The 72089-nt window shown below is 41.7% G+C and overlaps 1 long non-coding RNA gene across 1 annotated transcript; it reads left to right on the forward strand.

The window, feature by feature from the left end:
- The first annotated feature begins 17482 nt into the window (after positions 1-17482).
- LOC131513779 (uncharacterized) lies at positions 17483-23479 on the forward strand. The gene is made up of 3 exons (XR_009262786.1): positions 17483-17633; positions 17731-17873; positions 21154-23479. It is a non-coding gene; the product is annotated as an uncharacterized LOC131513779 (long non-coding RNA).
- Positions 23480-72089: the final 48610 nt, after the last annotated feature.

Here is a 72089-nt window from a genome sequence, read left to right on the forward strand (position 1 = left end):
TTTTGTTTTGTTTTTAATTTATTTTCATTTTATTTTATTTTTACTTTTTGGCTTGATCAATTCAGCTAAGATGCTGTCAATTTTTTAGTATTTACATAGGATAAATGTTTAGGTTTCTTAATCCTCTATTTTCTCTCTACATTGTATGTTACTAACTCCAAATTTAGCTTTATCATTCCATTCTTTCGTCCTTTTTTCTGATATTGTTTCTCAATTTCTTAGGCTAAATGCTTATTTTTTAAAATTTCATCTTTTAACACTTCTAATTCAAAGATTTAAGCTCTATACTTCTAAGTATTGCTTTTTCAGTATCACTCAGGTTTTGATGTGTGGTATTTTTGGGTATTGGATAGTTTTATTTTTTTTAAATTTTCATTATTTCTCTTATGTCTCAGATATTGAACTATGTTTTTCTTTGATAAAAATCCCATTATATATGAAAAAATTCCAGATAAAAAGAACAATGCTGATTATATTTTTATTTAATTTATAATCTTTCTGTATTATGGGTGGAGAATTAAGTCTTCATGATACCAAATTTTGAGATTTGCCATTTTCACAATTTAACCGTATTATAGGCTAGATTAAAAACATTTTTTGTACGATTAAAAAGTATGTTTTGGGTGCAACGCTCTAAACATCTCTATACTGAACTTGTTAATTGTGCTATTTAAAATCCATATACTTATCAAGTAGGAATAGGGATGTTAGTGAAATTATCTATTTCTTATTGTGGTTCTGTTGATTTTCATTTTACATATGTTGGTGATATGTTATATATATCATCCTCCTAGTGAACTAAACATTGTATCCTGATGTAGTGACTGTTTCTCCAGTATTGCTTTCTATGAAGTCTGCTGGATTTGGTATAAACATAGTGATGTTGGGTTTACTTTTACTAACATTGTCTTTTACTCTCAAATTTTCTACATTATAATTTATATATATATATATATATATTTTTTTTTTTTTGGTAACAGCATATAAGTGAATCTTTTAAAAAAATTTTTTTTTTTAACATTTATTTATTTTTGAGACAGAGAGAGACAGAGCATGAACGGGGGAGGGGCAGAGAGAGAGGGAGACACAGAATCGGAAACAGGCTCCAGGCTCTGAGCCGTCAGCACAGAGCCCGACGCGGGGCTCGAACTCACAGACCGCGAGATCATGAGATCATGACCTGAGCCCAAGTCGGCCGCTTAACCGACTGAGCCACCCAGGCGCCCTGTAAGTGAATCTTTTAAATCCAAAGTAATAATCTTTGCTATTGGGCTGCTAAATTTAGTGGGTACATATTTATTATGATTATTTATATATATGGAATTATTTCTACCATTATAAATTCTTCCCCCTTTTCTAAATTTTTGAGTGCATTAGTTTCTTCTCCGTCTTGTTTTTTTTAATTATTTGACCTTTTCCCTCTCATCTCATCTTCTATTCCTCTATTGATTTTAAATTATAAACTCAATTTCTTTTTCATTAATACTTACCATAAAATTTTTTACCATACTCCTTTATTTTATTCTAACGTGTGATGATTAATTTTATGTATCAGTTTGAGGGGGTTAAGAGATACCCAGCAAGCTGGTAAAACATTATTTCTGGGTGGGTCTGCGAGGGTGTTTACAAAAGAGATTAGTATTTGGATCGCTGAACCGAATAAGGTAGATGGTCCTCCCCCGTGTGAGTGGGCGCGGTCCAGTAGGACCCAAATAGAACAAAGAGGCAGAGGAAGGGTGAACGCGATGTCCCCGTTGGAGTTGGGCCCAGCTTCTCCTGTTCTGGGACACCAGGACTCCCCCGTTCTCAACCCTTTAGACTAAGATGGAGAACCCTGACTCATGTATAAAGCTAATCACTACCTTTGCCCTGCTACTTAACATTTTGGCCCCAATAGCACTACAATCCCAAGCAATTTATCCTCTCTTCCCTACCATCAGTGCACTGTATTTTTGTTCTCTTGTGTATTTTAAACAAATTAGAAAATATTAGTTATTTTATACAATCACTGCTTGTGTGAATTGCTCATATGCTTTCCCAATTTCTTTACTCAGCCATTCCTTCTTGCATTACAGACAATCTATATGTGATTATTCTGCCTAAAGGATTTTTTTTTATCCTTTCCTTTAGTAAATGTTACTGATGGAAAATTCTCTTATGATGTTTTTTTCCTAAAAAATATCATTATTATTTTAGATAATATATAAAAAATAAAATATAATATTATATAAAATAATATATACTATTATATCTAAAAAACTATTAAATAGTTTTTTCTGGGTATGCAGTTTTAGGTAGATAATTGTTTTTGCATAGCACTTTGAAGATATCATTCCAGGCATTTCAGCTTCCATTATTGCTGTTGAGATATCAATGAGTCAAATTGTTGTTAATTTGTCAGTAATATGTTTTCTTTCAGCCAAATTTTAGATCATTACTTAGTCTTCAGTGTTTTTCGGTTTTACGAGGATAGGTCTAATCGTAGATGTATATTATTTATCTTACACAGGATTCTTAACTCTAAAATCTCTTGCTTTTCCATAATTTTGAAGAATTATTTTATTCTGTGTTCAAATATTTCCTTTCCCTTTTTCTCTCATTTCTTTCCAATTTTGTAATGCTTGTTGGGCATTAGACTCTCTCCTCTCCTCCAAGTCTCTTAAACTCTTTTTTATATTCTCTTTCTTTGACTCAATATGCTAAATTCTGGGTAAATTCTTTGGATATGCTTTCCATTTCACTATTTCTTTCTTTAGCCTGATCTGATATTCTGCTTAACTCATCCTCTGAGTTTATAACTTCAATTGTTCTAGTTTTTACTTCTAAGTGATCTATTTTTCTTTTTCAAATTTGTTTGGTAATTTATAGACACTTATTTATTAATATCTTGATCATTTCTTTTATTTTTAAAACCTATTAAGTATTTTTATTGAAAAATTTAAATATCAGAAATATTGGCTCATCTGATTCTGCTATCTATGTTGTTTCTGCTGGTTTCCCTTTAAGACATTTTTTTCCTTTGTATATTTTGTGATTTTTAACTGTGAATTCATGTTCTGCGGAACATTATCCAGGGAAATATTTTATGGTCAGTGTTGGAAGTGGATCTCTGCTTAGATTATTTTCACTTGATTTCGTGAGGTGACTGGGGCACTAGTGACCTAAAGCTACCTTAAAATACATTTTTGGAATGAGATGCTTTGGATTCAATTGCAAGTCTGAGTTTGGGAAGCAAATTCACATTAAAGACAGATTTTGATTTTAAATTTTCTTTTCTTTTTTTTTTTTTAACATGTATTCATTTTTTTTTTTTTTTTTTTCAACGTTTTTTATTTATTTTTGGGACAGAGAGAGACAGAGCATGAACGGGGGAGGGGCAGAGAGAGAGGGAGACACAGAATCGGAAACAGGCTCCAGGCTCCGAGCCATCAGCCCAGAGCCTGACGCGGGGCTCGAACTCACGGACCGCGAGATCGTGACCTGGCTGAAGTCGGACGCTTAACCGACTGCGCCACCCAGGCGCCCCCATGTATTCATTTTTGAGAGATGGAGAGAGACAGAGCATGAGTGGGGGAGGCACAGAGAGAGAGGGAGACACAGAATCAGAAGCAGGTTCCAGGCTCTGCACTGTCAATACAGAACCTGACACGAAGCTCGAACTCACAAACCGTGAGATCATGACCTGAGCTGAAGTCAGACACCGAACCGACTGAGCCACCCAGGCGCCCCAGAGTTTGCTTTGAAATTCCAAGGAAATATTTTTGCCCTTCACACCACAAGTTTAAGACACGCAAGTTTTTGATATCCCCTTCTATGAGTGTATTTATATCAGCCCATGCCATCTAATAACTATTTCTTATTAGACTCTTCACTTTGGATAAGCCCTAGATTTTTTTCTTCAGCTCCCTCCACGCTACAGTCATCAAAGCAGAGTAAAATCCACACTAGTAATTGTTGGAAGCAAGATTCAACAATGTATGCTAAAATCAGTAGACACAAAGTTGAGACAAAACAGGGTATTTTAAAGAATATGGTTTTAAAGAATCTCTGCTAAGATATTATTAATTACAAAAGGAAAATTAGTAACTTTGTAGTGGAGAAACCCAACAGACAGCCCCTTAACCACATTGTCAAGGTCAACATCACCAGCAATAGTATCATGTTGACATGGTGACGCACAGAGAAGAGAAAATCACTTCTGTGGTGTTCTCTCCAACAACATGGAACCTCAATCGACTCATGAGAAAACATCAGACAAACTCAGATTGAAGAAAACTACAAAAGTAGCTGACCATTTTTCTCCAAATGTCAAGGTCATGAAAGACAAGTAACGACTAAAGAACTATCAGAGACTGAAGGAGAAGTACCAGCTAAATGCAATGTAGAGTTCTGAAAAAGAAGAATGTTGAAACTCCTAAGAAGTCTGTAGTTCATAATTTCTTAGTTTTGGTCATTGCACTGTGATTATGTAAGATGTTAACCTTGGAGGAAGCTAGGTGAAGGATACTTGGGAACTCACCGTACTGCTTTTGCAACTCTGTCCTTCAAACAGTGGTTAGAGTGATACGATAAAATCCTCCAGTAGTTTCCAACTAATGACCAGGCCCCATATAGTCTAGACCCATGCATCTCTCTGAAATCATCCAACCATTCTGTCTTCATTGTAAAGTACAGGCCAGTAAGGGATTACTGATCAAATATAGCAATTTCTTTCTTACCTTAGGATCTTTGCACTTGCTGTTCTCTTTGGCTGGAAAGTCCTCTCTGAGACCCCAGATCTCAGGATGATGGGATTTTTAAACTCACTATTCAGGGTTCTCTTCAAGCGTCACCACCTCAGATTGAGGAGAGAAAAAGCAGCCCTGTCCTGACTGGCAGTCATTCTTTATCCCATTTTTCTACTTTTTATAGCAATTACCATTTTCTTAAAGCTATCATTATTTTTTGACTTGCCGATTATACGCATTTCCCTCTAATACTCTTTTTTTTTTTTTTTTTTAATTTTTTTTTCAACGTTTTTTATTTATTTTTGGGACAGAGAGAGACAGAGCATGAACGGGGGAGGGGCAGAGAGAGAGGGAGACACAGAATTGGAAACAGGCTCCAGGCTCCGAGCCATCAGCCCAGAGCCTGACGCGGGGCTCGAACTCACGGACCGCGAGATCGTGACCTGGCTGAAGTCGGACGCTTAACCGACTGCGCCACCCAGGCGCCCCTCTAATACTCTTAAAAAGAGCAGTTTTCTTGTGCGATTTGTTCAGTGATCTACGTACGGGACCCAGAACCTAGTAGGCCCTCGAAAACATTCAGAATGATTAATTTCTCTCTTTTTCCCCAAAGCCAGTCACAACTACTTTCAGATGCTTTATTCACATTGAGACATTAATGGTTGAATGGGAAGACGTAATTATCCAAGCTCTCTTATCTCACATGGGATGGAAATAACCATAGGAAAAATATCTATCATATGAAAGACATATTATTAACTATAGAACAGAAAACTAATTCTGAGTTTTAAATTCTTGCAAAACAGTAGAATGTGTGCACTGGAAAGAGGCAGTGTGTACAATATGGTAGTAAAACATTTGGGGCTTATCATGGATTGAATTCTACTTTGCCAGTTACCACCATTTACTTCTCATGCCTTTGGGCAAGTTATTTAATCACTGTGCTTCAGTTTCCCCACCTGTAAGTTAGCAATACTGTTAATAGTGATCGTAAGTACAATATAGCATTTTATGAGAATTAAATTAGAAATCATTTTAATAGGGTACACTATTGAACTCAAAATGTTAATTCCATTTACCTTTCATTCCTTAACTTGTTTCCATCTTCCAGAACTGATGAATTCCGAGATTCAGGAGTTATTTGCTTTAGCTATGTAGATAGTTAAGAATAGAGTTACAATAGATACTTAGGTAATAATATCTCCATGTGTTACTGATTTCTGGAAGTATTTATATTAGATAATAAATTTAAGCGTCAAGATAAGTGATAAGATAATTTATAATCAGATTCAGGGCTTGATCACTGGGAAATAGAAAGAACTTGGAGGTCAAGGCTTATTCCCCGAGGGATTGGATGGGATTCAGATTTCCCTGTACCAAACAGGAAGTGCGAAACTGGGTAGCAAACCTACATATGTGCCAGAGTGTGGCTGTGAATTCTTCAGGGAGAATTCTTTCCCCTCCCATCCAATGCCAAGTTTTAGGCAGGCACATCTCCTTGTCTCCTTCGATATGTGGGTATATTTCTAGTTTGCTTTGATACATCAGGTTCCAGTACTTGTTAGCTGATTATTAACTATGCCATTCACGTATAAAAGCCATTTTTTTTCTTAAATTTTCTTAAATTTTTTTCACGCACTTCAGTGTCAGAGAAGATTCTTTTACCATTAGTGGCAAACCTACCGACAATTAGAGCATAAAAGCTTTGACAGCTGACTCGAAACACATGTAGTTCTGCTGGACAACATTCAGCCATATCCTTCCCCGTGGTAATGACCTTCCTTTTCTTCATTGGGCATTTTATGAAACATAAAACAGCCAGATCACAGGGACAGTGCTAGAGAGCAGTTTGAGCTATCATTATTGAAACAGCTTCCAACTACCCACATCTTTGAGGAGAGACGCGTGAGGGAGAGTGGGCCAGGCTTTCCTTTTTTCCTGCTGGTATTTGTTTTTGCCTCTGATGGTATTCCCTGCTCAGTAATATATGCTTTGACTTTGTGACCTGTCTTCCTGCAATAATTCTTTGGTGGAAAAATCCACTAATTCAGCCAAGAGTTAGTTCTTCCTCTGGCCCCACGTGCCTGGCCCAGAGATCACAGCTTTTTGGGTTAGCAAACACGTTCAGCCGGGTTACTGTATGAGTCATTCAGGACTCTTTCCCTAATGCTAAGCCAGTGGGACATCATTCTGTTTCCAAGTTCAAGCTCTCAATTAATTTGTGTATAATGGAAGATGACTATAACCTGGGATAAATAACAATTGATGAGCTAGTATACTAATCTTCTATCTCTTTGGAAGTGGTGTTGGGGGAGAGCAGTAGCAGAATTGAGGAAGAAGGAGAAGATGTATTCTTTCAAAGAGTAGAAAAGTCTATTGGCTAAAATTATCACAGAGTCTCTAACAGAGATTACCAAGCTTACTGACGACAGATAATAACATTAGTATTATTTGCCTCACTTGGAATTTTAATGCATTAAATTGAATAATTCAGGACACTAGATTCTGTCAGAAGATCTGTTGGCGCATTCCTGTTTGGTGTTGTATTATCTGTGACGCTACAACATGTCTTGGTTCCTGCATATATAAAACATTGACTTTAGAGTATTTAAGAATAAAGCTTGGCCCTTGTGTGCTGCTGGTGGGAATGTAAAATGGCGCAACCAAAAATTTCATTTTAATTTCAAAAAATTAAAAATAGAATTATCATATGATCCAACCATCTCCTTCTGGCTTTATATCCAAAATAGTTGAAAGCAGGGTCTTAAAGAGATATTTGCATACTCATGTTCATAGCAGCACTATTCACAATAATTATGAATGGAAGTAACCCAGGGTCTATCAACGGATGAACGGATAAGCAAAATGTAGTACACACACACACACACACACGCGCACACACACACACGAACACTATATAGCCTTAAAAAGAAAGGAAATGCTGTCACATGCTACAACATGGATGAACCTGGAGGACATTATACTAAGTGAAACAAGCCAGTTACCAAAACACAAATACCTTATAATTCCACTTACGTGCAGCATCTAAAGTAGTCAAATTCATAGAAATAGAAGTGGTTACCAGGGGCTGGGAGTAGGGGCAAAAGAAGGGAATTTATTGTTTCACAGGTACACAGTTTCAGTTCTACAAGATGAAACATTTCTGGAGATCTGTTTCACAAGAATGTAAATATACTCAGTGCTACTGATCTGTATCCTTAAATACGGTTAATGTTGTGCATTTTGTCTGTGTGTGTGTGTGTGTGTGTGTGTTTTACCACACACAGAAAAAGAATCATTTTTATAAAATGTAGGAAACATTCTTTTTCTGTCTATCTCATAGGATTGATGTCAGGATCAGAAGAAGGTAGTACATGGAACAATGCTCGGCCAAGGATAATTCTTGCAGCACTGCGTGTGATAGAAAATAATTGGGAACAATCCAGGAGTTCATCAGTAGGGGGCTATGTCCCCAGACAGTGACATATCCGTGTATGGAAGACAACGTAGCTATAAAAACAAGTGATGAGAAAGCGCTCTTTAGGGAACAGTCTCTAAGAGGTTAAGTGGAAAAAAAGCCCTGCAGAACAGAATTTATAACATGGTGCCTTTTGCGTAAGAAACAGGAAAATATGAATATCTATTTGCATATTCTTGTATTCTCATGAAGAAATTCTAGACGGTAGCAAAGAAACTCAAAAATAGTTATCTAGAGTGAGGAGGAAATGGAGTGAATGGGGCCAAGGGTAAGAAATGAGATTTATCACACTTTCCGTTTAGATTGTTTTGATCCTTGAAACACCAGAATGGAAAAGATCATATGTGAAGGGGTTTTGAAAGCTATAAAGCATTGTATATATGTAAAGGGCATTGTTATGATCATGATTGATTATTTACAGTGTATTACTGATGATTAAGTACTTTAAGACACCTGGTCAATCAAAAAATTATCAGTCAAATTCCTTTCAGCTGTATGATATACCTAAACAGAAAACATTCAATTCCGGCACTCTTCAAGCTCTCATAAATTTGGGCCGTGTTGATTTGTCACACTTTGATTTGCCTCCTCTCCCTTTCCCAAGGTCTCTCTTCTGCTCAAATAGTTTGATTTGTACATTTCAGTTGGAGGTGACACATCACCTCATCGGCAGCCAGAGCTGGTATAGCCAATAAGATTGGTGCACAATTGCCATCCCACTTCCTAATTGGTGGGTCACTTCTCTTTTAGCTGCAGAGTGACTAAATGGGGGAGGCCGTGGCCCCAGAGAGATATCTATTCTTTGATCATGAGGAACAGAACAAAGCTGCCTCCAGCCCATGGTGTTATACCTCCCAGAACAGTGGTCTTCCAAGGGAGGTGATTTTGCCTCCCAGAGGACATTTGGCAACATCCGGAGATATTTTTTTTATTGTCATGCCCAAGGAGTGGCCTGCTACTGACATTCAGGGGGTAGAGACCAGAGATGTTGCTAAATATCCTGCAATGTATCAGCCAAGACTTATCTAGCCCAAAATGTCAATAGTGTCACCAAGGTTGAGAGATATTATCTTAGGAGAAATGGCATTTTACCCGAGGACTTTGAAAACCAGAGAGCGATGAAGATGTATAGAAAGGGCTTCTTAATGCTAAAATGGCAGGACCATGGCAACTGGTGGCAGGATATCTTGGGCTCCCCTCAACACATATCACTGTGTGTGTCTTCTCAGTCCTATTCTCCAAGCTTCCCTGGCTCACAGTTGATTAATGGGTTAGTTTGCTTGCTTCACCTGTTATGGTGAAAGGCATGCCAATCCCTAACAGCAGGAGTCCTGTTTTCCTAAAAGGTTCTGTCCCTATCAGTATGCTCTCTGCTACCTCAAATATGATCATCTTCAAGGCCCATCCTCTGCCACCTCCATGCTGATTATTTCCTTTGTTTCCCCAGCTTACCCCTTGTGTACCTCTAGTCTAGCATGGGTCAAGTTGATAGGTTATGTGTCTGGGCTCCCTATTGTGATGGGAGATCCTTAGGAACGTACTCTGTTTTGCTATTATTCCACACAAAGTAAATGCTCAGGATGTTTGTCGAATCAGTGAATGAACTCAGCTTTAAAATGTAGGGAAAATCCTATTTCCAAGAGAATAACCATACCATGTATTTTTCATACTGTTAATAAAATCATATTTTTAAATGCACATTTTTTTTCCCTCAGTAGAATGCAGTCCATCTAAAAGAGTCCGGCTTTGGGGGACCTGGGTGGCTCGGCCGGCTGGGCGGCCGGCTACAGCTCAGGTCATGATCGCACAGTCTGTGAGTTTGAGCCCCTGGAGCCTGCTTCCGATTCTGTGTCTCCCTCTCTCTTGCCCCTTCCCTGCTTGCTCTCTGTCTCTCTCTCTCTCTCTCTCAAAAATAATAAACATTAAAAAAAAATTTTTTTAAAGAGTCCGGCTTTGTGAGAGGAACATATACCATGATGGCCAAAGGGGATCTCCTCTGTTGACATTAGTTGCCAGATTTACAGGTTTCTTACAGTTTTCTTTTTATATATTGTTTTCAGCACTCAAATAACTGAGTGCCCATTTTATACAAACCGCTATACCATGTGATTTAGAGATACAGGGACGCATCAGACATGGCTGATTAGAATCTGACTTGTGGTGGGAAACGGAAAGAGGCTCAGTTTTAAAAAGTTGACGAACAACATATGAATAATAAAAGGAGAACATGTAACTAGTGAGTAATATAGGCACAAAGTCTATTGACACTTAAGAGGCAGGCTTCAATCCGAAAACATTGTTCTCGTGATTGCTTACAAATGAGGGCTGTGTTCCAATGGGTAGAGCTCTTTCTGCTCCGGGTTGCAGCGCCACTTGACGGGTGAGGAAGAAGTCTGTGAGTTTGCTGAGAAGTGCCATAAATACACCAACAGGGCTGGGCTCCATTAAGGAATGACACAGCAAATGTACTAGATGATAAATGGTGTGGCCATGACCCCTCTCCACCGGTACCTCCCACGGTAGGCTGCGGAGGGAATGTGTCTGGACTCCCTTGCACAAATGCCAGGTAACTGCTCAGTGGTGCTCTGCCACCAGTTTCTATGGAAAGATGTTTACAGAAGAAGACCTGGCAAATTTGGCCTTGCGCCTACAGCAATGGTTTTCAGAGGGTGGTTCTTGTCCCAGCAGCGTTGGTATCACCTGGGAGCATATTACAAACACAGATACTCGGTCCTCCCTTCAGATGTACTGCACCAGATAGTTGGAGAATGGTGTTGTAAATCTTTGTTTGAACGAGTCTTCCAGTTGGTTCCAATGTCCTGTGAAGTTTTGAGAACCACCGGTCTGTAGGAAGCACATCATTAAGGATTTATTTATTACTTACCTGGTGTCATCTTTATGAGGGCTCAGGAGACAAATTCGTATCCGCTATGCTTTCTTGAGCATTTAAAAAAAAAATCATAGGAAGAGAGTGAGTTATGTAACTGATCAATTTCCTGTTTCTCCCTGACTGCTAAAAAAAAAAGCAAGAAATCAACACCCATGGGGCGCCTGGGTGGCTCAGTCGGTTAAGCGTCCGACTTTGGCTCAGGTGATGATCTCACAGTTCATGGGTTCGAGCCCCGCGTCGAGCTCTGTGCTGATGCCTCGGAGGCTGGAGCCTGCCTCAGATTCTGTGTCTCCCTCTCTCTCTCTCTGCCCCTCCCCCGCTCACGCTCTGTCTCTCTCTCTCCTTCAAAAACAAACATTAAAAAAAAAAAAAAGAAAAGAAATCAACATCCATGTCTCTTACAATAGTACATACTATGGTGCACATGGTTGTATTAGCTTCCCTCTTTGTTTTCATATTCCTATCCCTTTTCTCAGGTCCATTCGATTTCTCTATTTTATTTTGTCGCATGTGTCCCCCTACGTTATTCATTTATTTTTTAATGTGGACTGTGACTATCTCAATGGGAGGGTGTTAGTTTGTGTTATGTGTCAGTCAAGGTTAACCGGGACTAGTGCATTTGACCTGCCAGTAAGAGTTAAAATGTACTTTTCCTATTCCGATTCATCTCTCATCTTTGGGCTTAACCGGCTGTGAAGCAAGCAGTTTCAAGTATGGTAGTTCTTAGGTGTCCCCCTGACCTCCGGAGCTTGAAAGAGTCCACATGCTTTACGGAGCTTTGGAAACTCTGGCTCCTAATACCCTGAGTCAGTCTGAAAACACGCCACATGAATTGACCGCTTTGTCTATCCTTGGTTGTATCAGAAGTTACCTCTCTTGCACAAGAGATGTGTTCCTAAAAAGCTACATGTGATCTGAGCCACATTGGCACGCTAGATGGGTATTGAAAGGAATCTTACGGTAAACCCTTCAGTACTACAAAGAATTGGCTTCTCCTGTGATGTATTTGTTGTAAAATCAGATTTTCAAAGATGAGACTTTAGACATAGTGAGATTTACCTACGTATGGCTTACGGTACTCTATACATACTTCTACCATGAACTAAGGTAAGAGTTCCCTGAAGTGTAAAGAGTAGGAGAAAGTCTGAGAATCAGAACACCAAAACTTTAATAAGGTGACGCTCTTTCATTGGCGAAACTTCGAGTCTGGTGATAACAACGGAGCATTTGTGAAAGGCTCGCTTACCAAACTTTTTTTGTGAAAACAGAAGTAAGTCAAACCACACGACAGCATACTAAGAATGTTTGGAAACGCAGGAGAACATTCCAAGATAAAATATTAGGTCATTTCAGGGCTTTAGGTGGGGTGAAGTGAGCTAAATTGGGCCTCAGATTGCTTTTTGGTGTTTTTTATTTTTCTTTTGAGAGCTAAAATATGTGCCTGCATGGGAAGAACAGGAGAAAGGGCATCTGAAATCCTGCCTCGTTCATTCATTCGTTCGTTCATTCATTCATTCATTCAATAAATACATATTGAGTTTCTACTATATGCCTGGCAGTGTGCTAAATTCTGAGGATATGGCAGGAAAAAATGGACAAGTGTCCTGCTCACCAGAAGCCCACAATATGGACTGTAAACCAGGGGAAAGTGGTTTCAGTCTACTCACTTATCACCCTGGCTCTTTGTTGGCTAATGTGTAAAATAAAGTTGTTAGACTAGATACTCTTTCTCTGATGTCTCGGGTAACTCACGATGGCTTTGGTTCTTAAATCAGAGACCACTTCCTTGATAATGCAAAGAACTGAAAGTTCCAGAGTTTCTAGCTTTAGGGTAGCCAACGGATTGGAAGGGGGAGGCTGAGGAATTTGCAGGGAAGCTCCATTTCCTGAGTCAAGACAGTATTTCCAATGACGTTGAGTGCCATTTAAGATGATGGGCAAGTGGAAATTGAACGAAGGCTCACGTCCCCAGCCGTCCCCGTGGCACCGCCTGTGTTTTGTCTTCTTTTATTCCTTTCCTTTTTATTTTATTTTATGTTTTGCCTCTTCATCCCAGTCTGGTATGTGAGACAACTAAATTTGAGAACATGAGCTAGCAAAGTCAGAGCCAGTTCAGGTCAGGCGAAAATGAACTCATCCGTTTCCATTTTGGGGGATAGAGTGGGAAGAAACAGAGATGTGCTCCAACTTCAGAGTCAATTAACATAGAGAGATGAAAAGCCAGCACAACCTAAGTCTGTGTTTTCCTGAGAGCTTTCTGGGTCCAGAGTGAGAGCAGGAGGCCTGGGGCAACTTCACACAGCCTGCACTTTCCTCTTCTGATGTCCACAGAAACAACAGACTAAAGGAGTCTTAAAGAATCACCTGAACGGAGGTGCCATTTTTGCTGGTGGTCCTAATACCATGGTCCTTGTCCTGGTTGGACAAGACACTCTCTGATTTTTAAAGACCACAGGAAAGTGATAATAAGGTTGGTCATTACATCCTTAACCAGATATTCTGCTGTTGAACAGTTCTATCTATTGCAAATCTCATTCTCTGGGTTGACCTGGATCCCCGTTCTATAATTCTCTCCTATTTTCTCCTTCTGTCATTTGCTTTACTGACTGAAGAAAAGGGGGCCAACCATATATTCTTTTCCACTTAAATACTGCACATCCCACATGCTTGTTTGGAAACAGTGCCATACCTGTGCACTGGTGACCTAGAGACGGCATGAAGTTCATCGTAGGCCCCAAACAATGTTCTCCTGCCATGTTATTTTCTGCAATGTTTGCCTTGTCTGGAAAATGTCCTTAGATTTTTCACCAAGTTTCTCCTCCATCTTGAATAAAATCACTCTGGGTTTTAATTTCCTCTGGGTCAGCCTGGGGTCACCTATTAACTGAATGAACACAAATAGGTTCTTGGTGCCATCACTGAGTCGTTGCTGAAAATATGAAACCCCTGCAGACCTGGGACCTACCCAGTAGATATCACTCCCCCACATTATCACATTTCCTTCCTGGACTCATTTGCACTTTATAGCTTTCTTGCTCAGGAATTGCATTGCTAGTCCCTACGGCTCTAGACATCTGTTTTCTTAACATTAATTTCATGTTCTTTTTTTCATATTCCCCAGCTCCTTCTTGCAAAGGATACGCCTTGACCCCAGGGAGCACTGTCCTTCGGATGAAGTGATTGCTCGAAAATGCTTATTTTTAATTCTTTCAAAGCTTTGTGAAAACCTCTTTAAATCTGTACAAACATGACTGATTTTCAGACATTCACTCGGGACTTGTTACATGGCTGCAAACAGCTTCTGCATAGGAAAAGCACATTGCGTTATGTTTGTGTCTCTTATAATCCAAGAGGGTGAATCAGCTCTACATAATATTTAATAAAAACAGCAACTCATCAGAGAACGGTTACTTCTAGGCAAGAGTGTCTGGGAGATCATGCTTGCCTTTTGTCAGTTGGGCTAGAAAGCTTTATTTTTTTAAAAATATTTTAATGTTCATTTATTTTTGAGAGAGAGAGAGACAGAGACAGAGAGAGAGCGAGAGAGAGCGAGAGAGCATGTGCAGGAGGGGCAGAGAGAGGGAGACAGAGGATCTGAAGCAGGCTCCATGCTGACAGCCCAGAGCCTGATGTAGGGCTCGAACTCACAGACCACGAGATCGTGACCTGAGCCGAAGTCGGACGTTTAATGGGCTGAGCCTCCCAGGAGCCCCAGAATGCTTTATTTTCGACGGTAGCTTTATTCTGTCCCTTTTTTCAGAATTTGGCAAACTGACCTGTATGACCCAAGGTCCATAGACAATAGTAATTCATCAAATGGTCCGCAGATGGGCGAATAGCTCCTTTCGCTGCTTGAATGGGCTCCCTCATCTGTGAACGACTGTTACCATTCTGATGGCGAATGGAAGATTTCTAAAACGTTCCTTCCAATTTCACACCAGATTTAGAACCAAAATAGAAGCCTTGTCCTTACTTTAACTGATGCTGTATTGACCAGGAGACAGAAAAGTTGCCTGCAGACAGGAAGCTAGGGAAGCCAAAGCGCAAAAGAACCAACACACTGATCTAAAGACACACGACGAGCCACCAGGCAACCTTGGAAACGAATCCAGATTCTCGCCTCATAATCCGCCGCTTGCTGTCTCCCGAACATACGACGTACTAGAAAGAGACACATCTGGGTTCAAACCCCAACGGTCACTGGTAGATGCTGTGACCTTCGATGACCGTTTCTCTGAGCTTCTGTTTCCCGATCAACAACGTTGTTGTCAAACCTCTCTCGGAGAGTTGTGAAGATCCATAAAGTGATGTCAGAGCGATGAGGATAGTGTGCGGAACGTAGCTGGATGCTGCCATTTCAGCAACATATTCCTACCTCCATGGATTTTTCCTTAATGATTTCTACTTTAAAATAAACATTAATAACAAAACCTTACGTATTGCTGCTTAGCTTCCAGATCTCTGGTGCTGCATATATGAAAACAAGACAGGGGCTATTGAGCAGGGCACGGTCATGAGAATGGGGTCTTGATTGTGGACATAAGTCCAAGACTAATTCAGAGTGGATGTGAGAAAGCAAACTCTTCTGGAAATCCATATCTGTCTGTACCTCTGTCTTCAGGTCTTTGTGTTTTCCCCTCACATCTTCACATCCTAAGTTTCTGGCCACTACTTGTTTCTGATTATTATATTGTCATGCTTCATTTTCTTTATTTTTCTCCTATCATATATATTCCATATATATGCTTTTTATCTATTAATTCTTTTCTGGCTTCTCTTGTTTATTCCCTGTGAATATATTAAGCCAGAAAACTGGAACATCTTCATATTGGTGAAGTCACAGTTGTGGGATTCTATATCCTGGAAAAGTATGTCACGCAATCTCCCCACGTAAAGAACTGACTTATTAAAATCCATATTCTTGGGCTCCAACCCATATCTGATGTGTCTATCTGAAGTGAGGGGTATGTGGGCGAGGGTACAGGGAATTTCTATTTTTAACAAATGGCCCAAGTAGTACTTCTGATCTGACAAATTTGAGAAAAAACTTTTCCCCTTGGCCAGGTAGTTTTACATGGTTTACTGGCTCTGGGCAGCCTGTACCAAAATCATGAGTCTGAGAGAGCTAGGTGAGAGAATGTGGATGAGTTTATACCAATTCATGCCCCTTTTGAGAAAATGTATTCTCTAATGCATAGCCTAAGGGTCTTGGTTTAGAGGAATCCTCTTTTTATTTATCGGACAGTGTGCTACAGAAGCTTTAGAATTCATACACAGTGATAGTCAAATGATTTTATTTTTTATGCTGGAGATGTACAAAGACCGCTGTTAAAGAAGGGAAGTTTAAACAACAGAAATCAACAGGCTTGTCTCAAATTCTAATTGGTCCCTGTCTCGTTGCTGCCCTGGTAACACGTAAGATGGTTTACATTGTTATTTCTGATTGTTGGCTTTTGTCCTGAGCCCCATTCTCATCTAGGGAAGAAACGAGTTGAAACATGGTGGGCACAAGCAGAAGGTACAACTTCGATGTTTTGGGGATTGTGTGGCTAAATATCCACAGAGATAGGGACACGATTTGCAGCCTGTCCTACCCACACCCAACCTTATAAGAGAGGATACCTCCCTAGGGGTGTCTCCAAAGATCTGCGAATTGGTCACTCCAGTTCCTTCAGACACGTAAGAGACCCGGAACATTTTGTAAAGTTAGCTTTTTGGTAGAATCCAACCATTATAACACCTTAACTTTGAAGGAAAAGAATATAGAACTACTGTTTCAATAGGTCAAAGTGGATTCTGAAAGATGCCCTGCCTCGTGTGAAACACGCTCTCGTGCTGAGTACGCGTGCCTCAGTGGCTCACTGAAGGTCATCTTGCCAACGAGGGCTATTGACCCCCACAGCAGTGGCTCACCAGCCAGTGGCATTTGATGACGGGTGATCAAGAAGGGGTGTGTTAAAGGCCATTGCCAGCAAGTTGATAAGGGTTAATGCGGAGAAGAAGCAGCACGTGGAAACAAGCCAGTTTGTTGAGCCAACACAAGCCATGCTAACCGAATCGTGTTCTGCTAGAAGAGCCGGAAAAATAGAGGAGCTCACCCTGCGGGGCAGACCACTCACCGAGATTCCATTCACATGTGTCACCAGAAAGAGCTTTACTTTCTGAACACTTCTAGAAATCAACTGACGCCGTTTACTCCAGCGGGAATGGCAGGCAGCCATCCTGGAGGATATTAAACAGTCCTCTCCCGTCTCCACAGTGGCTTATTGTCTCAGCATAAAAACATTTGTTTAAATATTAAACAGTGAAATCTCGCCTGGTCATTAGAGCCCATAAAAAAAAAAAAAGAAGAACAGGACGGAAATTGGTTAATAATCTTAGACTTTGGCCAACTGAGTGGCTGGAATGCCATTTGTCTTGGTGGCATGTCAACCACCCAGAGGAAGCCCCGTACATCACAAAGCCGGCTTCGTTCTCACACTGTTTACAGGACCCTCGTGATACGTGCTTCTCGTCTCCTTAAACGTGCGTCTGCCCGGTGAGATCGTTTGCGATTTTCTCAAAGGCCGTTTTGAATAGCTGTGAGCGTCTGGATTCTTAATTCCTATTTACCCCATAAGAGTGTTTTGATCTAGGAAGGACATACTGAGTGAAACGTGCTTCTTCAATCAACGGCAACTCAATTAAAATCGACCAGGATGCTTTTCTCGGTTCCCTTCCATTCCAAAGTATTAATGGATACCCACCAGGAGCCTGTCCTCTAATGGAGAGTGAAAAGGTAGGGAAGGTTCCTCTACTACATGCCGCATATTATCTGACCAGAGGAGATGACACCCTAGTTAATGTGTCACCCTGATCCTAATGGCTTTCTCCTTAAATGGATTTACTAACATGGCTATCCACCCCTTTATCCACCACTGATATATTTCCATGGGTCTTCCTACAACTTCTGTCAAATACAATGATAAGTAAGGAAGAAAGATGGCGGGACACGCTTTTCTTTTCTTTTCTTTCTCTTTTCTTTCTTTTTTTTTTAAATTTTTATGTTTATTTTTATTACTTATTTTTGAGAGAGAGACAGAGGGTGAGAGGAGGAGCAGAGGGAGAGGGAGACACAGAATCCGAAGCGGGCTCCAGGCTCTGAGCCGTCAGCACAGAGCCCGATGTGGGGCTCGAACTCACAGACCGTGAGATCACGACCTGAGCCGAAGTCAGACGCTCAACCGACTGAGCCACCCGGGCACCTCGAGGCCACACTTTTCAATCACCGGTCTACTCAGATTTGTAACTCTTTCCCCAAAATGGGTGGCATTCTCAGAAGAATGAAATACTGTCATTGGTTTATCAATAAAAATTTTATAGTTCCCTTAAACATCTTGAAGTCAGTATATGAATAGCATAGATAGATGAAGGATAGCTATTTTGCTAACAGTACTTGTTATTTTTTCACTGGAATGTGATTGTTTGGGTTGAGTATAAACATATTTATTTAACTAGCTTTCAAACAACATTTGATATAGTATCTCAATAGCAGTGATGTGAAATTTGTGTGTGATACAGATGAGGGTAAGGGTTCCAGCCGCCTTTATTTAAATAGTTACCTGCTGAGCATGTACCATGTGCCAGGCCTAGTTCTAGGTGTGAACTGGGACAAAACTCAAGATCCCAAGAGAGTGTCGCATTCTAGAAGCCAGGGGCAGAAGGGATATCAAGGAGAATAAAGCAAGCAAGTTACATCAGACGCCACCAGTCATAAGTCAGGTGGCATGGGGACCGAGGGCTGAGTATGGGTTTGACAACAAACAAGGTCATTGCCGACTCTGCTAGTAGCTGGAGTACGAGTGGGGAGGTTGGAAGCCTGCTTGGAAAAGCTTAAAAGAGAAGAGAGAAGAGAAATCGAAGGACATTCCAAAGAAATTTCACTTCAAGGAAATGTTAGCGAGTGGGACCGTAGCGGGAGAGTTTGGTCAAGAGAAAGTTTCTATTTTTTAAGATGAGAGAAAACAAAAGTATGCTTGAAGGCTAATGCAACTGAAAGTCAAAAGATGCGTTGCTTATAAAACCACAGCAAAGAGCAGAAATCAAATTGTACTCGCAGGGGCTGTGAAGCGAAATTAAAATCTAAACCACGTTTTAATATGAATAAACTTGCTGAGTCCACAACCCGTAGGTAGCTTTTAACTGCAGCAATCTGAGCTGTGTGCTAGAGACTGTTGAGTATTTTCAACCTTTTATTTAACCAGGATGTTTCGGGGGATAGGACGTTTTGGTCAAGAGCCTGATATGAAGTTTCCCTGAAGTGGATTTGAATGGTGTAAAATGTACTTAACCCTAAAACTGCATTGAGTAGTCTTGAGTCTTTTATGGTTTATATGATCCCTTAAGAAGTTGCAAGAAGTCTCAGGGTTAATATTATGAGCACTGTAAAATATTGAATATAATACATAGGCAGATAGACTCATTTGGGACTAACCCTTTTATACTAACCTGTAAAGGGCCAGGTAGTAGGTAATTTCAGTTTTGCAGAGCCTAGGGTTTCTGTTGTAACTACTTTACTCCACCGTTGTAGACTGAACGTAACCACAAACAATGCTAAAGGAATGAGTGTATTCCAACAACATTTTGCGTGCAAAGGAAGACAGAGGACCAGATATGGACATGGGCTATAGTCTTCCAGCCTTTGCCCTAGAGGATGATTTATTTTAAAAAAAAAAATCTCTTGATGCTAGATAATATTACATTATGGTTAAGGCTGCAACGCCTTAGGTAGCCTTGGGTGTCTCCCCCCCTTTTTGGAACTGGTGGATTGACATAAGTAAATCCCTGACATGAAGGAATATTACAGCATTCAATTTTCAGATTGCAGAGCCAGAGAGAGTGGTTTGGGATGACTTTGTGCAAATCACTTAGTCTGTTTAGGTCTTGGTTTACTCGTCTATAAAATGGGGAAAAGATCTATTTCATGAGATTATTGTGAAGAGTTATGAGTTCTTTGGGTGTGTGTGTGTGTGTGTGTGTGTGTGCTTGTTTTACCTATATCTCCTTGTTTCCCTGGATGTTGGCTCTTTGGCATAATGTTGAGTATGAAAATTTTCACTTATGGGTTTTTTAGTGTCTGTTATTTGGATATCACACAAGTGGAGGTTTGTGGTAAATCTCTTAGATAAGACACTTCACCCACCAAAGTCCACCTTCCCAAACCTCTGCATCCTACCTTGATTCTCCAAGTCAAATGACAATTTTTAGTCTTAGTATGTAGTTTCTCACAGCTAGTGATAATATCTTTGAAAGAGTTTAACCAGCTTCCATTCTTTGGTTCGTGAGTATGGCAAAGTATTAAAATCAAAACCTTCATCCAGTGATCTTCGTCTGTGTGAGCTACTGTGTGGAGATGTGGTCACTTGAGATGGAACCATGTGGGAGCGGGTCCTGTTTGTCAGAGTGATACTGTCTCTTGTTGGTTGTGTACATCACAACTGCCCTCTTGGCACTCTTGGGTCTGTCTGGACATAAAACACTAGACACCTGCATGTTCACATTCCCACGCCTTCTAGAATGTCTGGAGATTTGGTGAGCTACACTTTGCCCGAGGCCTGGCTGATAGAAGTTTGTATCAGCCCTGCCGGACGGGACTGGTCACATCTGTGTCTAACTCAACCCCACAAAGTGATGGAAAGCGTCTTAACAAATGAAGAAAACCCAACTTCCCTTTCGTCTCCATTCGGCATTGGGAGTCCCTGCAACTCAGGGAGCAAATGGGTCATCTCCTTGAACTTGCTGGGCTAGAGATGAATTACAAGTAGAAGACAGTCACTTCAAGCCCACATATACTTCATCAGATGCCTCTGTAGGAAATACTATTCGTGTCCCCATGTTAGATGAGCCACCGAAGCACAGAGAGGTTAATAATCTTACCAGGTTATGGATCCTTTGGTCCCCTTGTGTCCAGGATCATCCCTTTGAGGCCATTACACTGGCCTGTCCATCTGAATGTGTTTTCTTCTTGTCTTCCATGGCACTTATGGATTGCATTACAATGGCCTGTTTCCCTGTTGCAGGACTTTGCACGGTGTCTCATGCTTAGCAGCGGTTCTATAAACTTCTGGTGATTCCATGCAAAAGGAAATGGCATCAATGACATGAGATAAAAGGACTCATGCAAGAAAGAACTGGCTGAGGACATATTTAAAACAAAAGGGAACACTTCTCTCAGACTCATCAAGATGTATACATGGAACACGTTCAGCTTTGCCGCACGCCCTCAAACCTCAATACATGCAATGAAACAGAGGGGCGCCATTGCTGTAAGGACACTCATTGGCGAATGCTGCATTTTATTTCCATTCTAGTCGGCAACCCCCAATCCCACCATGGCATAACTCCATTACAGAAAATAAAACAAATAAATTCAGCAGGATGACAAGGAACAATAGCAGGGGCCAAAAGGAACAGAGGGAAGAAACTGGCCCAAACCGTTTTGTATTCTTCAGTTCTCTTTCATTTACTCCTTTTCGCAGGTCACTTTCCTTCTAACGAAACGAGTGGAGATGCTCCCTGCATTTCCCGTCTGTTGTTACTTATCTAGATGGGTGGTAAGTGCATTGGGTAGAGGTCACGTCTACACTCTCCAAGCCTTTCCAAAATATTTACACTATCGGTGGGGCCGATCCTTGTTCACAAACCCGACCCACCAGAGAAAAGAATGCAGAGTCTGTAGGAACTAACCAGCCTCCACTTGTGCTCAGGTTAAACTTTCCATCCCGATGCCAGACCACAAACAGCAGAGCGCCCCAGAAGTTTCCTGGAAATTGGGCAACACTGAGATGACCTTAAATCAGTGTTGCCTTGGAGATGGCTGCAGTGTGTTGGAATCAGCCCTGGGGCCGCGTGTCTGTCCCCGCTGACCTTGCCAAAGGGAAGGGCAAGGTCAGGAGGCCTTGGAAGAACCAATTCTGTGTGGCATATTGGTTTGGGAAAATATGTTTACACATTAAACCTCTTCATCTTTGGGTGTCTCCATTTGCCAACTACGTGATCTCCTCTTTTGAATCACGGCATCGTCTCTTTGGTTCTCAGAGAAGGCTTATATTATGCGTGATGGCAAGGGCGGTTGTGATTAAAAAGTTAAGGTGTTGGACAGACCCAAGTCTCTATATCTTTGAGTTAGCTGTTAGCAAGGTGATCAAATGCCAAAGAGAGAATTTGGTTTGCCTTTCTTTCGTGCCAACCCAAGGCTCGTGTCCTCCTCTCTTTGGTCCTTCCACACCATTAAAACAAGACGGGGTCTCAGCACAAAGACACTGCACTTGAATCTGAAGCTTTACTTCCATCACTGCTGCATCGGATGAAACCTTAGAAATCTCAGAGACCTTAGAAATCTGTAACTTGGCATCTAAGATCCTTGTTACTTATTCTTAAGGAACAAAGAACTTGCCGTTGCGTAGGTGGTAAAGAACACCCAAACTCCTCAAACATCATTTTTACTCTAAGGGAAACACTTGTCAGACTCCAGTCGTTTCAGATAGGATTCCTGAAAAAGACATTTCTTTCATTCTTCTCTCCCTACAGGCATAAACATTCTGCATTTTACACTTGAGACATACAATGTTATCTACTTCTGGTGTCTTATGTAACTTTTTAGGAATGCTAGGAGACTTTCCGGGCTCTGTGAGGTTGGGAATGGGGAATGGAGAGAAAGGCGTTGGAGGTATGGAGAGGGGGGGTGGAGAATGGGGAGGAGAAGAAAAATCCACTGTTTCCATACATCAACTGAGTTGGCTGTTTGTGACAAGAAGTTATTGCAATTAAGATACAAGCCGGATGTGTGGGCTAAACAATTTCAGCTGATATCACAGGCATTTATTGATAATGAAAACTCAGAGGAAGGGAGCTGGAAAATGGTTGTCTTTAGCGGTTTCCTAGGCAAAGGGACAAACCATATGGGTTAATCAAAAATTACCGCATCTTATCTAGGAGAAGAGAAAACTGTTTATTTTACTGCAAAAGGAATGTTTCTGTCAAGTTTTAACGTCAACCTTTTGGGTTAGGGCTTTACATTGTACACTCTACCACACAGGCACATTGTTTTGCTTCAAACAATCATTTTGGAGTTGCCAGATGACCTGGCAAATGGCCCCAGCTATAAGAATAAGGGATAAACATTCAGAGGAGATCACATCCAGAATACCTTGATTGTGTGGGCCACCTGAACCCGATTAAACCTGAATTTGTCTATCAGGAGAATAAGTAAATACTCCCTCTATACCTAATGAACTAAAATGGATTTTGTTTGAAATTATGCTACTTTCTTTTTCTTAAAAAATGTTTTTGAAATGTCTTATTTATTTGTGAGAAAGAGAGTGCACGGGGGAGGGACAGAGAGAGAGAGAGAGAGAGAGAGAGAGAAGACACAGAATCCAAAGCAGGCTCCAGGCTCTGAGCTGTCAGCACAGAGCCCGATGTGAGGCTCGAACCCACGAACCCTGAGAACATGACCTGAGCCAAAGTCAGTTACCCAACCGACTGAGCCACCCAGGCACCCCTGAAATCATGTTATTTTCAAGTGAGACGTTATCGGGGAAAAAACAAAAACAAAAACAAAAACAAAATAAAACAAAAAAACAAAAAAATAAAAATAAAAATAAAGTCCTGAAATATTCTTTGGAAATGCAGTGGTAAGTTAATGAAAATAATTAGTAAATATCAGAACTCTTGAGAGAGACTACTTTAAAAGTAAAATATAAGAATAGAGCACTTTAGATAAATGCTAAGGAGAGAGTAAAAAAATCTGGAAATATTGCTAACATATACAGGGAAATGCAAAGACAGTATAAAGAAAAGGCATGAAGTTTTCCAGAGAGTAACACTTCAAGATCCTTTACTAAAAAACTAAATGGTGCATATGAAATGAGCCTTCATAATTAGTCACCACACCTTCATTGCCCTCCTAAAAAAGGCACTTTGAAAATGACCTCATTTCCTATTTCTCTTGGATGAACACATTAATTAGCATGTTCATTTTCTCATCCTCCGTCGCATGACTAAGAAAGTCAGGTCACTTATCACCAATAAAACAACAATTGAAAAAAAAAAAAGAAAAAAGAAGAAGAAAGAAAAGAAAACAAAAATTGGATACAGATGGTTCCCCGAAGCATATCTACATGAAAAAGATTGGCCTGCTAGGTTACTGAATGATACGAATGGGGTAATATCTCATTTGGATTTTTATCAAGCTCAAAATCGCTCAAGCCCAGTCTGCATCAGTTCACAGACTTTCCAGAAATCACTCAGGTAAGTTGTTTGAGTTGGAACACACCTGAGATTATAATAAGGACTTAGGTTGCTTCTGGAAGACCTTCGAATAAAAGCTGAGTGCCAGAGAATTCGGATGAGCGGTCCTGGCTTTCAATATTTAGGTAACGTTAGTGTCCGTTCTAGTCGGAAAGTGGCCTGTGTTGAATTTATCTATATCATAGACCATTACGGGGCCCTCATGGAAGATAGACTGTCTGGCTATCAGAAACAAGTATTACGGCTCTGCTGGTCTCTGCAGAACTTTTTCTAGGAAAGCAGAGAGGACCCAGTAGGACCCAGTAGTAGAGGACGATCCATCCTCTGTTCTTTGTGAAGCATGGAACGATCCATCCTCTGGCCCGGCTTTCCCTCTCTCCATGAACACGTTCTAATCGGGCAACCAGAAATAGTATTCTATCTGGACCCAGGTGACAGATATGTTGGGGAAATAGATGCATACAAAGAAATTGACTTTCTTAGATATGAAGAGATTCATGTGCGTTGTAGACCAATCAAAAGAGCCAGAACTGGGGCACCAAGATTTAAGCAGCTGCATTCTGAGGAGGCTGTTTCCCTGGCAACAGCAGCTCTGCAGACACGAACCTTGAATTTCTTTTAATGTTGTAGAGAAGAACACCTAAGCGACCATAGATGGGGTTTTATCCAGGTGTGTTTACAAAATCTTCCTGGAGTTTCCCTTACCGGGGGAGAAAGAAGAGATTTGTAAAATTTTCCAGATACGGGCTGAATAAGCCTAGAGGCTCTTATTCCACGTGTGTCGATTCTATTGTTTCTAGAGTATCTTTGAGGTTTGATATGGATGTTTCAAGACCCAAATTAAGCATTTCGTGGGGGCCAACCCATTCATCATTTGTGTGTGTGTGTGTGTGTGTGTGTGTGTGTTTGTGTGTGTGTGATCATACTCTTGGGGAAACTGAGGGGAGGAAAGATTCGGTAGCTGTCAATATTTTACATCATTGCATGCACTTAATACAATTTCCAGAAAAGAAACGAATGTCAATAAAGCACTGCTCCTCAATTCTTCCTGCTCACCTCACTCCTCATTGAGCAAGGACCACTACTCAGAATTACACTCCTCCTGCATACTTTACTTGCCTTCCTTAACCCCTAGTTTGGGCAAATGTGTCATCTTGACTTTAATTTATTCTCTACAGGGTTCATTATACCTGTGGTTGCTTTTCTATAGCATCACAGGGGATCAGAATTGCAAGCCTGATCTTACCAAGGAAAGGGAGCCATATTTATCAACTTTCATTTGAAGCAAGGTCTCTCTCGCACCTAAGTCTGATCCTCTGGAGTGGTACAGAATTAGTCTGCTTTCATTTTTTTTCTCCCCTGTGTTTTGCGTGGAGAGCAGTTTAAGGGGTAAAGAAAAATGGAACAGATAGTACAGATAATTTGCATACCTCCCGTCCTGCATTCATTTCTCCCTATGACCAACATCTTGTATTATTGTGATACGTTCGTTATAAGTGATAAGCCGGTATTGATACAGTAAAATTAGGTAAAGTCCGCTGTTTTCGGGGTGCCCTTGATGTTGCGCAATATATGGGTTTTGACAAATGCATAATGATGCATATCCGCCATTCTAATATCACATAGAATCAGTTCACTGCTCTAACACTCCTCCATGTTCCAACTATTCATCTCGCTCTCCCCGCCCCAGTCCCTGGCAACCACCCATCTTTCCCTGTCTCCACCATTTTTCTTCTTCAGAATGTCCCATTGTCCTAAACATACAGCATGTAGCCTTTTGAGATTGGCTTCTCTCACTTAGCAATATGTGTTTAAAGTTCCCCCCACGTCTTTTCATGGCTTGACCCCTCATTTCTTTTAACTGCTGAATAATATTCCATTGTATGGATGTAACACGGTTTATTTATCCACTTACCTGTTGACGGATGTCTTGATTGTTTCCAGTTTCTAGCAGCTATGAAGAAACTACTCTTAACATGTGAGTGCAGGTTTTTATGTGGACGTAAGTTTTCAATTCATTTGGGTAAATACCTAGAGGTATGATTGCTGGATCGTAGCGTAAGACTATGTTTAGTTTGGTAAGACATTGCCAAACTGTCCTCTATGTAAAAAAAAATTTTTAATCTTTATTTTTGAGAGAGAGAGAGAGAGTGAGCAGGGGAGGGGAAGACAGAGAGGGAGACACAGAATCTGGAACAGGCTCCACGCTCTAAGCTGTCAACACAGAGCCTGACGCGGGGCTTAAACTCATAGACAGTGGGAGATCATGACCTGAGCCAAAGTCAGACACCTAACTGGCTGAGCCACCCAGGGGCCCCCAAACTGTCTTTTAAAGTGGCTCTGTGAGAAGGAAATATTCTGAAACTATTTTTGGAAGGAACAAAAATGTGCGCGCACACACACACACACACACACACACACACACACACGTATTTTTAAAGTAAGCTCATTGCCCAACATGGGGCTTGAACTCACGACCCTGAGATCAAGAGTTGCATGCTCTACCAACAGAACCAGCCAGGCACACCGCAAGAAGACATATATTGCGTGAAATTCATTTGCCACTTGTATATTGCAAGATATTGAAGATAAACTAATAGAAAAGAGTCTATGATTTCTTCCTTATATTAAAGGGAAACCCAATACTATTCACACATGATGAAGACACAAATACATCTTATTTTAGTTTATTACATAACTCTCAATGTAATCAACCAATTCCATTGTATATCTAACCCCAGAACAGTGCCTGGCATATAGTGTGCCAATGATGAGGCCCTCGATTTGCAAACATTATTCTGGTCTTTGCCTTTATCCCTTCCTGAGTCTCAAAGTCCTGCAGCCTCAAATAACCCCCCCCCTGCCCAGAGCCCTTTTCAGCGTCATGGCCATCTGCACCCTCTGCCAAAGAGCCAGAGGAACCACAAGGGCGCGGGCCATGCATTCTGCATGCGTTTTCTATTGCTGGGCTGGATCTATGTCCTTGACCTATGCAAAATCATTCATGTGGCTGATTCCATTGTTGCCGTGAGAATCAGGCTTTTGTGTTGTCATGGTAGATAGCAGCAGCCACTGCTTTCCCCAGCCACCCAAATACCGTCCTACCCCTCTCTCTACAATAAATGATTCGTATGTCCTGGAAACAGAATGTCCTCTCTTCCCTCCATCTTGCCTTCTCTCCTTAATGTACTGAGGGTGACATTGCAGGGTGACAGACATAAATAAGACACTGCTCTGTCTAGAAAAGCCGAGCTTCAGAGAGAAGGGTAAACATGTAATCGGAAAAGTGTAGGGCCATGCGTTAAGTAAGATATCCGTTCAGAATGCTCCCAGACCGCAGAGAGGTGCTGGCAGTTCCTCTAGGGTGTCATGGGGGTGGGGGGTGTGAGGTTTCGGCTAAGCGTTGAAGCGTGAGTAGGAGTCTGTTTAAAACAGATGGGGATGTGGAGGGTAAGATCGAATGAGAAGCGAGTCCTACTGATTAACATATCTCTGCAGAAGAAGTTAAAAAAAAAAAAAAGCATCTGGCTAGAAAGAGGTAGTAGTGTGGAGGAAGCAAAGAACATACCGGAACATTTTCACAAACCTTCCCAAAGCAGGAGAGGCCCAGTACGGCCGGAGGCCCCTGAGACCGGGCAGGGTGCCTGCTGGTACCCCCTGGTGCCTGGAAATGTGCATTTGTTCATGTGTGAGGGTCGCTTAGTCTCCAATTTTGCACGAGACAAGCCCTGCTATCTGGGAAGCCAAAGCCTTAGTGTTCTGCATAGCTCAGAATATGGAGTGTAACGATCACTTGCTGGGAATCAAAACTGAAAAGTGAGTACCCTTCGTTCTTCAGATGGAAGAACCAAATCAGTGCTTGGCATTCCTGGACCAGCAGCATCAACATCAGCGGGAACTTGCCAGAAATGCAAATGTCCGGGCCCCACTCCAGATCTTCTGAATCAGAGCCTCTGGAAGTGGGGCCCAGAAATCTATGTTTTAACAAGTTCTCCAGGGAATTCTGATGCTGGCTGACATTTGGGAACCGCTGCTTTAGACAACTGGAGTTGTCCATGAGAGGAAGACTGAAATTTTAATCAAGCCTTTGTTTCTAGCATTAATAAGCCAGCTTCCAGTGAAAGAACAAACCTCATACAACTCTAAGGATGGGCCAGTGTTAGGATTTTAGCACAACTGGCCCTGAGTAATAGAGTGAAACTGATCTAATCCGATGCTTCACTTTCTTGAGATGGAGCAAATCTTCTGGATCTGGGCGAAAGAATAGAACGCATCATAAAGATTACTGAACTATAAAAATTACGGTGTTTTACTGACGCACGTTGACAGTTCAGTTGTAAATGTTTATAGCACTTCATAAAGCACGTGAGAAAATACATCCATCCACGTGAAAGACATAGCAGTAATCGAGGTTTGAGAAGCATTGGCTGGGGCTGGGGGGCCCTCTGTAATAAAGCCAGAGAAAGGGGGCTAAGGGCCAAGCCATATTGATAAATATTTACAAGCAAGTCACTGAAAAGTGAGAGAGGTTCTATTCTAGTCGAAAGGCAATAGGTCATTCTTGAATAGTGGCCTCTGAAACTGGAAACAAATTTGTTGCTGAAATACAAATTGGAGGAAATTGCTTTTGTGGGAAAACATTTCCTCTCCTCAGTGGGTTTCTCTTTTGTGTTCTGCCTGTTCTGATCGTGGAATTTCAGAGGCAACTGGGACCTCCTGATAGGGGCTTGGCTTCTGTTCCGAGCTCCCCGTCCCCCCCCCCCCCCCGCCCACAGTGGCCTTCGGCAAGGTGCCTTCTCACCGCGTCTGCTTTTTCTCATCAGAGATGGTTACCTTATCACCTAACTGCCCGTCAAATGCTGCAAGAACTCCAGATGATTGTTTCTAAATACAGAGCCTAAAATAAAATAAAATAAAATAAAACAAAATAGCTCAAGGAGCTCACGGCAGTCATCCCAATTTTCTTCTTCTCCCTGCACTGTGAGTTCCTAAGTCTGAAGATTTTAAATCATGGCCCAGATTTTAAATCATTTTCTGTCAGGAAATCTTCAGCATGGAAAGGAGTTTGTGCCTCTGAAAGACGTGAACAACAGGAAACCAGGACAGTTATCTTTTTCTTCAAATAATGATAATTGTCAAACCGTGGTATCATGCACGGACTTTTTTTTTTAAGTGCCTCCTGAGTCCACTTCCTTGAAGTCGTTGTTCAGAGGTCATTTGAGCGGAGAGCTTGCAGAGTGATGTCAAAGGGTGAGGGGGAATGGAAATGGGGGTGCAGCTCTTTCCCATGTGCGGTTAGGCGGGGAGCTCAGATGAGAAAGGAGAATACAGACCTCGCTGGTGTGGGAGAAGGCACGACCACATAGGGACAAGTATTAAGTTGAATTTCGCCAGCTCTTCAAAAGACACCCTTAGAAGAAAAGACAGCTTGGAATGAGAGAAACTATTTGCAAGGCGTATCTAAGGAGGGGTATCTAGCATCCCGCATATATTAAGAACTCCTACACAGCAACACTAAAAAAGACAGAGAGCCAAATTCAAGATGGCAGAAGACTGAAATGGACACTTGACCAAAGGAGATACTTGAATGGTCAATTAGCATATTCAAAACGTGCTCAAAACCAATAGCTGTCAGGACGATGGGAGTTACAACTGCAATGAGATGGTACTATATGTCTATCAGAGTGGTTAAATTTAAAATGTTTACTTATTTATTTTGAGAGAGAGAGAGAGAGAGAGAGCGCGCTCAAGCAGGGGAGGGGCAGAGAGAGAGAGGGAGACAGAGAATCCCACGCAGGTTCTGCGCTAAGGATTTAAGAGAAGTAAGAATCTATGTCCACAAAAAGGCTTGTACAAAAATGTTCATGGCAACTGTATTCATAGTAGTTTTAAACTGGAAACAGCACAGGTGTCTAACAGTAGGATAATAAGCAAATAAATGGCAGTGTATTCACGTAACGAAACGAATTCATACAGTTTATGTAATGTTCAGCAAGAAGGGGCAAACTACGAAACACATGACGCTGTGGATGGGTCTCAAAAACAGGCTGAATAAATGAAACATTACAGAAAAACATACATGATAAGCGATTCCTTTATATGAAGTTCCTAAACAGGCACACAAATCTATGTTGGAAAGAAATCTAAATGGTGGTCGCCTCTGGGAGCCTATGCATGTGTATTTACTGGGAAGGGACAGGTGGAAAGTTTCTAGAGTGATGATAATATTCTGCCCTAGTCAGTTCACGCTGCTGAAACAAAAATATCACAGACTGGTTGGCTTCAACAACTGTGAAATAATAAAAACTCAACCAAGTAAATTTGAAGATCTAATTGGCTTTGTTAAGTGATCGTGAATCAGGCTGCATCCCATCTGGCAAGTAGTGAGATGCTCCAAGGAATTGTACAAGATGGACAGTTTTTTTTTTCTCCCAGAAAGAAGGTAAGACAATAAGTTATTAGCAAAAGAAAAGAAAAGGTTATTTCAGGCAAGGTCACCTTCTCTTAGGGAGAAGGGAAGAGGGTCTGATTAGATGGATTGCCTTGTCTTCCTTTGGGGGTTGGAGAGAACCCATGTGACAGATTACCTCATTGGTACTGACCTGAAAATTCAAGATTGGTTGGTTTAAAATTCTACTGTTGGAGAAGTTGAAACTGCAATTAAGTCCTGGCTTACTCCACCTTGGGCTTTGTGGTTTTCTTTTTTAACAGTTACTTCTTGTAGTTCTGGAAGCTGGGAAGTCCAAGATCAAGGCCCTGGCTGATCTGGTACCAGGGAAAGGCAGATTCCTGGCTTGTAGACTGCCACTTTCTTGTGTTTCCACATGGATGAGAGAGATTATTTCCCTCGTGCATCTTCTTTTAAGGAAACCGATCCCATTGATGGAGGGCTGTGCCTTCCTAATTTAATTACCTCCCAAAGGTGCCTGCCTCCAAATACCAACACACTGGGGATTAGGTTTCGAAAGACTAATTTGGGGGGAACACAAACATTCAGTCCATGGCATATTTGATATCTCGATAGGGGCTCAGATTGCAGAGGGTCTATATACATTTGTCAAGTTGGTGAATGTGTGCTTAAGATCTACCCATTCCATGTATGTAAATTTACCTCTAAAGGGAGGAAAACATCATAAGAAAATATTGAGAAAAAATGTGTGTGTGTGTATGAGTCACTCAGGAGATTTGCAAGAAAAAACAACAATAACAACAACAAAACATATATATGTATTCCTGGATCCTATCTCCATATATTCTGATGGTGGAGCTCAGGAAACAGTATTTTCTAGATACCTAGACACGAGACACATCTAGACACATCTAGACACATCTAGATACTAGAATGATCATGAGCGGTGGCTCTGAGATGTGTACTGAGAACCAATTTCCATACCTCATGGTCGATTGAAATGTGAAATGATCTCCCGGCCATTTCCTCTGCTTCTCAATCCAACTCAAAAGGGTTAATGACTAAGAAAAGCATTCGTGACTAAGATGGTTAATGACTCAGTAAACTTTGAAACATTTTAAGAATTACCAAAAAAAAAAAAAAGTCCATTACAAAGTTATATTTGAGTCCTTCCCAGAGTAGATCTTGAAATTCCCATAAAAATATCAGAGTGCTGTGCGATGAGCTTTGGGGACATTTCTTCTTTTTTTTTTTTTTTAAGATTCTTTTTAATGTTTATGTATTTGAGAGAGAGAGAGAGAATAAGCGGGGGAGAGGCAGAAAGAGGGGGGACAGTGGATCTGAAGTGAGTTCCGTGCTGACAGCAGAAAGTCAGATTCAGGGCTTGAACTCACAAACTGTGAGATGGTGATCTAAGTCATGATGCCCAACCTACTGAGCCACCTAGGCACCTCTGTGGTCATTATTTCTTTAAGGCTTACTAAAACCTGATGAGGTAGGTTTTATCATGTCTGTTTTTCAGGTGAAGACATTGAAGCTGAGAATTTAGGTGATTTTTTTTTTTTTTTTAGATCACAGAGACAGGGCCAGCTTTCTGGGCTATGTGGGGCCTTCTTCCTGGGACCAAAGATCTGCTGTCTTCTCTTGGCATTTTAATTATTTTATCATTGACTTTCTGTTTTTTTTTTTTTAATGTTTATTTATTTTTGAGAGAGAGAGCACAAATCGGGTTGGTGCAGAGAGAGGGGGGCAGACAGAGGATCTGAAGTGGGCTTTGAGCTGTCAATAGCAAGCTCGATGTGGGGCTCGAACTCACAAACCATGAGATCATGACCTGAGCCACAGTCGGATGCTCCACCCAGGCACCCCTGAATTTCTGATTTTAAAGTGAAGTCCAAAGAGACAATGGAGGGTACACCGGGAGTTGGAACCTTAGCTTAGAAGTGGTCCTTCCTCTTATTGGCTATCAGATGCTGTTGTCCTTCTTCTCTCCTCCCCTCCACCCTATGACAGAGAAATGACTGTAGGCGGAGACCGATGTTCCACCATTGTTGTCAGCTTCCTGGCCAGGCATACAAGGAAGGTCAGAGTCTGTGAAAGGGGCAAGAGACCTCTCCTGCCTTGCCATGACAAGTTGTCTTACCATGTGTACTTCGTTATGGCAAGAGCCACTTCTCTATCCCCAATCCATGTACCCATCCCAACCAGGAGGCCGCAATCCCTTGGAGACTGCCTATCAGCTGTGGGTTGGGGAAGTAGGCCTGTGGGAAGGAAGACTGACTTCTTCACCCCCGTAAGGACTCACATTTAATTTTGCCCTGTCCTCCCTCCCCGCCAACCAATTATGTAACCAGCCCTGCACAGAACTAATAAATGACAGATTCAATTTTGAATCCAAGTCTGACTCACCCCAAAGCTCTTGCATTTCACCATAGCTATGTTTAAGGCAGGGGATTTGGTTCTAGAAATTATATAGATAAGAATCCATGGCCGTTCCTTGCATCAGGTTGTTTACAATGATGGACACACTTCACATAAAATACAGGCTGAAGAGTTAGAGAACAAGTAAATGGCAAATTGACCTACAGTGTGACAAATGCAATGACAGAAATAAGCAGAGGGTACCATGGGAAGGAGAGACGTGGAACATCTAACCTAATTTGGGAGTTCAGGGAAAGCTTTCTGGAGGAGTTGCCATGTTAGCTCTAATCTCACTGGTGAAATGAACAAAACTCACAAAGAGCGTGAGGGGTAATGGACAGCAAGGACTGGCGAGATGGAGTGTGGGGAACACAAGTAGTTTAGTATGTGTCCAGGTAGAAAATGAGAGCTGGGCTTTAGGGAAAAGGTGCTAAGGAAAGAGGTGGGCAGGTGACAGGCACTGGGTGATGAAGGGTCTTGTGAAGCAGAGGAGGGAACAGAGGAATCACTGGCATGTTTTAAAGAGGCAAATGAGGGGTGACTGGGTGGCTCAGTTGGTCTGACTTTGGCTCAGGTCATGATCTCCTAGTTTGTGAGTTCAAGCCCCACGTCGGGCTCTGTGCTGACCACTCAGACCCTGGAGCCTGCTTTGGATTCTGTGTCTCCCTCTCTCTCTGCCCCTCCCTGCTCATGCTGTCTCTCTCTCAGTCTCAAAAGTAAATAAATATTCAAAAGTAAATAAAATAAAGAGACAAATGATATGGTAAGTTTTATAGCTGGAGGCAATCATTCTGGTGATCAGGATAGTGAGCTGACCACCAGATCAACAGATACTTCCGTTTGCCTGCCAATCAAAAAGCTGATAGAAAGAGAATAAATCAATAATAGCAACAGAAAACAAGAAACTATAGCCTTGGTGGATCTGAGATTTTGAGGAATTCCTAGAAAAATAGAAAATAGAAAAAAAAATCATGTACTCTCCTGTGTCCAGAATAGAGTTCAGAGCAAAAAAGAAATGGCTACAGAAGTTGGAGTCCCAGGACCCAGGGAGGAAGCATCATGGAGTTTACCTGGGCGTGGGGTGGGGTTGGTGGCTGTGGTCAAAGAAGTTGGAGTGTGGCTCTCCCATCTCTTGCTTCCTCGTTTGGGCTGCACATGGACAGTCATGGTGGCTACCAAAAACTGAGCCAATGAGGGTGGGCACTACAGAAGAAAGATGGAGAAGTATTACAGGAAGATACTGGTCTCTCAGGGAAAGGACTCTCTTTCTCTGATCCTGCTTTATCTCGCCTAACGTAATGTCCTCCAGATTCATCCATGTTGTTGCAAATGGCACGATTTCCTTCCTTGTTATGGCTGAATACTATTCCACTATAATATATCACATAATACACATTATCTATACATCACACTATATTTTATTGCTTCATCGGTGGAAGGACAGTTAGGTTGTTTCCATATCTTGGATACTACGACTAATGCTGCAATGAACATAATGGTGCAGCTATCTTTTTGAGATCCCGATTCCATTATATATGCAGGAGTGGGATTGCTGGATCGTATGGTGTTTCAATTAAATTCTTTTTCTTGAGAAACCACCATAGTGTTTTCTATAATGATTACAGTTAAAAATACGGTACTCAACACTCAAAAGTTGTTGAGAGCAGATATTAAATCACGGATTTTTTTTTTTTTTTTGAGAGAGAGAAAGAGTAAGAGAAGTGCAGCATGAGCGAGGGAGGGGCAGAGGAAGAGGGAGAGAGAATCTTAAGTAGGATCTGCGCCCAACCCAGAGCAGGGACTGGCTCTCACGACCGTGAGATCATGACCTGAGCCGAAATCAAGAGTCAGATGTTCCACCAACTGAGCCACCCAGGTGCCCCGAGAACAGATCTTAAGCATCATCACCATCACCACCAACACCACACCCACACACACACACCCACACACACACAGACACCAAAAGTTACCTCTGTTAACTCTTAAGGTGATGGGTGTGTTAATTATCTTGATCAGGTAATCATTCTATAATGTATAGGTATATCAGATTGTCATACTGTATACTTTAAATATATATAATTGTGTTTGTCAATATTCCTCAATAATGTTAAACAACAACAACAACAAAGACAGGATTCTAACAACCAATGGTTCACTTTTGCCATGTTCTACCCTCACCAGACCCAGGTTCTGAGAAATCAAAAGGACTCAAAGTAAAGCTCTCAGAAGCAAAGCCTAAAATGCAACAAGTTAGAAAATGAATAACAAGATGTAGAGTTTAAAAAGTAGACAGAGTGAAAAACAAAGACATAAATTTAAAAATTTCCCAAGTAGCAGAAATGACTAATTAGAAAATGTTTTGGAAGGAAAAAAAAAAATTCCCTTTGCAGTACCAAAAATAAAAACAGAAGACCTTACAATAAATTCAAGAAATATACAAGAAACTATATAAAACAAAACTGTAAAACTGTAGTGAAGGACATTTAAAGACTTAAATAATTACCCATGTTCTTGGACAAGAAGATTCAGTGTTGCAAAATAGTTGTTTCTCCCCAAATTATCCCATGAAATTAATGTGACCCCAATTAAAATCCCAATAAGATGTTTCATGATATATGACAAATAACACTTATGAAAATAACCAAGAAAAATTTTTAAGTAAGGAAAGGAAACTTATCTTATTAGATATAAGAACATGTCATTAAACTATAATAATTAAAACAATGTGACATTAAAATAAAACATAAATACATATTAGTATAGAAGAATGGAGAGTCCAGAATCAGACCATGTATATATGGGGTTGTGGTTTATTGGAAATGGTTTCACACCATTGGAGCAAAGACCATGAAATAAAAGGTCTTTGACCATTACTTATTGGTTTGGGGAAAAAACCAGAAAATATTGTGTTCTCCTTCATACATCAACAACATGGATTCCCAATGGATTATCAAAACACAATTTTGAGTAATTTTTAAATATGTGGTTAGGACTGTCTGAACCAGACAAAAAATCCAGAAGCTCTATATATCAGATGAAAGAGTGATTGATCATCGATCAATCTATAGATAGAATTCATGCAAAGCAATTTAAAAAATCTATTAAAATAAATGAAAATATGTGTTTGTCAAAACATAGAAGTAGAGATAACAGACAAAAAAGTAAAATATGTTTTATATTTCTGGAATTACTAATTCTAATAATAAGTAAATGCCATATGTTATCATTTAAAGGTTTTTTTTTTTTTACAATTATTTATTTTCAAGAGACAGAGAGAGACAGAGCACAAGTTGGGAAGAAGCAGAGAGAAGGAGACAGAGAATCCAAAGTAGGCTCCAGGCTCTGAGCTGTCAGCACAGAGCCCCACATAGGGCTTGAGCTCACGTACCGTGAGATCATGACCCAAGCCGAAGGCAGATGCTCAACCAACTGCGCCACCCAGGAGCCCCCGTATGTTATCTTTTAATTAAAAACATTTAAAGGGTAAAATCAGTTGCAGAAACAGGTACTTTTGTTGAAAGTCCTAATAGGTAAAGTGTGAATAGGTTAAAAAAAATTAGAATGTAATTTGGGGCAATATCTATCAAAAACAAAAAAGATCCTCTCAACATTCCACTTTTAGAGAGTTTATTCTATAGAAATGGGGCTGCTTTACAAATATGGAATTTTTAATAGCATGGAACTGTAATAAGCTTGAATGTCTATCAATATGAAATATTTTACAGCAATTAAACAGAATAGGATAGACCTTATATACCTAAATGGAAAATGCTGTGAGACAAATTATTAAGGGAAAACTAAAGCAGCAGAATAATATATACAGTAAATCAGACTTCTGCAAAAACTAACAAAGACAAATGTGTATGGAAGTGTGTGGGTGTTAAGGACAGACAGAAACGGGAGAGATTCATAACAAATCACTCCCAGTGCCTCTGGGGAGGAAAGTGGACTTTGGGATGGAGAATGTGTAGGGAAGTAAAGGAGGGGAGGGGCAGAAAGGAAATGTTTGGATAATTTGATATCAAAATTATCTGCATTGAAAATATATCTGTGCAGAATATATACTTGTGTAATACTTAATATTCAAATTCAAAGATTTTAAAAAGAGCTATGGCTAATGCATAGATTTAGGGTTGCTGTGGGATGATCGTGTAAGCAAAACTAGAAGGAATTGAACCATTCGGGAGCACCTGGTTGGCTCAGTTGGTTAAGCGTGACTCTTGGTTTTGGCTCAGGTCATGATCTCAGGGTTTGTGAATTCAAGCCCCACATTACATCAAGCTCTGCGCTGTCAGCGGGGAGCCTGCTTGGGATTCTTTCTCCCTCTCTCTCTGCTGCTCCCCTGCACTCTCTCTCTCTCTCTCTCTCTCAAAATAAATATACTTTGAAAAAGTAAATAAATGAAAAGAAAAGAAGCCATTTGGAAGAGTAGCTCAAAGCTGAAGTGGGAAGATATTGGCTGACTGAGCTGGGGAAGTTAAGGTGGGAACAGCCATCTTTCAAAATTGGAAATTCTAAAATTACGGAAAGGGCAATACTGAAAGGACATGGTGCCCATTACATCCAGATGCACAGGGAGTTTAAGATGGCTCTAGCTTTCGTGTACCTGCCTTGGAGCCCCACCACCACGTCATGCATTCCCAGCCCAGCTTCTCTTCCCAGGGGTGTGACTATTAAAGGTTTACTTTGCATACATGGGGTCTTTCACTCTACTTTCTGTGTATGTTACACAAACCTGGACACATACACTTAACAACTGTCTTCTTCTTTTTTCTTTTAAATGGGGATTATGCCTTAGGTATTATTCTGCAAACTGATTGTTCATGTAGTAAGATGCCTTGGAAAATTGTATCATCTATCGATCTATCTATCTATCTATCTATCTATCAATTTATGCTTTGCACAACCCGTTCAATAATTGATGTCATGGATACAGGCAAAGGCTGTTGCCTTGGACCTTACTACAAAGCCAAGAAGGGAGAGGCAGCAAAAACCCACGGATTTGATTTAGTGGCCACCCCGAGTAAGCTATGGGAAAAAGTGATGGGAAAGTTTTTTCAGTGGCTTATAATTGATTGTCAAGTGAACATCCTCGCTGTCTCAAAATGCACAACACTCCACAAATGTGTCCTTACGCCACATAGTCTAAGCAAACTCCAGACGTACTTCTATATTTCCTATTTATGCAATGAGAGAATCATTACTCAGGCTCTTTGGTGTCAGTCCAACTTCCATTGGTGAATTACACATGGTGGGAAGGACGCGCACTTGATTATCTCTGTGACCGTTCATTTGTTCCAAGGGTGATCCGTCCATTTTAAAGAAATTACCATGGCTCATTTACTTACAACGCTTATGTTGTAAGATGTCTCATCCCAGTGTATGTTTTTAAGCTCAAAAATGATAGCAATTTTTATATTTTGTCTCTGAGAATATCTGGTGGGGTTTTTTTGGCTGTCTTTGCATTATAAGTTGGATGATATTTGGGGGAATATGATATATCTCCTTTCGATTTCTTTCCGTTTCCTCTATGATGTTTCATCTTTTACTCATTTGTGCTTGTCTTTGTAAGTCTTTTCCATGTATTTCTAATTTCTGCTCAAGTTCCTGAGAAATTATAAATATCAGCTTGTTTGAATTTCATGCAATTAGCCATCAGTGATACTCTGAATGCTTGTCAAATGAGGACCAATGAGAATTATACAGGTGCTCTGTCCAAAAGTCTCTTTCTTTTTCTTTCTTTCTTTCTTTCTTTCTTTCTTTCTTTCTTTCTTTCAATCCCAGTATTAGGGGCTATAGTCAGGACAGTGAATGATGAAAGAAAGGTGACCTTTGAATAGTGAAGTTGACTATATTTACCAATACAGATGTAATGTGTCTAAGGTACTTTGATAATGATAAAGTGAAGTTTTATTTCCTAAAGGAATCACTCCCAAATTTTCTCTCATGGATCCTTCAGGGTCACTACATAAAGCTGATGTGTATCAATCAAATTTCAGTTACAGACAACAGAGGCACTCTAGCTATTTTAAGCAGTAAGGGATTCAAAACAGAATCACATACCGGAGGGGCAGGCTCTATTTCTACCACAGTCAAGATTCTTGGGAATCAGGAAGCCACTGCCCTAAATTTATCTAGAATCCAAGGCTCAGATTGTCACCATCTCCAGGATTTCATGTTCTGAGATATTTGGGGGATGAAGGAGTCATCACCGGAATGACTGATTCCAGAATCTAGTATCCTCTATGATACCTCTGTCAGAAAAATGGATACCTGACCTGAGGCTGCCTGGCTCCCCTCCGGTGCAGTGCTAAATTCAAGCCTTTCATGAGTGCATCCAATCAACAAAACCAAATCATGTCCAGAAACTTCAGCTGCGACGAGTCTGGGCAATGCAATGTTCATTTTCTCACAACTGCAGTTCAAAAGGACACAGCAGAAGAGGGTGGGAACAGCCGTGAGGTGAACTTGCAATATCGTGGATGTCCACATGGTCTTTCTTTTTCATTTTCTTCTGATGCCTCTGATATTCCCTTTTCTCCTGCACGGGAGTTACTCTCCAACCCTTCCACTATACAAAATCATTTCTTCATTCCCATCTCCACTGCAGCTGCCTCTGCCTTTGCTTGTTCCTTTTCTGTTGTTCTTATTGTTGTTGTTGTTGTTCTTCTCCTTCCTCCTCTTCCTTTCCCCTTCCCCACTTCCCCCTCCCCCTTCTTTTTCTTCTCCTCCTTCCTCCCTCTCTTGATCCTCCTCTTCCTCCTCCTCCTTTTCTCCTCCTTCCCCTCCTCCTCCTCCTTCTTCTCTTCTTCTTCTTCTTCTTCTTCCTTCTTCCTTCTTCCTTCTTCCTTCCTCCTTCTTCCTTCTTCTTCACCTTTTCTGCCCTGTCCCTTTCTCTTCTAAAAAAATACACCAGACCTCCTTATAGAATAACAATAGCTGAATTCTTTCAGAATCAACTAAAATTTCTAGTATCTAAACATACATATCCATATAAGTTTAAAAACCTTAAACATTTAGCTCTCCAGCTGTCACTATTACAATGCACACATTTTTTAAAATGTGGTTTGCAATGTGTTCTGAAGGCCAATGAAAAATTTTTGTTAGACCCAGGGAAAAATGGATTTCAAAGCAGAAGCTTTTTATCTTCTCTTAGACTACATAGTCACCCAATTCCATGAATCTTAAAACCAAGAACTGTAGGATACCTTACAGGGAGATTTTTCCTTCTTATGACTCCCCAATCATCCACAAATGTCACTGCTTAAACTGTGAGTGCATTTTTAATAGACCTGTAATGTAATCCCTTATCAGTTCAGTCAATGCATTCAGTGAAGGCTAATTTGTGCTTACAGAAAAGAGACTAAAAAGTAAACTTTGCAAGGAAATGAATAGATGCTTTTGAATGAAAATTCCACTGAGTTGGATGAGACTCTAAGAAAACTCAATTTGAGAGGTGTGGGCCATGAAAACAATGTGTTGAGGACAAAGTCGTCTCATACATTTAGCAAAATCGAAATCAGAGTATTAATTGATGGTAGCCAAGCATTTTTTAAAAAATTTCTTTGAGACAGAAGGGACAGAGAGAGAAAGAGAGAGAGAGAGAGAGAGAGAGAGAGATCGAATCCCAAATCAAATCCCAAGCAGGGTCTATGCTCACTGTGGAGCCTGATGCAGGGCTCAATCCCACAACCTGGGTTGGACCTGAGCTGAAATCAAGAGTCAGAGGCTCAACTGAGTGAGCCACCCAGGTGCCCCTAGCCAAGCATTTTTATATGCAAACACTCAAATTAAGTTACATTGAATAAATGTAAAGACATACACATTTCAACTCTCTAGTGTGTTGAGTTAGCCTTCAAATATCTTTCAGGAGCTTATGTGTGTATATGACCTTCATAGCTGCTGCCCTCATTGGTACTGACTGTGTATCACTTGAGACCAGTAGAATCTGTAAGTTAAAAGCATTGTCTTCCCATCTTCTCTGTATGTATCCCTATCCTGGGAGTTGAGTATGTGTATGAATATGTTCCAGAGAGTTAGTAGAGGAGATACCAAAAAACAATTCAAGATATGTCAGAGCCGGAATACTTTTCAACATAGTTGTAGAGAGAAAACTCTTCTGAGTGAAATAAGAAGACAGCTAAGCGGTAAAATTAATTACACTGACAATCAGCACATTAGGACTTCAAAGAAGAGAATGTTAGCCACTTTCTAGCCTGGAGGATTGAAACAGTGTCCAACCTGGACTCGACGTCCATCTAGCCTTCCTCCATCCTCTGTGCTTTTTCCGGAGATTTTTCTAGAATGTCTATCTTCTCATTTGCCCTCATTGTTTAAAATTTTTTAATGGCTCTCTGCTCCCTTAAGGACACTGTCCAACTTCTGTAGAATAAACAGAAAACTGTAAGGATTTGACACCTTTTACTTTTCCCGGCTTAACTCTTGTCCCACGCCTCTGTGTCAGGCCCATTCACATTCCTATAGCTCCAAACCACCCAGGATGTTTCACACTTTTGAGCTTTCTTTTATGAGGTCCTTCTCTGAGGTCCATTGCTAGTCACCATCATCTCCATTCTCCCTACTTGATGGACACTCATGCGTGCAAAATATTTGTGTATAAGGATCAGGCTCATGGTTCCATCTACATTAAGTACATTCTGGACTGCACTACCTTCACCAAATTGAATTGGCCATTTGGGTCCCGTCTATGGCTTCCAAATCCCCCACACTAGAAGCTACGGTATTTTATTCCTGATGCTTCATTTTAGGCTGGGAACCCGTCAAAGGACTCACACGTCTTCTTTGTCTACAAAGCAGGGTGCCCTGTGTCTAGCAAATAACATAACAGCCAAGGAAATGCTGAAATGGTTTGTACTTGACTTAGGTCTTGAGCTATTGGCACATTTGCTCATACTTCCCCTGCCCAGAATCCTGCCCAAATCCTTCCGATGGATTTGGTATGCGTTGGTCTTTATGCAAAGATCAAAGGATAAAATCATGATTTCATTTTGATTTTGAGTGAAGAAGCTTTACTACCTCTTACTTCTCCTTATATGTAATTTATTTTTATAAAATCTTCCTGCCAGTGGCATAAATAGGTACATTAGGATTTGGTGTTTATTAAGTACTATATGATTAGAAAAATAAAACTAATAATGCATATTTAATCTAACGTCTTTGATTATAGTTATAATAAACATATTTATATTCTATCATGAGCAATTTGTGTATCATCTTTTGATGACTGAATCCACTAATGATAGAAAAAGTTGGCTATCATAGGACCAAAGAAACCTAAAATCTAGTTGGAGTTGAATGAATTATAGGGAAAATTTATACTGGGGACCCCCTGCAATCTGGAAACCAAAAAAAATGTATATGGTTTTTCAATTCAATTGTCATGACTATGCTAGATAGTAGGAATCGCTAACTTTATTTGTAGACAGGTGGAAACTAAATCTCAAAAAATTGAAACAACATACCCAAGATTACTGAGCTATGAGTAAAAAAGCTTTTCTTCAGCCCTAGGCCCATAGCACTTGAAAAGGAGAAACCAAGTCGTTCAATTTTAGCATCCTAGCAAAACTGTTAGGAATATACCTAACATGAAAGGATATTTCAGTGGCTTTGTTATCAGGAGAATATTTCTTAAAGTAAATTCTATTTCTAATAAAATCCGTTCTAATTCGCAAGGAACATGTAACTTTTTGGTGAATAATGTGGAGATAAAGGCTTGGGGTGAGGGGAAGGAAGGCAGTTATCTGCCTGGGAATGTTGATTAAGTCATTTTTGTAACCCCTAAAAATGTGAAATTTAGCTACCTTCAATTAATTTAGTTGTTTCCTGTCACACACTCCCTCCCGAAAGCCTTAACCTTAGCCTATTTAGGAAGCCCCATCTGAAAGTCTCACGGTGGCTTTTAAAATTAAAGTGCAGAATTCTTTCTCAACCTTAAAGGAAGACAGGGTGTGTGACATTCTTTAGTGAGGTGTCTTTCTCTCTTACCTGATTCTTTCACCCCACCCCTGCGGTAACATGTAAATGACTAAAAGTACCTGGGCTCTCAATACCATAAATCTTCATGTAAATAACACAGACTTGAGCAAAGGCAAATAGCAGAGCTCTCGGATCTTTCCTTAGCAATGTTGCTACTATCTCAAGACCATTCGCATCTCACCCTTGTTGCGCAAAGGCAGAATTCAACTGAAATACAGGGCACGCTAGTGCACTTCGTGGATGGTATCTTGAACTGGAAGGATTGGCTCCATGGCTAGTTTTCCATATCGTATTGCGCAAGAATTTTACACTCCTTTGTAACTCAGCTACAGTGTTCCTGATGTGGCCTTATTTCTTAGTTGTAGGAATCAAGGGTTCTTAAGCAGCAATGACTCACTATTTGAATAATATAATAAAACAACCTTGGAAGTCAATGTGATTAATTGTACATGTGTGGGTAGACGGCAAGCCATTCAGGTAGACTTAATCCAAGAGAGCAACTTTTCAGTATGCTACCAATTCATTGTTTATGATCTTTTACAATATTCTTTCTTAAAGGGATGTGTCCTTGAGTAGCCACAGACTGTATTCCAAAAACTATGTTGTAAACTTTTTGGGTTGAAAATATAATTAATTTCCATTGATATGTATTACTGTGTGTAATTAAAAATGTCCATTTAAGTCTCCATGGTAGAATGGGAGGAAGAAGTTGGATTTTAGGAGATTTCTTTTTTTTTTCTTTCTTCCTAAACGTGTGTGTATATTTTTAAATATTTCATCATCCTGGCCGGACAGCATTTGTAATGTTCGTGACATCCCTGAGTGAACTCATTTAACACAGATAAATTCCACAAGTAGCTAGGAAGTGGCAGCCCCATTGATAAGCTTCCCCGGTCCACAGAAATTGAGCCATAACATTCCCATTAACTTTGTTTGGAGCAGTGATTAACGATAAAGGATAGAGACAAATCCAAGTTAATATAGATAGAGAACTGTTATTTTCCTCATCCTCCAAAATTTGGCTATCATTGGATAAACATTCCCTTCTGTGGAGGCCTTTCTTCTTCCCTCACATTGGCATGCCAGCAATGTTGTGGATACTCTATAGAAGGATATAGAATCTATCCTTGCCTGACCTGGTGCTCCCAGCCTTTAGAGCAACCGTTCCCTCTACATTATGATCACCTAAATTTCCACAATATCCACCTGCCATTTCAAAATACTTTTGCCCACACGGCTTCTAAATTTTCCCAGAAGAAAAAAATAAAAAGTACAAAGGAGGTTGTAGGAATTTAGAACAGTTTCCACATGGTAATATCTGAGAATTGCCTGCAGGGAAGTAGGCCAGCAGTAAGACAGCCCAAGAGAGCCTTGGAGGAATGATCTACCACGAACCTGAATCTGACGTTCAACCTGTGGCCTGTGAAACTAGATTTTGTTAATTCAATGAGGGCAGGCAGACTCAAATTAACCAGCGTGGAGTGTCACTTAAATCTAGCCCATGTATTAATTTGTAATGAGAAATAGAACTGTCAGTGAAATGGAATACTCATGGTGGCATCATTAGTGAAAACTCTCCCTGTGGTCAGACCTACATGGGGAGAGAAATCACAATCAGAATTTGCTTAGACTCAGAACATAAGGAGATAGATGAGCTGAGTGCTAAACTATATCAAGCTCTCAGTAGGGAGGGTCTGAGCTCAGCAAGGATTTCAGCATTTGATGATGTATTTATTTGCGAGACTCTAGAAGATTTGCTGAGGCATGAGACTTGAATTATATTTAACTGAGCAATTGTTTTCTGCTTGGGAAGGCACAGAATGTTGCCAAGACACAATTTCAAAGGATAGTCTCTGTGCAAATAAAGAAAGGTTTATGGACAGAGAGAAAAAAAATATTCCTAAAGTAAAACAATTCTCTGAGGCACAGACAAACCAGAAGTTAACCCCCAAACTAAGTCCTGCCAGTTGATGGAGAGTTGCCCTAACAGCAGGGCATCAACAGTGTTCTACTTCCTCGCCTCATGATTTCCTGTATTGGAGAGACGATGTTGTCCAGTCTCCACTCACCTGTCACCTCGTGAGAGAACGTTCTAGAAATGCCACCTGCAAGTGTCAGGTAAATGTGCTTAATAATTAATAATCATGCTTTTCATGTCCTGTGACTTCTCTCCCCATCTATTCATAATGTTGTGGGTGTTGATAGATATTCTCCAATGAGCATTTCCATGTGGGCCAAGAATATAGGGAAAGAGCAAACAAACGCTTAGCCTAAAGGCCACTTTCCTCAGAAGACGGATAATGTGAAAAATGAACGTGGAAATCTACCCCTTTGAGATAAACTTTAGCATTGTTCTTGCAGTTTACATCATATGTAATTACTTCACACTACACGCAGATGCACACACACACACACACACACACACACTCACACACAAACCTGAAGGTGCTGTACCGAGCAAGCCGGTGCAGGCAGCCCCATTCCTGTGACTTCTTTCTGAGGTAAGATCAGGCATAAGCAGTGTCAGGAGTTGGAAATGGGTTTTTCTGCCCATTATCTCCACATGCCTATTCATACATATGGTAAATACTCCTCAGCCATTGCCAGAAGGCTTTTCTCAAATGTTTCGTAACGCAGGGTTGCCTGGAGACGCTTTAATTTCAAAATAAATAGTTCTCTCTTTTCCAAAATGTGTACAAATTGCCCTAAACATAGATACTTGGCATCTTGCGAGCCTCCAAGTTTGACATTGCAAGGCCCGCTTCAAATGCATTTTTGGCAAAACCCAAATCCTTAATTATCTTTGGAAGAGCGGCACGTTAGAAATGTGCGTGCTATTATCCCAGAACAACACCATAGGAATATAAAGAAGTCCTTTCTTCCGATGATATTGCAGGGCCACTAAACTGGGTGTAAGGGCACATAGACTGTACTACAGAGAGCAAGGTGTCATTCTCCAAGCACCTGCGTCTCATCCCCTCTGTCGCTGATGGGGCTCAGCACACTGATTAAGGAGCACAGTTTCACGTTCTTTCTAGTAACCAGTGTTGCCACTGATAATACCTTGAGAGTTTTGCCGCTGTGTCAGTGCGCAGAGGCATGCCCAAGGGGCCCTACTTAGGCCCTCCATGTCTACTGTCTTAACAACCGGAAACAAATTATAAAGTAATCACACGTGGAATGTCTCAAGAGAAGTCCACGTAGGTCAGCCTGGGACTGGGACAGGTACCTGGGTATGTTTATCACGGCTGAGACCAAAAAAAAAAAAAGTGACAATTTGAATATTTCTATCCAATTCCTATTTTGGTGCAGTTATTGAGGGACACTGTGGAGGACACAACATGCAAAACAAACCGAGCTAGATGGATACATGGTCTAATCTTTAAGACGCCCCTTCCAGTCTTGCTTATCTCCTATAGCGTGCTAGACGAACAGCACAGAAACTATTTCCAACTTATCCGAACTGAGAGGATTTGCTTTGAGACCAAACACAATTCACCATTGTGATGTTTCTCTGGCATCTCTTCGCATCTGGATTTTCCCATCGCTTTTGCCCATCCTGACTTCTAAATCCTTTGGGGAGGGGATTAATGATAAAGATACTAACTTCAAATACGATTTCCCTATTTACCATGGGCTTTTTTTTTTCCTCTTTCGCTTGCAACGTCCTATACGTTTCAGAAACAGCAAAAACCTGAATCCTCTCTGTTCACCTCTGAACCTCGTGGCTTCGTTTTGTCAGGCTTTCAAAAGGCCGAACCAGTTCCATAATGTGAAATCTCTGGCTGATTCAGAAACCAAATAAGTGTAACTCCAAAACAGGCAAGCCACTGTTTGCCAGTGAGCCTTTCTGCCTAGCTGGGATTTCTGTCGAGGAGGCTCACCCTGGTTAAGTCACAGCAGAGATGCGTGTTTTTTTGTTTTTTTTTTTAAGCTTGGCTTTTCTTTTCTCACCCAATGCTCTGAAAGTTTCCAGATTTCTCTTTGACATAAGGAAAATACCTTCAGGATTCGTTTTGTACCAGCTTGAACATTTTGTATTATGTTCGTTGTTGCTAATGAACGGATTTTAATTTGATTCGTTCTTTTTAAATCTTTGGAGGTGAATCATGACATTTCCAGGGTTTAGATAAGGGCCTGACTTTTGATTGCCTGCCCACCACATAAATGTCAGAAAGCAGAAAGTCATTGGTAACACCAAGCAGTGGCCAGGCACTTGGAGTTCATGTAGCCTGTTTTTTTCAGGTTCACAAAATGCAATCGTTTTTTTTTTTTTAAAGTGTATATATTTATTTTGAGAGAGAGAGAGAGAGAGAGTGCATATGCAAGTGAGGGAGGGCCGAGAGAGAGGAGAGAGAGAGAATCCCAAGCAGGCTCCACTGCACTGTCAGTGCTAAGCCCAATTTGGGGCTTGATCTCATGACCTGTGAGATCATGACCTGAGCAGAAACCGAGAGCTGGAGGCTTAACCAGCTGAGCCACCCAGGCGCCCCCGCAAAATGTAATCTTATGTCAAGTCCATTTTCCAGCTGTGTTTGCATTTCCAACAATGCTAGAAGGGCAGCTCTGTCGTTGGTTGTTGTCTTGTCATCTCTATGTGCGAGACTTGCAACCCACTTGGGTGATAGGGGGCAACGTGCAGCGAGGTGGTGGTAAGATCAGCCTCCTGGGTTGGGTTGAGCAGGGTTAGGATATCTGCGCTTCTCTTTGTTCTCTGCATGACCTTGTGTAAGTCACTGAGCTTCTGTGCATCTCGCCTTCGTCCTCTGTTAAGAGGAGGAAATCATGCCTTCTGTAGCTATTAAAGGGCATTTACAGGAATCACCATCTTGACATGATGCCAATATGGGCTGTGTAAAAAAAAGGAAAAGCATCCTTTGGGTCATGCTTCATTAAACTCAAATAAAAGATTAAAGTCAAATTAAAGTTGAATGGTTTTCTTTATTGCAGACCTCCCTCATATGTTAATACATAATATATAGCGATATAATACGAATCTCAGCGGAGGATGAATTACCCTAGCATTATCCAGACTTATCTGGAGACCCACAGAATACATATTCAGAAGAGTTTACCTGCTTCCTAACATTGCTGTGATAACTGAGCGTAACATTCATACTAATAATACTAATAACCATAATAACAAAACAAATATCATGGTAAAAAGTTCTGTGTAAAAAGGGAAGCAAGGAAGAGGAACAGAGGGTGCTTTTTGGAGGCCGGGGGGTTGAGGAGGGATAGTGGTAGTTGCCATTTTAAGCAGGGTCATGCGAAGAGGCCCAACTTGGGATCATATCATTTGAGCAAAAGACCTGGGGGAAGGGGGAGAAGAAGCCATGATATCACTGGGGAGCCAGGGCTCCAAGCTAAAGGGAACAGCGGGTGGGAGGACAAGGAGGTAAGGGCATGCATGGTGTGTTTGGGGAGCTGCAAGGGTTTCTCTTTTTCCCTCATTTGATTTCAAGTTGGTGCAAAGGCATTTAGACATGCAGACACTAGTCAGCCTGTCTCATAGACCTGCCTTCCTACGCTGGCTGCTTAGGAGTGAAGGAACCAGGCCATAGAATTTATTCTTTACCCAGAGCAGAAAATCTTCCTTGGGAATAAAACTTTTAAAGCTAATGAGAAAAATGATTTTATTTTATTTTTATTTTTTTATTTTTTATTTTTTAACATTTATTTATTTTTGAGACAGAGAGAGACAGAGCATGAATGGGGGAGCGTCAGAGAGAGGGAGACACAGAATCTGAAACAGGCTCCAGGCTCTGAGCTGTCAGTACAGAGCCCGATTCGGGGCTCGAACTCACGGACCGCGAGATCGTGACCTGAGCTGAAGTCGGCTGCTCAACCGACTGAGCCACCCAGGCGCCCAGAGAAAAATGATTTTAAATGCAAGACAATTTTGTGTTACTTTTAAATGTGACGGCATCTGCGGGTTTCTGGTAGGCCTGAATTATTTCCGGGTTTGCTAACGTTCATGGTGATTAATACCGGGTCATTTATGAAAGCATTTGCAAACTGTTGAGCAGGTAGCAAATATCAGGGGTTATTTTTATTTTTAAAAATCGGACTTAGGGGCGCCTGGGTGGCGCAGTCGGTTGGGCGTCCGACTTCAGCCAGGTCACGATCTCGCGGTCCGGGAGTTCGAGCCCCGCGTCAGGCTCTGGGCTGATGGCTCGGAGCCTGGAGCCTGTTTCCGATTCTGTGTCTCCCTCTCTCTCTGCCCCTCCCCCGTTCATGCTCTGTCTCTCTCTGTCCCAAAAATAAAAATAAAAAACGTTGAAAAAAATAAAAATAAAAATAAAAATCGGACTTAAAAAATTGCCTATGATGTTGCCTCCACTATGAATTTTAAAGGTATTGTTAAATTCCTAGCATTTACTAGTAATTGAAAGATGCCCTCCTTCTTTATTTATCTAAAACAAAAATATCCAATAGTTTGTTTTTAACAAATGCTCTGTTACCATAGTATTAATTTTCGTAGAACCATGACCAAAGTAAAGAAAACTAAGTGCGTTTTCTTGCTTACCTTCATAAACCTCTGTTGGAGGTATGAGTTAATAATACCGCCTTTCTACTGGGTGATTTGGCAACCTGTACCAAGAGTTCTAAAAGAATTTATATAAAATCCTTGTGATTTTACTCCTAAGGATCTTGAGGAAATCATAAGTGATAAAGAAGGAGGTAGATTTGCAAAGACATTTTACACAGAATTATTTATAATAACAAACACTGCAAACAACTTTGGTGTGTCAATTATGGCATATCGGTAAAAAAACGAATCCATTTATAAAAGTGGTCTTTGCGTAGAATTTTAGTAGCGTAGAAACTCGCTTATGATACAAAGGTGAGTGAAAGAAAAACAGGATGCAGAATTGTGGACAAACGTGGTCCAGTAAAGGCATAAAGTAAAACGCATAGCAGAATATGGCAAAATGTAAGCAGTGACTAAGTCTGAATCTGGGGATGCGATGTTGGTGCCTTGTATTGTATTTTTAGAATTCCTTAATGGTTGTAACTATAATATATTCAATAAAGATACTAATCTTACCCTCTGTTATTGGTCTCAGGAATATTTCACAATTGTTGACATAACCATATATTAAAAATCCCTTCTTCTCTGCCTTGTCGACAACAGAGAGCATCAATGATGTCTGAGCAGACAAGGAAACTGATAATCAGTCATCATGATTAGAAGGTTGAAAACAAGAACTTTAAAAGATCCCTCAATGTACATACTTTGATATCAATATGTGCTTTAGAAGGTGTGTTTTATGACATTTCTGTCTTAAATGACTCACTGGCTCTCCAAACTTACTCTCCTGACTTTTTCAAAGCCACTGGAGAAGATAGCCTTTCAAATGAAACGCACATACCTCCCTAATTATGTCTGCTGTTAAACTTAACTTGAGGAAAGTTTGGGGGAAGTAATTTTGTAATAGGCCAGCTAGCTATTGTACTTGAATTATAAAATGCATAATAAGCAAATATGCCCTGGACCGAACTGAGTAAGGCATCTTCTTACATAGTCAATGAAATCATCTCAGTTAAGGCCACGAGCTGCTACGTTTTTCTTCTACTCTTAGCATCTGGAATGCAGTATCTTAGGAGTCCATTGGAAATTACCTCCAACTGCTCAGTAACTTGGCTTTTGCCCTGTTGCAAATTCACTGTCTAGAATGTTCTTGGGGCAGGGTGGTCCCACCAGACGACCAGGGATGAAGCGGCTGCTCTTTGAACAACAATTTCTCCTCTGCCAACTTGTCTTTTTTTTTTTTTTTTTTTTACCATTTTCTGGAGTAATGACAAATGCCCGTGTCTCCCCCACCAGAAATAGAAGCTACATTGTAACTCACCCAGCCAAGACCCTGCAATAGACAGTAATTTATATGTCGTTAACAGTATTTGCCACATGCCTTCAAAAAAATCTACTGTTCAGTTCTTATCTGGCAAACTACAGAAATAGGAGTTTTGTTTCCTGTTATTGCTGTACCCGTGGAGTTGGAGAAACGCTCTTGATTTCCTTTCATAAAGTTTTCTTTCTGAAACAATCAGGACTGTAGTAAACACTGACCCAAAAAAGAGGGTTCATTTCATGAACTTCCAGTAATGCTGTGCTCCGAGTATTGTTTTCGTCGTAAAAGATATGAACGTTTAATTATTAATGTCAGAAGGATATTTCGTTTGTTTCGATGGCTGATATTTTCACCAAAGATTTCCCATATCCAGGGCACTGCTGTGTTCCGGGACAAATAGGTGAGTGGTGCCACGCTTTCTGACCCTACTCCCCCAAGCCTAATCTCATCGGTTTAAAGGTGACATAAGTCAATGTTATTGCAGTTGTGGAGGAACCCCGAAGTCCAGCTTCCTATAATCTCACGGCACGGAAGAATTTTAGGCATTCCTGACTGGGTTTAATCTTGGTGGTTTATGCCCACTGGATTCAAGGGATCCTCAGAGCCTAGTCTGAGCTTTCTCTTTCAAGTCTCTCAAACAGTTATATTGTCCCTATTCCCAAGGCTTAGGCCACCTCTTTGGGTGTTAGGCTTCTAAAGCCTTTGTCTTTCTCCATGGTTTCACTAAAATTGTCTCTTTTTCTTTCCGAATGGCTTACAGGTCCACCAACTCGTCCAAATGTCCCCAAATCCATACATGACCACGCCTTTTCTAACACCGTGCTTGAGACGTGCTTTTCTTGGTCAACAATGGAGTTCAAGAGACAGGAAGATATTACAGATAACAGCCATTTTAGTAGGAAAAAAAGAAAAAAACCCTACCAATTTCTTCCCACCAAATAACACATTTACAACATAAAACCTTCCTCTGCTGCTAACATTCTACTCTCCATATCGGAATTCGCTTGTCCCACCCGCTGGCCCGACATTCCGAAGCTGATCCAGCTGTCCTTACCCTGACTTGTCCTCCAGGAAGCCCAAAAGCCTGTCTTGATGACCAGCCTGGTAACCCAGTGTTTCTGAGAGAAGGGTGTTGCTTAGACCTCATGGGGTTTGCCTGAAAACCGCCAGGCCCAAAATATGATCTGAACCATTTTTACTGCCATACCTCAGACAGAAAGCCCAGGATGTCCAGGCTGGGATCCATCCCTTGGCAACATTCTCTCGTGCTGAAGTGCTCCACCTGCTGGTCTAGAATCCTTCCTGTCATTTCTGGTCCTCTTCACCTATCCTCTATTGGACCCACCCAGGGATGAGTTCGTCTTCAGGTTCTGATCCTTCTCTCTGCCTTCTGTCTAAATGCCAGCTCAGTCCTGGTTCGTATAAGATCTGCCTTGGCTATGGGATTTATTTGCAGAGTGTGGATTTATCCAAGTATCTTCTCCTCTTGAGCCTCAGTTTCCCCTTCTATGGATAGAGCAGGTTGTGCTGAGTGACATAATGTCCCTATCAAGGGTGATTCTGTTGTGTGTAGATTCTGCCAGAATCCCTAGCCTGAAACCAAGGTCTTTACAGATAGAGCAGTTATTTATTTTCTTGGTATGAGGGCACGGTGGCCATAAAATTCTCATGGACGACCTACAGACCCCAAACTCCCACCATGAAACTCTTTGGGATAACACTGAGGTTTTCAAGTACTCATCTTTAGCAAGGGTTGTTTGGGGTGAATCATTAAATGATTTCAGGCAAATCCAGGACATTTCAGTGAGTTTTCCAGAAAAGTTGTAATTTTTAAAATTTAAAGGATTCTCTTTAAATATGAAACTAAATCCTTTCTAGTTTTTTGGCATTAAAATATCCTTTCTCTTATAAAATTTTGGTGATGTCAAATAGTACTTTTATTGTGGCTCTTTTTAAGGTCCTTAACCTATCAAAATAAAATGCTTAAGAACCCTAAACCAATCCTTAATTTTCCCCTTTCCTTTCCCTTCCCTTCCCTTCCCTTCCCTTCCCTTCCCTTCCCTTCCCTCTTCCCTTCTCCTCCTCTCCTTCTCCTCACCTTTACTTTCTCAATAGTGCTCTTTCTCTCATTTTGATAGACTATGAAAATCTCAAAGTCTGGGAGCCACAAGGTTAAGGGATAGCTTCTCTTGAAACCTCGATAGTATCTCGTCTGGTAATAACACTCATTTTGGTTCATGTTAATCATCAGTTTCCCTGAAGTTCTTCAGGGCTTAAAGCATAGGGTGAGTCATTTGGGGAAAGAATGAGGGGTAACGTGTTTATGTCATTAGTCAGGCATGGGAGATCAGGGCCAGATGGTTTGGGAAGAAGTACTTTGGTGGGTAGTGAGTAGACAGAAGGAGAAGTAAGGGCCATTGATATAAGAAGCAGAAACCCACAACCCAAGCATCAGTGAGTTCACAATCTTATCTAGGACCAGAACAACCAGCAAAGTACATGAAATTACTTGAAATTGAATCCACAGCTCTACGCTGTAACTCGCATATGACTTGTGCCAGCTTCATCCAGAACCCTCTACTTCTCCAAGCACTGAGAAATGCATGATGTCCTTCAGTCAGTGCCCTATCAGGATCTTCCCATATGTGCAGCAAACATATGTTTTTCTATACTTCTAATACCTCCTTAGAGAACCAACTCTCCCTTAACTTTTAATAATACCTTTCAGTGTAAGTGATTCAGGTGATCCCTAAGTCCTCACCTTTGTCAACTCACTAGTCTTGGGAATAGACTCTGGATCCGTTCTGGCTACTCATCTTGCTGGCCACTAAGATTGATTGGGGAATGGGCATGTGACCCATCTCAAGTCAATCTGAGCCCTCTCTTGAGCCTTGCCAGCATATTGGAAGAGACGGTGTCTCTTCCTCTAAGATCACAAATTCAACGTTCTATGTAGACTCAGGGTTGTGGGGGGGCCTGTGAATAGAAGTGTAGAACAGGCATATGCACTGCTAAAGCCACCTTTCAAGTCCAGGATCCAATCTGTTGACTTCCAGAACTTTCTTTCTTTCTTTCTTTCTTTCTTTCTTTCTTTCTTTCTTTCTTTCTTTCATTGTTTCTTTTGTTTGTTCTTTCTTTTGTTCGTTCATTCTTTCTTTCCCTCTGTCTTTCCATCTTTCTTTCTAAGCTAGATTGAGTTAGGTTTCTATCCCTTATTAACAAACGTCTCATAGGAGTGTACAGTTTTGAGTATAAGGGCCTTTCCTCGGAGAGATCTCTTGCCTTAGGAGAGTCTGTCTGAAATCCCGGGGCTCTCAATGCTCAATTAGCTTGCTTTTCTCTGTGTCTCTGGCATATTTGTCCCCTTGGAGACTCATCAGGAGAGAGACTGGGTAGCTGAGTCTCTGTCTGTGGGCCTCTTCCATCTTTCTTTGATGTCTGGTTTAACCAAGAAGGAAAGCCCTGTTAGAGCAGTATCTCAGAGGACCTGTTAGAAAGATGGCTGTGTGTAAAACTCATGACAAAGACTAGAAAGGAACAGTTTTGTTTTGTTTTGTTTCTTTTGCTCCTCTCTGGAATGATTTATATTCCACTAAGGACTGACAGCAGAGCTATTCTCCTCTCCCTGCTAAGTGCCAAATCCTCATTTGGAATGTGCCCAGCCAGCTCACTGGAGATTTCCCTCAGAAGGCCAAGGAGTCATCGTGTGGGGAAAAGACCCTGTTCTAATAGAGAGTGGGAACAGCTCTTTTCCCACTGACAGTTGTCTTTCAGTAAACAAGGAGGATGCCTCCAGAGTGCAGACGACTTAGTTGCTTGAGAGTTGGAAAACATGTTGTGACTTTCTGACTGAAACATTTTGGTGAATCTTTATGGGCTGTTTCATCCCCAGAAAGAAAGTAAGTCTTAACCACAATAAAATTTAGTCTCATGTCAAGAATTTCTCGAACGTTTTATCCAAGACCAAAAAAGAAAGAAACACAATAAAAGCCCTGAAGGAGAAGGTGAACCACAGGCCCTAACTTTAGAATATTTTGCTTTGGTGTCACCGTCTCTCCCACGGTAATTTTTAATGACTGACAGAAGAAATGTTTAGCTTAGAGGGAGGAGGAGAGTTGTTTACTCGTGGTAGCAAGGGACAGAAATTTATGCACTGAAATTTTTAGAAAAGGATATCAGGCTGTTTGAGTAACACGGAAAAACATCACTTGGAAAGGAAAACAGCCACGATCTTGAAATCTAAAGCACAAACACAGAGGTGCCTGGGTGACTTGGTTAAGCGTCAACTCTTGATTTCGGCTCAGTTCATGATCTCACAGTTGTGAGATCAAGTCCCTTTTTGGGCTCTGCGCAGAACCTGCTTGCGATTCTCTCTCTCTCTCTCTCTCTCCTCTCTCTCTCTGTCTCTCTCTCTCCCTCCCCTACTCTCTCTCTCAAAATAAATACACATGTAAAAAATAATACAGCACTAAGACAAATGCACAAAACCCAGACTTTCTAATCAAATGCATAAATATACTCCCAAAGGGAACGTAGTATTTTACACAGCATACCAGAAAACCTTGGCTCATATCTGAAGTTATCTAGGGGACTGCTAATAATGTAGTTATGAGATAAGAAAGGGGTTGGAGAGAAAGATAAAAATAAGGAGAACCCATGGAACTCTCAGTTGTATTTGTGACCATAAGGGCGTGTCTTGTTTGGAAATTTAAAAGCATGAAAGCACAATCCTCAAAATATTATGCTGATTCCGGCTATGGCCGAGAATGTCTAGGAAAGAGCTTCATAGAGGGAATGGGCTGGCAGTAATAATGATGGATCTGGCCTCATCGGTACGGGGGCGTGTTTCTTGTTGCATCTCCAGAGCTGTCTTTCGCTTGGATCGCAGCCTAAGTGGCAAGGACCAATATCGAAACCCGACACCAGGGCTGTGAAAACCCAAAGCTTCATACTGAAGATCTGACTCTCATATATACCCATCTTGGCTCCCCAGAATTCAGCTGTAACACTCTATGCAACGTCTCACGCTTGGCTCTTTTACAGTTTGCCGTCTTCCACACCAATGTTCATGAAGCTTGAATCCGGTAAGCACATTCCTCTCGGCCGTAGCTCCCAAAAGAGAGCGACGATGTTGGGTTGTACCTTCTCATCGTCAGACTGCTTCCCAGAGAGAGGACAAGAGTGAATCCAGTCGCTGAAAACCCCCTGCCAGAACTCTCCCTGTATTGCAGATTTTAAAAATCTGGAAATCAGGAACCATTCCTCTCCCCGGCACCCAGCCGCTTTAAAACAAAACAAAACAACATAAAGATTCAAGCTGAGGAAGCCATAGGCATGAAAATTATTGAGGATTGATATTAAAAAGTGCCTCTGTTCCTTAAAGCTGCCAGTGGAGAGTCGGATGTATGCATCGCCTGGCTTGTCTTATTCCTTTCTCCCTTTGCCAGAATTTACAATATCCATACGAGGCCTAGAAACATTTCTTCTTCCACTTAGATAATGTTAAGCTTCTGCTTCTTCACATGTTGTTGTTCCTGAATCCCCTGCACCCACAGTGGGTGTTATGCCTCTGGCTCAGGAGCACATCACGTAAACCAAAGGCAAGATTGCGATTAGAGAAACATGAACCTGTCTGAAAGCTTTATATTTCTCCCTGCACTGAAACTGACAGATTTTTTTGGAAGGGGCAGGGGTTGGTATGTATACGTAGATGTCGTTGTCTTTTAACTTGACCGTGCGTTTTCATGGTTATGACACTGTTGGGTAGGAGAACCTGTTTCTGGGGCTTTTGTACGAGAAATGGAAACATAGGAAGATAAAGTTATCTTGGTCAGCTTCACGAAGCAAATTTACCATGGCACGTCCCTCAGCTAAACCTGTTTTTAGAGTCCCCATGCCCTTTTTATCTGCCTCAAGAAGAGAATCATACGCTCCTTTTGGCCTGGGAAAGGTAGCGGGATTTGATGAAGAAGAAAGTGGACAGAGACATCATTATGTGTGGTTATCAGACTTACCAGAGTTAATGGAACCCTGATTAATAAAGTAACTCTGACTCTATCCGCTGAAAAGGTGGCTATTGACAGTCATACATCTTGTTCATGGGCAGAGACCTGAAACTTTATCAGGGGAAATAAAAATACTCAAAATTGTAGCTGAAGAAACGGCTTTCCCGGTTTAGGGCCAATTGCTTCAAAGAAAAAGTACAAATGTTTGACCTTCCTATCCATTTGTTATTGGAAAAAGGAAGAAGGAAACATTTCACCGAGATAAGCTCCCCTGTTGCGCACTGAAGGAATGTAAAAGCAAAAATATCAGTATTGACATAATTACAGATACAGAATTACAGACCACTTTGGAAAACATTTACTCCTTCTTTTCATTGTCCTTTGAAGAAAGGATTACTTTGCCAACATCAGTCATCCACATGCGCTAAACATAAGGTAAGAAACCTCCTCTCTGCTTTCTTCAAAAGCTGAGCATATTTTCCTTTGCCAGGCGCTGCGAAATGGGGAAAATGGGAAGGTGGGGGTCATAGGGTAGACCCAAAATTTTGGTGAAGCAGGATAAACAAGTTCTGGAGACCTAAAGTATAGCATGGTGACTACAGTTAACAATACTGTATCGTATAGTTAAATTTGCTAACAGAGTAGATCCTAAATGTTCTCACCACACACACACACACACACACACACACACACACAAATGGATTTGTCTGTTGATTAGCTTGATTATAGCGATCATTTCACCATGTATACATATAGCAATGTACGCCTTAAACATACAGTGTTTGACGATTACACCTCCATAAAGCTGGAAACATCAAAAAAAATATATAACTTACCTTTTATGAGGAGTGAGGCTGAGTAAGTAAGGAAACGCTCGAGGGTAACTTTGAGACAAATTATCACTGAAACTTGAACGTATAGGTGACTCACCTATGATGAAAGTTAATTACTATTAGTAATTATAATGACTATTTTAGGCCTCTGTTTTGAGAATCTTCCAGAGCTTTCTAATTCTGACAGCACCCGTCAGAGGGAGGTAATGGGGAATCACTTGCCTCTAAGGCACGAAGTATTTCTGTGGCTCTGCAAAGGTCACAAAGTCCCTGAGGCCACCGGAAGTGCACCCACGACTTCTCTCCAGAAAACACGCACTTCGGCTGCGAATGTAGATGTAGTCGCAGCAGTGAGGTGAGGGCAGCAAACCGGAGCCGCGATAGGATTCCTACAGATACCAGAGCTCCTACCCGGAATGTGCTTTTCTGCCCCAAATAGCAGCTTGTGGATCGCTTATCTGAAAGGGAAACTGCTGTCCACAGGTGACATATGGCTTGATGACCAAATTGGAAAGGTGAAATACTGCTTTAAGAAAAAGAGCCCGAGGGGCGCCTGGGTGGCTCAGTCCCTTGACTGTCTGACTTCAGCTCAGGTCATGATCTCGCGGCTCGTGGGTCCGAGCCCCGCGTCGGGCTCTGTGCTGACAGCTCGGAGCCTGGAGCCTGCTTCGGATTGCGTGGCTCCCCCTCTCTCTGCCCCTCCCCTGCTCATGCTCTGTGTCTCGCTCATGCTCTGTGTGTCGCTCACGCTCTGTGTCCCTCTGTCTCTCAATAATGAACAAATGTTAATAAATAAATAAATAAATAAATAAATAAACATTAAAAGAAATGAAAGCATTTTGTAGTTGATGAAACACTTTCACCCAAACAGACCCGCTCCTTCCTCAAAGTCCCATAAAAAATGACAGTAAGTTGGCATCAGGAGAAGGGCCTACCCTAGACAAGCCCGAGGCTTCTGGTTCTTTACTTCAGCATGGGAAACAGCTAAGAAAAGCCACAGAGCCCGTGTTTAAGGCAGGGCGGTGACAGGGTAAGAGTAACAACAACGATGACAAGATCAGTAACCATGGCCGCCATTTAGTCCGTAGACCAGAGAGAGAAATTTCCGAGGAGCCTCATGAGAAGAATCTCACGTTACAGCATCCACATCTGTGTAGCTTTCCTAAGATTTCAGACCTAAGAAACGACACCCTAGGCCTTCTGTATCTGATTCAGGCCTCTTCCTTTTGCCACTGCATCTGTCACCTTGTGGAACTTGACCCTCAGAGAGAAGGGGAATTTTTATAACTCTTGTCTGGCTATGAAAGGTTGAGGGAATACACTCCCAAGTTGGCATATCCCTCTTTGATCGTGTGCTTAGTTTTCGTTGGTGTTATTAGTAGCAATAGTAGTGGTATTTTACTTTTAAAAACAGCTCGTCACTCGGTGCCCTAATCTGGTGGCATGAATTCCAACCATGCAGAGTGGTATGAACTCTCACGAAAGCAAGGGAAGTGTTCAATTTTACTCAAGGTGGGACTAGGCAGGGAGATTCAGATTTTGAAGACGATGGGACATAAAGCTATGGCAATTCAAAATGTTTCAATGGCAGGGTTACGGCTCGTTAGCGTCTTTGTCGGTACATGAGATAGAAATCAGGGGCGCCTGGGTGGCGCAGTCGGTTAAGCGTCCGACTTCAGCCAGGTCACGATCTCGCAGTTCGTGGGTTCCAGACCCGCTGACAGCTCGGAGCCTGGAGCCTGTTTCCGATTCTGTGTCTCCCTCTCTCTGCCCCTCCCCCGTTCATGTTCTGTCTGTCTCTCTCTGTCCCAAAAATAAATAAAAAACGTTGGGAAAAAAAAAAAAATTAAAAAAAAAAAAAAAAAAGAAATCAAAAACCTTCTGGGGCGCCTGGGTGGCTCAGTCGGTTGAGCGTCCCACTTCAGCTCAGGTCATGATCTCGCAGTTCGTGGGTTCCAGACCCGCTGACAGCTCGGAGCCTGGAGCCTGCTTCGGATTCTGTGTCTCCCTCTCTCTCTGCCCCTAACCCACTCGCATTCTGTCTCTGTCTCTCTCAAAAATAAATAAACATAAAAAAAAATAAATAAAAAAGAAAGAAATCAAGAACTTTGGGCTCTGATGAACTTAGGCATGCGTCAAAGGTGCATGTAAACTTCCCCAACCGTTGTAAGACAGGGGCAACCATGTGTAGGACACTAGCTGATCGTGTTTCTCATCTCATTCCTTGGAAGTTATCCTAAGTGACCTTTGAAACAGCCCGTTCTACAGGCAGCCTCTCTATGCTTCGTGTCCACTAGCTTTCAGCCACCCTGGTCTCCTCAGTCTACCTCCCCCCACATTCTGTTGGCCTGTTCTTTCTATCAGCACCTTCCCCGTCACCACTCTTGTTAGCAACGGTTTATAATCAGCTCTCCTTCAAACGATCAAAATCGCCCACAGCTTGCCTTCTTGCTTCTTTTAATTTTTTTTTTTTTTTTACATTTATTCATTTTTGAGAGATGGAGAGAGACAGAGCACAAGCAGGGGAGGGGCAGAGACACAGAATCTGAACCAGGCTCCAGGCTCCGAGCTGTCAGCACAGAGCCCGACGCGGGGCTCGGACCCACGAGCCGTGAGATCATGACCTGAGCCGAAGTCAGATGCTTCACCGACTGAGCCACCCTGTCGCCCCTTGCCTTCTTGCTTCTTAAGTTGGGATTCATTCTGATGATTACTGCTACAATAATTTTACCAAATGTCACTCGTATCTTATTAGACCCTTACTCCAAGGACACCAATGACTCCCCATTACTCTTAACAGGAAAGCCAAGCTCTAGACTGTGAGCTTCTGCTGTTCTCTTAATACTTATTATTCTCTCTGATCCCTCTGCGTTTTCCCAACAAAGCTTCCTTCAACAGCCACACTCGTGAAGCTCTAGTCCAAATTGTTCATAAGGAGACAGTAATTAATTTAAATTTTACCTTCACTCTCCCTCCCCACCCCTTATTGGTAAAGACACTAATGAGTGGCAGAGCTAACAGCTTTTTCCATGTAACGTCATCCTCCATAAATCTATGACTTGGTCTCTTTCATCTTCAAAATGCAAACTTCTCCACCAGCCCCTACCTCGATTTGAATAAAACATGTATCTACTGCCAGGGTTTTGGAGCCCTCCATGGCAGTAACAGACGATATATACATCACGCAGCATCATCATCATCAATTATTTTAGGGTTATTTCTTCCCTAAAGCTAATTCTGTGCACGGTAGAAGTTCAATAACTATCTGTTGATTTAATTCACAGAAGATTGAGAGTATAATAAAAAGTAATCATTTGAATTACTGTAGTAACGGTCAATCTGAATTAAAAGCTTAAATTGTAAAACACAGTCATTGATTTCAAAGACATACAGAATGGACTAAACAGGCCTAAGGGCAACACCAAGTGGCAATCCTCCAGGTTTCTATTTTGATGACAAGATCACCAAGACTCATCATTAGAATACCATGGCGATGGAACTGGTATTTTAAAGCTCTGGGAGCATTCCTTCTGGAATCATGTTTATTCATTCACTTCTTTTTTTCTTACGTGGAGCAAAGGTAATTGTAGTGCAGTCCCTGTCCAAAAGTCTAAAGTGTCAACGGGTTGAGATGGAATAGTGAGGCTTCGTTACGCAGGTCAGAAAGATGAAACATCCATCTGCTGTAATAAAATTCATAATAGTCCTGATTGGTTTTGATAGCTGAGCCAGTTCTGCCTCCAACAACTAGTCAGATTACCTCATTGTCTTTTTAAGGCCATGGCTCATGAAGAAGTACCCTACAACACTGCCATCCAAAGGTGTTCTCTCCAGCGTGAAAAAGGCTCCACCTTTGCAAGCTGTTTTCTTAGTCCCCAAGACATACATCCCATTGTCTGTCTTTTTGCCTTTGCCTGAGACACGTCTGTCTTTTTTTCGTATCCAGTCTCCACTGAGCTTTCAAAAAGACTGAGTCAATTTCACATCCTCCTTGAAAGCTCCCATGATCATCCCAGATCTCTCCTTCTGGGAACTTTATAGAGGCCTCCCTCTGTTGAGTATGTCTTTTTTTTTTTTTTTTTAAACATGAGTCTAGCCCACAAGGCAAACAAAATTTAACGAATGAATCAGTGATTCTAGAAAAAGAAAGCTAAGGAGTTCTCCCTCATCAAGTAGCTTACAACAGTCTGGGGGGAGATACGTTGCATGCGCGAAGAAATACAACCAGGAAGCCCATAGGGCCGAGTACTCAACAGAAGGAGGGCTCTGAAGTTCAAAATTCCATAGCAGGACTTGAGTGTGAAAACTTTGCACTACTGATTTTCATCAGAACTTTCCACCCCTCTCAGGACCTTAATGGCGGTATTGACCATGGCAATTTGTCTTCCTGCTGTTCTGCAGTGACTTTAGTCTTCTGTGCCTGTATTAGTTTGCTAGAGCTGTCATAGCTGATTACCACCAACCGAGGGGCTTGGGCAAACAGATTTATTTTCTCAGTTAAAGAGGCTCGAAGTCTGAGCTCAAGGTGCTGCCAAGGCTGGTTTCGAGCTGGTTTCTTCTGAGGCTGCTCTGCTTGGCTTGCGGAAGGCGGTCTTTTCTCTGGGTTTTCTCATCTTCCTTCTTACATGCCCATGTCTGAATTTCATATTGGATCGGGGCCCATCCCAATGACCTCATTTTCACTGAATTACCCTGTAAAGACCCAATCTCCAAATATGGCCGCATTCTGAGAGCAAACTCAGCGTACGAATTTGGGGGAGAGGAGGGAGAGAGACAATTCAGGGCGTGATAGCCTCCTTTAAAATGTCTTCTTCCATTTCCTCTGTGGTAGAGGCTTTCTGGAACTACCAGAAGAAACCCAAGACTGCCGACTCTGTGTCCCTTCCTTCCGAGTCAGTTACATATCGGGAGCTAACTTTGTCTTCGGAGTTCATTTTTTTTAAGAAGAAAATTATTCCTTTACATTCCAGTAGAAACCGTGGTGCTGCTGTAGCTTTGAAAAGTTCTCCGAGGTTTGTGATACGTGCTAAAGTTCCACCCACACCCTCTTACTCACGTAGCCCTTGGTGCCTCAGATCTCCGCCACTCCAATGCCCCAAATGGAGTGCCCTCCAAATGGGACCAAGTTGCACTCGGGTTTTCTTCATGGCAAAGCCCTTGGTGGGGCATCAGGCAACTGCCAAGACATGTTGGAAAATATCTGTCAGGTTACCTCAGTCTAAACTCCATCAGGCAATGAAACAGAACAACTTGAGTAATTATGTGGAATTAAAAATAAAACACACCCTAGAGACAGCCCTTTCTGCTCAAGAGCTTTCTGACCACCTGCCACTACAAATAGATTTCACCCAAAGGTGATGGAGGGTAAAATCTGTGGATGAAGATATGGACGGAATGCCATGACTCTTGAGTTTTGAACATCCGACCGCAGTGCAGTTGGAGTGCATATAATTAATTTTATGTTTCATCCCATATGATCTCAGAGGACATTATGTGACCGGGTACGTCTGACTTTTCACTTTAATTATCCATTATAGCTCAGGGCGTAGATCTGCCTTGTGCTATCCAGAAGGATGCCCTGAAAGTTCCACGGCACAAGAGAGAAAGAGGCAGACACGCACTCACCAACACCACACGGGACTGTCTGAGGGAGGGAGGAAGTCAATGTTGATGTAACCACCATCACAGCAGATTCCCCCAGGCACTGGCTCAGGCTCAGGATTATTCTCCGGCTCCTTGTCACTTAATTTTCAACATAATTATTGGACTTTGTGGCCAAATGAGAATAGAGAGGTGAGAGTGGTTTGTGGAGGCATTGAGTGTAGCCATACATACAACAAATAGTTACTGAAAGCTTATCAGCTGCCTGATCCGGGGCTCAGAAAAGTCACGGTGATGTAATTATTTTTAGGTTTGCTAAGGCCTAAACTTCACTCTGATTGGAAAAAAAAAAAAAAAAGAGAGAGAGAGAGAAATGTCATTTTTGAGATAATAATAGTAAAGGTTTATAAAGTGCTTCCCGTGTGCCAGGCACTGAAGATGTTACACATATTAGATCATATAGCCTTCCTGGCAAGCTTCTAAGGTAAAAACTATCACGATCTCCATTTCACAGTTGGGGAAACTGAGGCATAAGCAGGCAAAGTAAGATGCCCATGGTCACCCTGCTTGTAAGGTGCACAGTGATGATTTGGACCTGGACATTTTCACTCTACAATCAATACTTTTCTCATTTGTGGGCGGAGATTCCATTTACAAACTCTTAGATACATTGACATCACACTATATTTGTTTGCTTGATTGTTTTGGGTTACTATGTTAGGGGAAGGTTGTAAAGGACAGCTTTCTAGCACATTCAAATCATATTGTGTAAGATTTTTTACACAAGTCAATATTAACACCACCCTAGATCTAAAACTGCCAGAAGCCAAGGGGATGCATTTATCTAAATAAGCAAATGGAAGAAATGAAAATCAGCATACTTTCAATGAGCTGGTCGGTCTTAAAAGTTCTATCAAGTTCTGGAGGGTAGAAGCATAACCCGCCAAAACTTTTGGTATCGGAACAAATTGCATACATCTGGGGGTTAATAGAATTATTATTTTTCCTGGGTTGGGATGGGGAAATTTTAATGAGTGAGAAAAAGGAAAAGAGGGGATAAGAACTTGCATTTCAGCAATCAAATGTTTCTGGCAGTTAAAAAACAACAACAACAACAACAACAACAACAACAACAACAACGAATCAACTAGTATTTATCTGTTACTGGAAAGATCTGAATTGGACCAATGCCTTTTCTTTGCATCCTGCATTTCTCAGGTAACCTTTGCCATCATATAGACTTTGGACTACCTCCTGCCTTCTATGTCCATATTTGCTCAATGCCAAGCTTAAGTGCTTCCTTCCCATTAAGGAGGACAAATGACCTTCCTTCTGATTATTCGCTTATACTGGAGTCTTTCCATTCAAATGAATACTTTTGTATTTTGTATTTTTATTTTTTAAAGTTTATTTCTTTATTTTGAGAGAGTGAAAGGGAGAGTGGGAGAGCAGCAGAGAGAGAGGAAGAGAGAGAGAAGCCCAAGCATGCTCCATGCTGTCAATGCAGAGCCCCACGTGGGGCTCGATCCCACAAACCATGAAATCCTGACCTGAGCCAAAACCAAGAGTCGGGCTCTTAACTGACTGAGTCGCCCAGCATCCCCCAAATGAGTATTTTTAAAAGAAAACGATTTCTCTTCCATATTGTCTTGTGATTGAGTAAACTTTGCAAATATCTCCACTAACTGGTTTTCTGTTTGATTGCTAACTCTACTGCTCACCTCAATTCAAATAGAAATCTAGCCCTTTGAAAACAGTAACTTTTTAAAAATATTATTATCATCATTATATGTTTATATTTATGAAATCATTAACTGGGATGTGAATCTTACTAACACCATATGTATTAAGATTATATATTATCAGGTAAAATTCATGTGACATTAGAGGACCTATCATATTTCATTTCTGTAATTTGACGTGGCACAGACATTCACTTTTAAAATGTGTGCATATGGCTAGGAGACAATTCTCAATGGATAGCTTATTCTGCACGGTTTGTAAGCAGAGGTACTGACTGCCTTTGTTCTGAATTACCTTTTCAGGGCTTTTCGTGTAGCGAATTGCCTTGGAAGATAGAGTGTCCCTCTCTGGAGAAAAAGACAGGCTTACAGTAAGAGATTCCAATTCCCTTAAGCTCATGGTTTCTATCTTGTACTGCAACCCACGATGTGTACAGATGTCACCTGGCTCCCTTTGAACTGCACTGTGTAATTGGGGCTGTGGAATAGAACAAGAGAATGTTAATACTTGGCTTATTGTTATTGCTACGAGCCACAAAGTTCTTTGCCTCTGACTCAGAAGTCTCATGTCTGGGGCCAGCATCTGTGAAATGATGGCAGGCTAATTTGTTAGCTTCTAAATAAGGTAAAATCCCAGATCCCTCACAGTTTCTGACATACGGAATAGGTAAGATAATTTCATTTTGAATAGGTGCTCTTAATAACGAACCAGACATAAGATACTTAGCCTCTGACACCTTACCTATAAATGAAATCTATTATTGTATTTCAAATCGTATTTCAGAGAAGAACAGATACATCAATTTCACAATTCATTTTTGTAACCCCAGAACTCTGCAATGAAATGCCCATAAAACCAGTTGTATCTGGAGGAAATAGAGGGACACAGGGCAAGGGGTCACCTATAAAAGTTCTTTCTTGCGTGTTGGCTTTAATCTTCTTCTGATACATTTTCCAAAGGTAAGTGGCATGCCCGCAAAAGACAATTCCGGGCATTTCCAAGCTTGCGGAAGTCACAATAAATAGGACAGGGCTAGTTCCAGATTTTTTTTCCCCCCAGGTTTCTGATCATCGTATTAACATACGTAGGATGTGGATCAAATGTCAGATAACAGAAAAGAAAAAGGGACAGATTGCAAGACTTCCTGGAAGAGGTGAAATCTTGCTTCAGTTGGAGATCGCTTGATTCGAAAAAGCAGGCTCATAAGCAGCTGTTAATAATTAAGAGTGGCCTGTACTAACAGAGTCTCCACCTTACTCCTTGCCTTGTTCACACAGCGATCGACCAGTTCACCTTTGCCTCGCCGAGCCGGCAGGAGAGAGGCAAAAATCAGCAGCGTGTGTGGCCAACTGGAGAGCGTCCCTTCAAGCAAACACGGGGTTTCATGTGGGAGCAATATTCCACTTGACTAATGTTCCTTAACCTCCATTAGAATGTTTCCTCCGCTCCTATTTTTTAGCAGTCCAGGGGTTTATGACCCTCTGAAGTCATGTAAGTAATCAAAGAGAAATGGAAGACTATGTTCACATCATTTGCCTCCTTTTTTTTTTTTTAGGACTGACCCAGGCTCTGAGCCTCTCCTTTCTTTCCACTCAGCCTGCTCCCTCTCTGACTGGCCATGTCCTGGAAGGAACTGCCTCACCAACATTCTCTTCATAAATGTTGGAGAGAGTCCCAAAATCAGGTCAGGAGAACTATTTCCAACATGTGGGTACAAATAAGGCTACAATGAGTGATAGGGGAAAATGGCTGCCTCATGGCACCTACCTGCCCAGTGAGGCCCCCACCTGCTGCCCTAAATCTCTCCCAGTAATTTCTGGGACTCCCTTGGTGGTCCCCGTACATGTGGTCACCAAGGGCCCTCCTCTGTTTGTCCACATCGGCCCATTTGTCCATTGTCCACAGAGCCCATTAGCACCTGTATCCATTGCCAGAATATAAATCCCAAATGTCCCCCAGTCACAGGCCTGTGGGAACCCAAACTGTGCCCTTTCTGTCCTGTTCATACACGAGGAGGAGAATGTCCCTTTTGTCATTCTATCCCTGTCCCCATTAGGTGCTGTTCTCTGTCACTGAGGCCTCAGAGAAGCTCTGTGCGATGCTCTGAGTCTCTCAACGTCCGCCCCCTCGCCCCCACCTTCAGTTTCTGTCTTCGGTTCCTCTTGTGAGAAAGCTCCCGGTTACTCCATGAGCCAGGCTGAGAGAGAGGCATGTGCCTTTCCCCTGCCTCTGACTCCAGGCTTTCTTGTGTAAACTTTCTCCTCAAACACCCGTCCCTTCCATGCAAACCAACACACATACAGGCCTGGGGGGGTGGGGGTGGGTGGGTACTCCACCATCAATTCATCTTCCTGATGTGAATAATATGTTACAGCCTTTTTGACCCCGAAACAATATTTTGTGATGCTTTCATGGCCTCCATAACCACCACCACAGAGTTGGCCAAAGAACGTGATACCCTGGAAATGCCCGTAGACTGCTTCTACTGACAAACACCTCTTCTGCTCTCAACGGGGAGGAGTGGAAGGTAGAGACGAGATCTAATTCGGAAAAAAAATGGGGCGCCCGATGGAACAAAGAGCCGTTTGAACAAAAAGTTGTTCCGGTCATGTTGCTGTTACAAGAGAAGGGCGTGAACTTGCGTTAATCAACACGGTACCGAGAGCCCGTTAGTCAGTAAGGTGAGCACCACGCTGCTGGCTGGTTTGTGAAACTCTTCGCAAGCAGTTGTCCCCAAATCCGACTTGTCTGAGTCATTGCTGGTGGTACCGGGCAAGGAACCCTGATTTCGAGAGGCCCGCCTCTTCATGTATGGGCAAGCGACCACTGGTTGTCTCATGATGGATGAACGAAAATGCATCACGGTTGGGTGCTCCACAGTAATCAGGGGCCAAATGGGGCATCCTGATAGCGGTTACACGGGCTTCAGCTATTTCAGGACTTGTGGGAGCGCCTAGGAGCCGTGAGTCAGGGGGTTACCAAGGCAACCGCAAAATGCTCTCTCTGGCAGGAAGCTTCCACCTCAGGTCCAAGAGGAGTTATGAAAGAGTTGTAGCTTAGACAATGGAGTCATCCCCTCCCCCTGCTTTTCCTAAAGTGAAGGCTCTTGTAGTCCTCCAGGGACACACAATCTGGAAGAAAGTTAAGGAGCTCTACTAGGAATCATTGGAAATGCGAAGAATGGAAGGAAACGGGACAAAATGAAGATGACATAGGTTGGCGAAAAGTCAGGACCACGGCAAAGGGAAACATGCCCTTGGTGCTGATCCTTCAGAAAGCCATGCCCATCAGTTGAGTGGAAAGAGAAGAGTTTATTTGAAAGGCTTTTGGCAGTGTAGTTCATACGGTTTAGGAGATCACTGCATTTCTGTCCAGTAAATGCAAGAATAAAGAGAAAGGGCATTTGAATGAAGTGCTAAGACATCTCCGGAGTCTCCCATCTGACCGCATAAATAGAAAACGATAAATAAATCTAATTTTCCCAACAGTCCTGCAGAGACCGTCACGAAATGATGACGTCCAAGAGATTAGTGCAACTTGCACTTTTGTGTTGAAATCGCTTTGTTTTGTTTTTCAGTGTAGAGAAAGACAGGCAATACCAAAGAATCAGGTGTGTTTTATTTTTATTTAAAAATTTTTTTAATGTCGGGGCCCCTAGGTGGCTCAGTCGGTTGAGCAACCGACTTCAGCTCAGGTCACGATCTCACGGTTTGTGAGTTCGAGCCCCGCGTCGGGCTCTGCGCTGACAGCTCAGAGCCTGGAGCCTGTTCTGGATTCTGTCTCCCTTTCTCTCTGCCCCGCCCCTGCTCGCACTCTGTCTCTGTCTCTCTCAAAAATAAACATTAAAAAAAAATTAAAAAAATTGTTAATGTGTATTTATTTTTGAAGGAGCGAGGGAGACAAAGCGTGAGTAGGGGCGGGGCAGAGAGAGAGAGACGGAGACACAGAATCGGAAGCAGGCTCCAGGCTCTGAGCTGTGAGCACAGAGACAGATGGCTGGGCTCGAACTTACAAACTGTGAGATCATGACCTGAGCCGGAGTCTGACTGAGCCTCCCAGGTGGCCCAGAATCAGCTTTGTTTTTAAAAAGTGTTTTAGAACTATGCTACTTAGGATTGCTGAGTATTAAGTGACAGACTTTTCAGTCTTAGGGCACTTAAGAAAACAAGATAAATGCACCTTCGGAGCAGGTCCTTCTTTTTTTTTTTTTTTTAAATTTTTTTTAAACGTTTATTCATTCCTGAGACAGAGAGAGACAGAGAATGAACAGGGGAGGGGCAGAGAGAGAGGGAGACACAGAATCCGAAACAGGCTCCAGGCTCTGAGCGGTCACACAGAGCACGACGCGGGGCTCGAACTCACGGACCGTGAGATCATGACCTGAGCTGAAGTCGGACGCTTAACCGACCAAGCCACCCAGGCGCCCCGGGAGCAGGTGCTTCTCATGGAACGTCACCCTGAAGAAGATATGAGCTGTTCCTCCTTCTGTTCCTCCTCTTCCCCTCGCCTCTTCTAGTCTCAGTTTGTTAATCCCTTCCCATCCTTAGTTGAAGCAAATAGCATATCTGAAAAAGCCCAATAACTTGTTCATTCAACAGTAATGTATGGAGCGTGTGCTCTCTGTCAAATACTATTGCCAGCCCCGGGGATGCGCTAATAAAAAAAATGGCTGAAAAGCCCTGTCCAAATGGAGCTTTTGTCCTGGCATGAGGTGGGGGTGGGGGAGACGGCTGATAAGCAAGTCATACAATACAAAGCATAAACTCTATTGGGATGGCAAGTCCTGTGCAGAAAAGTAAGTAAGGACGAGAAGGAGTACCAGGGAGCAGGTGCAACCCAAAATGGGGGGCTCAGGGAAAGCCTCCACGAGCAGGTGTCGGTCGAGCAGACTGTTCAGAGGTGAGGGAGCAAGCCAAGTGTGAATCTGGGAAAACATCTAGGGAGACAGAAGAGAAAGAGGAAAGGGATGAGGCAGGAGTGAGCTTGGCTGGTTCCGAGCCAGCCAGGACATGTTGTGGTGGGGATGCGGTGGGCTAAGGGGAAGAGACGAGGTCAGAGAGGGACCAGAGTGGGGAGAAGGGAGGAAAAGACTGTGCAGGGCTAGGGCCTCGAGGTCACGGTAAGCATTTTGCCTTTCTCAGCAAGACGCAGAAGTATCATTAACACCGCCACGTGGCTCTGATTATGTCGCAAGGACTGTGTTCCATCCTTGACTTGTCTTTTCCCGCTTCATCCTCGCGATGACCTGGGCAGTTAGACATTATTACCCTTACTTCACGGATGAGCAAACTGAAATCCGGAAGGATAAAGGGACTCGCTCAAGATGACTCCGTTAAAGAAGTAGCTGAGAGGAGGACCTAAGCCGGTCTAGCTCTCTAATGCACATTCCCACCCTATGCAAGCCATCTTGCTGAGGTTCATGAATCCGAGGGGAGAGGAAGGATTATTTGGTAAATGTTGGGGTAGGGAATTTGCTGTTTAAAAATGCCAGTTGATGGGGCGCCCCGGTGGCTCAGCCGGTTAAGCTTCTGATTCTTGATCTCGGCTCAGGTCATGATCTCACAGGTTGTGAGATAGCGCCCCACATGGAGCTCTGTGCTGATGGCATGGAGCCTCCTTGGGATTCTTTCTCTCTCCCTCTCTCTCTCTCTCTGCCTCTCCTTCGCTCACATTCTGTCTCTCTCTCTTTCAACATGAATAGACATTTAAAAATATGAAACTCTCTGCTGAGATCCTCACTCACCCAATGGATTAAAAGAAATTCTAGATGTGCTACGTAAGGTTTAAAATAAGTTAAACCTTAGAAAGCCGGAAGAAAATAAGAGTGTATGTTGAGCAAGTTGCAAGGCAGACAAAAATTCACAAGATTAGGTGTGAGAGAAAACACAAGAGAGGAAAAGTGTGATAGATCTGACTGTATAAAAATGTCAAACTTCTTGTACACAGAATCAGAATTCGGGGGTGTTTCAAATTCATATATTCAATACTAAAGGCCACTGTCTTTATTTGGTAAAGAGCTCGCAAGAAGTATACAAGGAATACTGATGAAAATGCAATTTAAACCGTGCCAAGGACATGAACAAAAGTTTTAAAGGTTGAACTGTGAACTACCTCACAAACGTGGAAAACCATTCAATTTCACTACTAATAAAAAAAAAAAGAACTAATTTTTTTTTTCGTATAAAATTAACAGTCTTTCATGGTAATTCTGGCAAATGCTGGCAAGGATGTGTAGAAGAAAGCACAGCTTAGTTTTTTTGTAGTTGTTAGTTATGTAGCTTATTAATGTCTGTGTTCCAGCTATAATCTCCTCTTGGCAAAGGCTTTTGCTTTTGCATTAAGTGTAATTCAAATGGGCTGTTTGAGTACACAAGAATTTTGGCTGTGGCAAAACCAGCACAATGCAGTGAAAGTACCCCTCGGCTTCTGGAAGGTCTTTTGCTGATGGTTCCTCTTGAATGTGCTTGTTTCCTCTTCACAGAGATGTACGCACACAATGAATAGATCCCGAAGATCATGTGTGCCTAAAGATAACAAGATAGAAAAATCTTTGCCGTCCACAGGGTGACCAAAGTTGGCCATTTTGTGTTTCTGAAGATTACTATTCCATGGCTTAGTTGAAGACCAGAAGGTCTTAGATGGTGGTTGATGGTTAGGACTTTCTACACACCTGGATCTCAGTCTCAATTTCTGTAAGAGCTCTGTTACTCCTGCCAAGGGGTTCTTCCATTTTCACGTGTATGACTTTCCCTACTCACTCAGCCTCTCTTGAATTTGGAGAGTGATGCTCATGGAAAAATCACGTAGCACCTTCCAATCAAGATGTGAGCGTCCCCCGGG

This window comes from Neofelis nebulosa, chromosome 6, assembly GCF_028018385.1.
Source record: "Neofelis nebulosa isolate mNeoNeb1 chromosome 6, mNeoNeb1.pri, whole genome shotgun sequence".
Taxonomy (NCBI): Eukaryota; Metazoa; Chordata; class Mammalia; order Carnivora; family Felidae; genus Neofelis; species Neofelis nebulosa.